This window comes from Oncorhynchus nerka, linkage group LG25 (assembly GCF_034236695.1).
Source record: "Oncorhynchus nerka isolate Pitt River linkage group LG25, Oner_Uvic_2.0, whole genome shotgun sequence".
Taxonomy (NCBI): domain Eukaryota; kingdom Metazoa; phylum Chordata; class Actinopteri; order Salmoniformes; family Salmonidae; genus Oncorhynchus; species Oncorhynchus nerka.
Genome location: NC_088420.1, coordinates 27864567 through 27922963, shown reverse-complemented (window position 1 = coordinate 27922963; position 58397 = coordinate 27864567). Strand labels below are relative to the sequence as shown.

General features: G+C 41.7%; 4 protein-coding genes across 6 annotated transcripts; 2 read left to right on the top strand and 2 right to left on the bottom strand.

Moving 5' to 3' along the window:
- Window positions 1-528: 528 nt before the first annotated feature.
- Window positions 529-4022, bottom strand: LOC115109328 (spermatogenesis associated 2-like). Its single transcript, XM_029634113.2, has 3 exons — window positions 3805-4022; window positions 2838-3160; window positions 529-2209 (listed from the first exon to the last, which is right to left on the bottom strand). The coding sequence occupies exons 2-3, from the start codon at window positions 3153-3155 to the stop codon at window positions 977-979; spliced, it is 1551 nt and encodes a 516-aa protein (XP_029489973.1). The 5' UTR covers window positions 3156-3160; window positions 3805-4022; the 3' UTR covers window positions 529-976.
- A 1304-nt stretch (window positions 4023-5326) lies between these two features.
- LOC115108894 (uncharacterized) lies at window positions 5327-12313 on the top strand. Its single transcript, XM_029633456.2, has 6 exons — window positions 5327-5518; window positions 6413-6520; window positions 6651-6790; window positions 7024-7120; window positions 11153-11277; window positions 11506-12313. The coding sequence occupies exons 1-6, from the start codon at window positions 5434-5436 to the stop codon at window positions 11701-11703; spliced, it is 753 nt and encodes a 250-aa protein (XP_029489316.1). The 5' UTR covers window positions 5327-5433; the 3' UTR covers window positions 11704-12313.
- An 864-nt stretch (window positions 12314-13177) lies between these two features.
- On the bottom strand, window positions 13178-42929 carry LOC115109325 (VPS9 domain-containing protein 1-like). Of its 3 annotated transcripts, none has more exons than XM_029634109.2 (16): window positions 42620-42929; window positions 42150-42222; window positions 41262-41441; window positions 41017-41179; window positions 40561-40675; window positions 38293-38355; window positions 37858-37910; window positions 37243-37330; window positions 37053-37138; window positions 36479-36945; window positions 36250-36379; window positions 34898-35103; window positions 33033-33111; window positions 21668-21772; window positions 19500-19616; window positions 13178-15955 (listed from the first exon to the last, which is right to left on the bottom strand). In XM_029634109.2, exons 1-15 carry the CDS (start codon window positions 42761-42763, stop codon window positions 19505-19507), a joined length of 2064 nt encoding a protein of 687 aa, XP_029489969.1. In that variant the 5' UTR covers window positions 42764-42929; the 3' UTR covers window positions 13178-15955; window positions 19500-19504. The 3 variants fall into 3 exon arrangements, with proteins under 3 accessions (XP_029489969.1, XP_029489968.1, XP_029489967.1); XM_029634108.2 differs by lacking the exon at window positions 13178-15955 and adding an exon at window positions 16114-19040; XM_029634107.2 differs by lacking the exon at window positions 13178-15955 and adding an exon at window positions 16114-18063 and having other exon boundaries at window positions 42620-42928.
- Window positions 42930-43296: 367 nt separating this feature from the next.
- On the top strand, window positions 43297-57225 carry LOC115109324 (zinc finger protein 276). Its single transcript, XM_029634105.2, has 11 exons — window positions 43297-43907; window positions 44042-44357; window positions 44474-44520; window positions 44627-44977; window positions 45162-45243; window positions 45340-45423; window positions 45622-45738; window positions 45873-45948; window positions 46050-46167; window positions 46647-46746; window positions 54743-57225. The coding sequence occupies exons 1-11, from the start codon at window positions 43637-43639 to the stop codon at window positions 55008-55010; spliced, it is 1830 nt and encodes a 609-aa protein (XP_029489965.2). The 5' UTR covers window positions 43297-43636; the 3' UTR covers window positions 55011-57225.
- The last annotated feature ends 1172 nt before the right edge of the window (window positions 57226-58397 follow it).

The following is a 58397-nucleotide window of genomic DNA, read 5'->3' as shown; positions in this document are numbered from 1 at the left end:
TAAATGTAATGTTATAGGTATTTTAATTACTTTCTTTACAAAAAAAGCATTTGATTAATAAAATAGTAATCAGTGGTTTCCCTCAAATGAAAGGGATGATGAAAGAGATTTGTGAGAGGGAGGGAATCTTATTTAGTTGGTCAACTCACAGCTCAGACACTTCATTCAGGAGAAGTGGAGTTAGCCTGCCCCGGAGCAGGTCAGTTCTGAAGGATTCATTGCCATATAACTACCTGGCTAAAAGGTGAGCCACTTTCGTATGACTGGTTATCGAGTTTAACTCAGAGTTGACCAAAGTTACCTTGTGACTCCTCAAACCCAGTACGTAATATACCCTTCAGGTTAGTTATGAAGGATTTGTTGCCATAGAAATTTACCAGGCTAAAAAGGTGAGACGCGATCAGTTATCGCGAGTTGAACTCAGAGTTGACCAAAGTTACCTCACTACACAAACCTGATTTGTAGTATAGGGCTCCGATAGCTGACCGCAGAGAAAACAGCGCTGGGCCAATTATGCGCCACAACATCTAAAATGCACGAGACATCCCATTTTTATTCAAATAACTTTCTGACAACAGAACAAATAATGAAAACAAGCAACTTAACCTCAACCCACATTTAGCAATATTATCTTAACTCTTGAGCTGCAACATGTATCACTGGCATTAGACTTTAACATAAGTATAAGGCTTCAGATCCCAACAGTCAATGAGACTGGATGAATTATCATGAAAAACTTTCAGGGCAATTTAAGGTCCTACGGAGTTGACTAAAGTAGAAAAATATAGAAGAGTTTGGCATTTCACTTTCAATCCCTGGGTGGGATAAAGCTAATTTATACAATCGTATTACAAATTAAAAATATTGTGAATTTAAGGCAACGTGTAAGTGATTGCCATCCTTATATTTATAGGCATTTTTTTTAAATCAGTGCTTTTCCCAATTCCATCAAGTACCTTTAAAATGGTTCCTAAATTCAAACTTCAGAGGACTCATCAAAAGGATAGCCACAAACACATTGAAGTGGTGTTCTATACCAACAGTCTTTACAATACACAACACTGCAGTACCTGCATAGTTTGCAAGGGGGCCTTGTGCACCCCAACCCACTTGAGCAGACATCCAACATGAGCATCTTGTGCTTTCTCTGGCACATCTCCAACATTTTACAGGCTCTAGTGTGGAATACCTTGCAGGTGAGGCAGGTAACCTCAGGGTCTGGATTGGCAGTGTTGCAACAGTCATGAAAAGGAATGGGCTGAGGGGTAAGGCTTCCTGCTTCAAAAACATCAAGTGGAGGGCAGAACTCTCTCTTATCCTCATAGAGTGGCATACCTCCTTTTCCAGGACTTCCTAGCCGTGGTGATAATCCACTGCTCTCTCTCTGCTCCTGTAGGACTTCATCACCATCAATATGTTTTACTTCATGACCCTTGTCTTTGCACCTCTCCAATATGGGGCAGTGTAAGGTATTGCAATTCTTGCAATGATGGATGCAAGGGCTAGGGTAGCACTCGATGCAGAACTGACTGCCCCCTGGTGACACAGGGTGGGCATTCCCTGATGCTTTTGCAGACAGCAATTGTGAATCCCCTTTATCTGACCCGCACATGGCCAACTCTTTATTTGGACTTTCCCTTTGCTTGTGAGTTGGGGTGTTTCTGGTTGGTGCTAATGATGGTGTCTTAATCAACTGGCAGTTCAGTGAGGAGACACAGATATTCTCTCTTTGAGAAGAAAGCCCTCTCGTGTACACCCTTCTTGGTGAACAGAGAGGATCTCTGACTAAGCCAACTTCTTTATGCCCCTTAAACTCATCATCTGTGTACAAATCCAAGTCTGCCTCTATAGTAGATGACTCAAGAAAATCCCCTTCCGGTGGTATAGTCTCCAACCTTCTCTTGCTGTTGTCCAATGCTATCTGCAGGCTGTGACCTTTCTGCCTCTCCTGCACCAGGTTGAGCTCCCACTCCACCCTTCTGCCCTGGGGTACTATGGCAGACAGCAGTAAGCGACACTCACAACGTGCAGTGAAGAAAGCACAGGACAGGCGGAGAAGGGTGTCCACTGGGAGGGCTGGGGAACACAGCCTAAGCTCTTCACATAGTCTGGCCTCTGAAGCCTGGTACCCAAGCAACCCAAACAGATCGGCCACCTGCTGCATGGACAGCGCCGGCTTGATGTAATGTGTGAACATGCCTGAGAACATCTATAAAAGGAGGAAGGTTGTATTGTTATTAAAATGTAGGAACCGAACAAATTATATTTCTGGACAAAGGCAAAGTCACACAATTGAAGCCAAAACAGCATTCATGATAAGATTATACATTGCTGATGAGCACTCTACCAATATACAGGTAATTGCCTAAATGAAGGGAACTAAATGAGGGATACAAAGTATATTGAAAGCAGGTGCTTCCACAGGTGTGGTTCCTGAGTTAATTAAGCAATTAAAACATCCCATCATGCTTAGGGTCATGTATAAAAATGAACCAGTTGCCCATTAATTTGGCTAGCATGCTAGAAAATAACTCCGACTTAGAAAGTCTCAAAGGAGCATATGGAGTTTAAAAGGGGTGTGTGTCTCAGTCACCAGATCTCAACCCAATTTAACACAGCTGGAGCACTGCCTGGAGTCAACAAAACACCAAATTATGGAATTTCTCATGGAAGAATGGTGTCGCATCCCTCCAGTATAGTTTCAAACACTTGTAGAATCTATGCCAAGGTGCATTGAAGCTGTTCTGGAAGCTCATGGAGGCTCAATGCCCCATCAACACACTGTTGTCATTTCCTTCATTTTCACAGTTACCAGTATATTCCCCAAATTAGCATACCTTTACCACTCTGTATTCCTTTCTCCAGGGACACAAGTACAGGTTGAGGGATGCCAGTTCCAGCACTTCAAAGGCTCTAGCCAGCCCCTTCAATCCAACTCCTTGTGTTGTCTGAAGCGAGCCCTCCATTACACTGAGGGGGTCCAGTCCCAAGGAATGTGTGTCCTGTGCACAGTCCCCCATCAGCAGTCCCTCTACCTTCTTAATCAGTTCCTCATCTCTGCATACTAGGTTCCAGTCACCCTGCTCAATCCGGTGCTCCAAACTGACCCGGTATAGTTCCACCAGATACCTGGCTTTCTTCCCAGGGACAGTCATCTCAGCTACATAGAAAAAACCCAACAAAGACGAAATAATCAATGAAACCCCTTGACTGAACTCTACTGCAACTGGAATCATTTGACCTAGGTATTGTTTTTAGAAATGACGTCTGTTTATCACACATTTACATCCCAGAAGAATGGTCCCATAACATTCAGTCATTACATTAGGGATGAAAATGTCGCCCTCCCTAAAATGAAAGCGAAAGTGACCTGATAAGACTTGATTAGTTAGCTAGCTTTCTAGCTGAAAAGTAGACAGCGTGTTATAAATATTAGACCAAATGTTACAACTTTTAATTGCGTTACAAGTCAGCAGTAGCGTTAACGTCAAAACACACAATAGTGTGTTAAAAAAAAAGAAGCTAGTTATCTAGCTATTTAGCTAGCTAGCTTTTGCGCACCTTGCTGGGCTCGGTCAATGACACCAGCCCACCCGTACAATTTTGCTGACACTATGTTTAAAGAAATACTTTTAGCTATGAAATTCAACCACACGACTCCATCGTCCACTTGCTGGTGCGTTTTGGCAACTACGTTAGCTAGCCAGCCAGCTAGTTATAAGCTAAGTAATATAGCTAACTTGCTTACTTGCTAAATAATGAAAACGTATGAAACCCAGTTGCTAACAAACAAAAACAACTCACCAACACTTTATATATGGTGGGACCTTTCCTTAAACCATCACAAATGCAAGGAACACTGCTGTAAAAATTGACGAGCGTGATTTGAACCCAACCCTGAGTTCCGAAAAATAAACCCCGTCACGTGTCACCCTAAAAGTGTGAGGGCCTTCGATTTAGCTCGGCCGCCAGCCCGGCGTATGGTTTGACAAAATAAGTACATTTTTATACTTCACAAATTACCAAACCATTCAATTGCGTATTTTTTTCTTAATATACAGCAATATAAATATTCAAAATACAGCAAGAGAGTGAGGAGTCTGTGACTATGAATATACATCTACGAATTCAACAGGCTGCTTTGAGCTCATCCGAAATCTATGTTTTTCTCCACCAGAGTGCGCGATATTCTATGGATGTCATCATTTATTCACTAACCACGTTTACATGCATACTGTTTAGTGTTGTTTTTCACGGTCTGTGCAGGCTTAGTTGGGTATATCATGGGGTGTTGTGCAGTCTATGGTGTTATGTCATGATGTTTTCATCTGATTTTCAAACAAATCACTTCAAAAAGTAGGCTACCTGCGCAGTTCGATCCACCATAATAATCTATTTTGCTGATACTCTTACTGGACCGTATAGCATACTGGATACTTCTTTAGACACGTTTCTGCTTATACTTTCTGACATTTGGTAGGCCATTTGTTTGTCACCCATAGTTAAATATATCTTCTCTTCTGTCATATCTTGTTACGCTGGAAGACTAAATAAAGTAGTTCTTACCTTCTTAACGTCTTACATCGATAGAATGAATGCATGAATCTAGTTAACACCTGTAAAGTTGTCTGTTTCGTTTAGGGAGGGGGGAAACGCAATAACTCAAACAGTGTAAAGATTGGTCCTGTGCAAAATGTCCAATGTCATCAGTTTGACCGGTTTTAATTAAGGGAACGAAAAGCTGAGAAAACGATGAAGCACGTTTCTGATAAGACTTAAGTTCATCTTGGGCGCATATGTTATGTGGTTGAAATACTGTCTGCTTCCATGACAGTGTCAAATATAACACATTACATGCTCCTTCACATTTTCTCAAGAGATGCTGAAGGAAAGAAATCATATTTCTCCACTCCTGTTCCCGAGACAAAATTAACATTCGTTGTATCATTTTACAGCAAGACATTCATACCTCTGCTGGATTTAATATTATATTACGCTACACGTGAGAGGTCGTAGGCCTACAGCCAGTGTCCAGATTTCAGTTACTATTCAATTTAACTCATATGAACTTAATTTAGGAATATTATGTTTATTCAAGGATACAGGGACAATCCTGAACGGGATATCAAAGGTGCATGTAAACAGTATATCCCGAATAAAACCCTAAGCGGGATATGAGCTACTATCCGCAATACTGTTTGCATGTAAATGTAGTCATTGTCGTTCTGAGAGAGAGAGACCAAATCAGTTAGGTTTTGTGGGTTGTTCTTTCACCTGATACGGGCGTGGCTTCAGTGACACTGGTAGAAGAGCGTAACTGTGGCCGCTATGATTTGTTTAAAGGTCCCGGGCGGTACAAAATGCTCGCCATAGACTCAGACTGTCAGTCTCATTAAAACTGTTCATTTGTTCAGTCCTGTGGACCTATCCAGCATGTCAAACGCTGACAGAGTTGTGTTAGCTCTCGGTGGAGCAGGAACAGTGGGCTCTGGAATAGTTAAAGCACTCCTTGACAAAGGTAAGATGTCCTCATTGAGTTAGGGCGCATTTGGAGTCTGGGAACCGATACACCTGCGCCAAGACAATGCCTCTGCCCACGATCAATGGGCCGGATTAAGTGGTGAAATTAATCTAAAAGGTCCTGCGTGCAAAATATGTAGGATAGGCTATATATGAAGAGGTCTGTTAAATTGTATGCCACGTGACATTTTACGCATGTATGGTCGTTGTCGGCTGGATCAGCATGGCTCTGCTGGGAAGTTAGTTGATTTGTGCGTTTCTCAAGGTATATTGTTGGGTAATATATGAAATAAACATTTAGTAATTGAGACTGCGCGGAAAATAAGGATTATGGCGGTGTCAATGTGGTTGTCATGAGTGCATTTGCCCGTAAAACAACTGGCATCTCCTTCACGCACATAATTCAAGGTGTGATTCTCTTAAGAATATCCGAAAACTTGACGTCATCTTGAGGTCTTAGGAATTGAAATCCAACTAGCAGTTAACCTCAAGAATAATGTTAATATATTGTTTATTTTTCTCGTCAATAGTGCTGGTAAAAAGGCTTAGTCTAGACACAGGTTCGTCGGGAAGCAATAGATAATAACTGTATGGTTTGGATCAAAATGTCACGACGCTGAGTTAATTGATTGGTATTGCCCTTTTGGATGTACTTTTTGTTAGAAGGTATCATCATTTCAATCATGAATTTGTCTAACCACAGTCTCCTCAAGTGACAATTTAATTGTTTATAGTATAGTAACATGACATTTTTTACAATGTTATATGAAACAGAGTTAAAATGTAAGCAGAACCATCTACTGCAGTAAAATTGCCCTTTTGTTTGCCATGTGTCAGTCACATTTGAAAATGACATGTCCTGATTGTGACTGTGTACTATACTTGTTTTAAGGTTTCAAGGTGGCGGTTATCTCCAGAGACAACAGCAGGTTGGATAAACTCAGGGGGTTTGTTTCTCCCTCCACCAAAGACCACCTCACCACTCTAGTGGGGAATGTTGGTAATACTTCTTGTCAGAAACAATTTTACATCGACACATTTTACAAGTGAGAGTATTGTTGAAGGTATCCCATATCCCCAAAAGGTAGTGTATGGAAATACCTCTTAAACTCTGTTACTCTTTTTCTTAGGTTCAGAGGAAGGGGCAGAGGTGGTCAAGCAGGCCCTTCTGAAGTCTGTTGGCAAGGTGACAGACATTGTGTCATCTCTGGGTTTCAGCTGGTGGCAGGGTGGACCTCCACATAGCCAGACTCTGAAAGAACTACACTGGGTGAGTCCTCAACACAACTCAGACTAATCCATGATCCAGAGTTGATATCATCACCATTATCTTTTAAGCTGCCATGACTTCCTTGTTTTTAAGCCTCACTCCAGTCTTCCTCTCTTTGCTGTCAGTTCCACATCTTTCTCGATTTTCCTCTTGTATTGAATTCGCCACCTCTCTCCCTCTTTTCTTCTCCGTATTAATCTATTATTTTACTCATTCTTCTCATCCACCCATAGGTGATTGAGACATTGCTGTTCAGCACCTTTGTATCATGGAAGGTCTTCTTTCCACTGGTGAGAGATGACCCCAACTGCACCTACACCTTTATCACAGGTGAGTCTCCCACCTGGGCCCCTCCCAACATCCCAGCCAGTCAGTGCCGGTTCCAGGCACAAGTGACATAAGCGGTCGCTTATGTCCCCTGGGGAACTCAGTCGGTGTCTCAATGTATTGGTGAGAGTAAGACTAGTAGAATGCACCAGGTGCAATTTTGAAATGTGTTTGTGCATCAGTAGTTTTTCTTTGTCAGTTACTGACAGTCACTCAATTAGCCATGTCAGCTTACAATTTTTAGATAGCTGGTTAGACTATCTAAACTTGTAGTAATTATGGCCAAATACCGACTGGGCACCCAGGGCACTTACCCAGGGGCCCTGACCTCCGGGAGGGCCCCCATTGATTTGTTCGTCATTCTCACTCAGATATCATATTAACATGGCATAAGTCATGGCAAAATGTGTTGTAGGAAATTAGCTTTAAAACGGCAGACAATCTCTCTGCCCCATTGCAAAATGAGTAGAATTGAATAAAATTAGTCATAAAGTTGCAACGCTTTCTCTCCGCCCCATGGCAAAAAAATATATAATTGTGGAAAATGTGCTTTAGCAGTCCCATTCAGTTGTTTTTATCTCAGTATCAAATCATTTTTGGTAACAATTAAGTACCTTACTGTGAATGATTTTAAATTAAAATGCTAAAAAATAAACACAGCTTCTTAGCAAAGAGCAATTTCTCAATAAATAATTTTGCTAGGACTGTCTGGGAGTGGTCTAAGTGGGGAAGGGAAAACTGAAAATTAGCTGTTATTGGCAGAGAGGTTTGGAACTCTCTTTCTTATTGGTCAAAAAACTAATTCACTGCATGGTGACGTCACCATGGAAGGCCAAAACTCCATCCCACCAAAACAAGTAGTCTTTTCAAACAGCTCTTTCACTAAAAAGGCATTATCATCATGTTCACAATGTCACAGTATTATTCCAACCTTCTAATGTAGAAATACTTTTGGTCATGTAGTGTATGTGGACATCTGCTCGTCAAACATCTCATTCCAAAATTATGGGCATTAACATGGAGTTCGTCCCCCCCCCTTTCCTGCTTTAACAGCCTCCCCTCTTCTGGGAAGGCTTTCCGCTAGATGTTGGAGCATTGCTGTAGGGACTTGCTTCCATTCAGCCTTGAGCATTAGTGAGGTCGGGCGATTAGGCCTGGCTCGCAGTTGGTGTTCCAATTTATCCCAAAGGTGTTCGATCGGGTTGCGGTCAGGGCTCTGTACAGGCCAGTCAAGTTCTTCCACACCGATCTCGACAAACCATTTTTGTATGGGCCTCTCTTTATGGATGGTGGCATTGTCATGCTGAAACAGGAAAGGGCCTTCCCCAAACGGTTGCCACAAAGTTGGAAGCACAGAATCGTCTAAAATGTCATTGTATGCTGTAGTGTTAATATTTCCCTTCACTGGAACTAGGGGGCCTAGCCCAAACCATGAAAAACAGTTCCAGACCATTAATCCTCCTCCACCAAACTAGGCAGGTAGCATTCTTCTGGCATCTGCCAAACCCAGATTTGTCTGTCAGACTGCCAGATGATGAAGCGTGATTCAGTACTCCAGAGAATGTGTTTCCACTGCGCCAGAGTCCAATGGCGGCGAGCTTTACTCCACACCAACTGATGCTTGGCATTGTGCATGGTGATCTTAGGCTTGCGTGAGGCTGCCCGGCCATAGAAACCCATTTTATGTAGCCCCTGACAACCACTTATTGTGCTGATGTTGCTTCCTGCGGCAGTTTAGAAATCGGTAGTGACTGTTGCAACCTAGGACAGGAGTTTTATGCACTACGCACTTCAGCACTTGGTGGTCCCATTCTGTAAACTTGTCTGGCCTACCACTTTGTGGCTGAGCCTCTGTTTCTCCTAGATGTTTCCACTTCACAATAACAGCACTTAGTTGACCGGGGCAGCTCTAGCAGGGTAGAAATTTGACGAACTGACTTGTTAGAAAGGTGGCATCCTATGACGGTGCCACTTTGAAAGTCACTGAGCTCTTCAGTAAGTCCACTCTACTGTCAATGTTTGTCTATGGAGATTATATGGCGGCGTGCTCAATTGTATACACTTGTCAGCAATGAGTGTGGCTAAAATAGCTGAATCAACTAATTTTAAGTTGTCAACATACGTTTGTGTCTATATATAGTGTTCAGACCCCTTGGCTTTAGCCACATTTTGTCATAGCCTTATTCTAAAATAGATTAAAGTTTTTATCCCTCATCAATCTACACAAAATACCCATAATGATATAGCAATATGTTTTAAACTGTATAAATGGAAATATTATATTTACATAAGTATTCAGACCACTTTACTCAGTACTTTGTTTAAGCACCTTTAGCAGGGATTACAGCCTTGAGTCTTCTTGGAGATGACGCTACAAGCTTGGCACACCTGTATTTGGGGAGTTTCTCCCATTCTTCTCTGCAGGTCTTCTCAAGCTCTGTCAGGTTGCATGGGGAGTGTCGCTGCACAGCTAATTTCAGATCTCTCCAGAGATGTTTGATCTGGTTAAAGTCCGGGCTCTGGCCGGGCCTCTCAAGGACATTCAGAGACTTCTCCCGAAGCCACTCCTGCGTTGTCATGTTGGAAGGTGAACCTTCGCCCCAGTCTGATGTCCTGAGCGCTCTGGAGCAGGTTTTCATCAAGTATCTCTCTGTACTTTTCTCCGTTCATCTTTCACTCGATCCTGACTAGTCTCCCAGTCCCTGCCGCTGAAAAACAGCCCCACAGCATGATGCTGCCACCACCATGCTTCACCGTAGGGATGGTGTCAGGTTTCCTCCAGACCTGACGCTTGGCATTCAGGCCAAAGAGTTCAATATTGGTTTCATCAGACCAGAGAATCTGGTTTCTCATGGTCAGAGTCCTTTAGGTGCCTTTTGGCAAATACCAAGCGGGCTGTCATGTGCCTTTTTTACTGAAGTTGCTTCCGTCTTGCCACTCTACCATAAATGCCTGATTGGTGGAGTGCTGCAGAGATGGTTGTCCTTCTGGAAGGTTCTCCCATCTCCACAGAGGAACTCTGGAGCTCTGTCAGAGTGACCAAAGGGTTCTTGGTCACCACACTGACCAAGGCCCTTCTCCCCTGATTGCTCAGTTTGGCCGGGCGGCCCGCTCTAGGAAGAGTCTTGGTGGTTCCAAACTTCAACCATTTAAGAATGATGGAGGCCACTGTGTTCTTGGGGACCTTCAAATGCTGCAGACATTTTTTGGTACCCTTCCCCAGTTCTGTGCCTCGACACCATTCTGTCTCGGAGCTCTACGGACAATTCCTTCCACCTCATGGCTTGGTTTTTGCTTTAACATGCAATGACAACAGTCAGACCTTATATAGACAGGTGTGTGCCTTTTCAAATCATGTCCAATCAATTGAATGTATCACAGGTGGACTCCAAGTTGTAGTAACATTTAATGATGATCAATGGAAACCGGATGCATCCAAGCTAATTTTCAAAGGGTGCAAAAACGTATGTAAATAAGGTGTGTATTCAGAACCTGTTTTCACTTTGCCATTATGGAGTATTGTGTGTGGATTGCTGAGGAACATGTTTTATTTAATCAATTTTAGAATAAGGCAATAACGTGACAAAATGTGGAAAAGGGGGAGGTGTCTGAATATTTTCCAAATGCACTGAAAACATAACACAGAAAAATCATGTTTTTGACTGCACTGGGCCTTTAAACCCATAAAATCTTATGTACTCCCCATCGCAAAATGTGTAGAATTGCAGGAAATTAACTTAAACTGTCAAAAGGGGGGCACTAAAATATTTTGCCTCGCGGTAGGGGGCCCTCAACAAAATCTCGCTTAGGGCTCCCAAAAGGCTAGAGCCGGCCCTGCAGCCAGTACAGTAGTATATGTCCTTCTGAGCATTATGTGAAAGTGATTGGACCTTTTGCCAAGTTTGAGTGAGAGATGGGCAACACCTTGTTTTGAGGAACAACCTTCTTCCCCACTTGATATAACATGATTTTTCTCTTTGCACTTGCTGAGTATGACTTGAGTGTTATTTGGCAGTGATGTGTGCTGTGCCGCAGGTGGTGCTGGGGAGAAGCTGTTGATGCCAGGTACAGGGTTCCTGACTGTTGGCGCTGCCAGCACCCTGGCATTTTGTCAGGTATTACGAGAGGAGTACCCAGAAGTACCCTGCAAACTCAACCAGGTTTGGCCAAGATCCATAACATGAAACTCCCATTGCTTGGTTAGATAGTTAGCTGGGGTATCAGTTGCAGTACTTGTCTGTCTGCCCAAATAGCAATTGTTGATAAAAGTTGTCTGCAACATTGCGATCGTGAATACAACATTCCCTTGCCTTGTTTGCGGTTTCATATACCATAAATTGACTATCATTAATCAATGCCAACTGGCTTCCATTCTCTTGCTCTTTTAGGTAAAGATCAACACAGGTGTGGCCCCTCCAGAGCGTGTGGCTCCTGGTTACCTGAACCACCTGGACCTTGGTGAGGCTGTGGCCACATTGGTGGAGAGAAAGAACACCACCCACACCGTGTTCCCTGTCAACTGCCCGGCAGACTTAAAAACCGTCATTCTAGAGGGTAACCTTCAACGCTGCCCCTCTCTGCCATAAATCCCTGCAGATTATCAATACCATAGTGCTCGAGTCATTCCACATCCATTTTATTCTATAGTCAATTCATGTGGTTTTCTTTGCATGTCAAATTATATATCTGTAAGGAAAATGTCAATCTTTATGCGACTTCATACCAGCTTCTGCACAGTCCTTCATTGTTCCAGTGTTCATACACTAATAACAAGAACATAATGCTCCAATGGAACTGTGCAAGTGCTTACAAGTGTAGATTATCTAGATGCACTCTGTTGGGAAAGTGCAGAATGACTCTAGGATGTAAGCATTTCACTGTTAGTCTACACCTGTTGTTTACGAAGCATGTGACAAATAAAATGAGGCAGTAAAAGATGGCGGTACAGGGTCTTGGAATATTTGTGTCCCGTAGCGTGACTCTCTGTCCTGTTCACAGACGCCCTCCCCTTTTATCTGGGTCCAATTATCTGGGATGGCACATCCTTAAATAAACAATGAAGGAGGTGGGAGGTCCCCCAGAGGTAAAGAAATATCACAGAGTGCATTGTTGTCTTTGTCTACTGTTTTGTTAATGGCATGCATGTTTTAGCAACAATAATGTTTATTTGTCATGCTAATAAAAAAAAAAACTGAATTGTGTCGAGGCAACTAACTAACCGAGTTGGGTCAGAGGTTGTTGTCCGTGGTTTTGTTTTGACTGTGTCGGCTGACAGCTCAATTAGGCCAACTTTTAATGAGCAGTGGGTGAGAATCCGCCGGTCATTCTCTCTCCATCACCCACACACAAACACATTAACACACAGTGCTTGACTTGGTGCCAGTACTGTTTATATTTAGGTACTCCACAATACCTTTGAGCTAGTATTCTATAGAGGTACAGGAGCTCAAGTAGTAGAACACCTGAGGTGCCAGTACTCAGCTCCAGTGAGCTTCTGCCCAAGTCAAGCACTGTTTACACACACTAATGCTGATATACCCTCCTGTATGATGCCATTTCTTATTCTAATAGGAAACGAGAACTGTCTTTCGTAGGGATAGGAGGGACGGTGGTGGACTTACAAGTTCTTAAGGCAGATATCATGAATCAGCTTCTAAAAGAGGAAGTAGGGTGAGAGGGATTTATTTTAATGTATTACAAAATTAGAGCGATGTAACATGAGTATTTTAAGCGTTCAGTGGGTCACACAGGGCCTCCCGCCTCAAAGAGCACTATGCAGGTTGTATGGCACCTGACCTCATTTGACATTTCACTAAGAGGCACTGAAGCTGTTGTAGACAATGGTGTAGTTCTGCATTAAATAAAAGGAACCAGAGCAGACAAATACAGCTGTTTTTATATATCATTAAAGTAATTCAATATGTACTGTAAACAATTGAAATGCAAATTATGAATTGCACTAGTTAAGTTTAAGATATTACCTGGGCTGGACTTAAACCTGAAGACACAACAGATCACCGAGGACAGACTGAAGTCATGGTATCAAGCAAGGTAGAACAGTTAAGAAGTGGGCATCAAATTTATTTTCTGGTTTTCATAAAATATTGGACTGACCGATCCCCCTTTAAAACATGTGAATCAGTTAAGGGATTAAAACAGACAGAAAAACAAATATGAGACCTTGGCAGTATCATGCTCCCCTTTCCGTGTGAGTGTAGCCAGTGCTTACCAAAGCTTAAGTTGTCAATTTAAAAAAAAAAACATCTCACATTTACAGGCTAAAAGACACCACAACATACAGTCAGGCTGAGAGACAGACTGGCAGGCAACAGATTTACTTGATACATTCTGGGAAACTCTGAAAATAACATTTTGAACATGTGCTCTTATCACTTAAGCACCTGCAAGTATTAGTGTTTCTTTGTTACAATGAACCTTAGTTACAATAATGTGGGTGGGTGTGTGTGTGGTCTGGTCCACATATGACAGACAGGGAAACAACTCAAGAGTGGTGTGATAAGAGAGCAGAGGGATTTGTCTGTTTAATGCAGTATCTATTAAAATAATATTGTTATTTGGTGTTTTTGGAGACCTTTCTGGAGGCTTACACACTCCACAGACTTGAATCAACTTTGTAGCCAGCTCTGAGGTCAGGGAGAGATGGAGAGGACAGTTTGATCCCACGCCAGCATCGTCAGGGCATGGCCTCACACACACAACTTATCAGATGATTAGTTCCCAATGTTGACATGAACAGTAGATGTCAGCAGGCAATGGGGTGACAAATGCACTGGGTAGCTGTCATTCATACTTTCCAGGCCACCTGGCATGGTCCTTTGGTGAGGCTGAACCCACCTAACAGCTGTTGTCAAGTTCAGCCCAACTATCTCAACCTAGGGCTTCCTATTGCTGCATCCTCTGGTATAGATCACACTCTAGAGAGCCAGGACACTGTACCCCACACAGGGTTATAGGCTGATATAACAGGCCACCAGTAGACCTGGGTTCAAATACAGTGCATGTGTATTTTAATACTTGTTTATTAAATATATTTTATCTGAGTATTTTCAAATACATAGCAAAAAAACAAGTACTTTTATTTGAGTTTTTGAATGGTTATTTGTAAAAACCAAGTAGTCAACCAAATTGTATATGAAATTAAATACCTGGGTTTAATGCATGGGAGTGTATTTGAGTCAGTCGGCTTGTTTGAGTGGTAAGGCTAAAGCAACCGACTGTTGACAAAGGTTGAGGAGTTAAGTAGGGGGAGGTGCATCAGTGACAACCGAAAGTCAGACACTGATGTGGTTTTCCAACAGCAAAGTTCAGTGCAACATGGCAGTGTTGACATTATAAAGAACATCTTTTATAAACAACGTCGAAATAAACATGTCTCCAACCTCCATATCAAGCACTCACAACCTGAAAATATGTTTGTACATTGTACAATCAATTGGTGAGCGAGGGGGAATCAAATATCACATTTATTTGTACATATCCACTGTATACAGAGTTGGTTCATGTTTCTTTCATGTCGTTGGTCACATTTGTTGTGGGTCAAACAAAAACACCCGAATGATTAGCTGACAATAGTCAACCATGCAGGCGATAGCTGCTCATATTGATCAACTGCATAAACCTGCAGTCACAATTTCATGACCTTTGATCAGTTGATGTTTGCAGTCAACATGTAGGCGCAAGTCAAACAATTTTTATTCCCATAATGCAACAAACTTTGAAAGGCAAAAGTAATCCGCTCAAAAACGCACCCAGCAGTGTATTTACAAATACATTCCAATATTCAACTACTTGTTTTTTTTCTCCAAATAAAGGTTATCTGAATACTTGTTTAGAAATCTATTGAAAAGAAATTGAAATAGTATTTGAACCCAGGTCTGGTCACCCGAGGTACAGACATTCCGCTGCTTCACCTCTAGCTCCTCCTGTACCTTACACCAGTGTTTCCCTACCCTGGTCCTCCAGTAACACTAACATTACACATTTGAATCCTAACCCTGGAGAAGCACACCTGATTCAACTTCAACTAATCATCAAGCCCTCAATGAGTTGAATGAGGTGTGTTTGTCAAGGGTTACAACAAAACTGTGTACTGTAGATTCACCTGGTCAGTCCATGTCATGGAAAGAGGTTTTATTTTTAATTTAACTAGGCAAGTCAGTTACAGAACAAATTGTTTTTTACAATGACGACCTACCCCAGACGACACTGGGCCAATTGTGGCCTGCCCAATGGGACTCCCAATCACAGCCAGTTGTGATACAGCCTGGAATCAAACCAGGGTCCGGTATGATTCCAGACCCTTGATTGTGCCATTTGGGAGCCCACTCGGGTGTTCTTGCTTTATAGACTGTGTATAATGGATGTCAGCACCACACAGAGTGTGTACGTGTAATAGGCTGTTATGAGGGGAGGTGGAAGAGGGGTTGCGAGGATCTGTCTGGGAATGGAGCAGTGTATCATGCCAAGGAGGCTGGGACTGAGTAGTCTGTTACGGCATAATGGGTCCTGATAGGATCCGAGCTCTGACTGAGATTTCAGCTTGCATGTGTGTGACAAGGTAAGTGGACTTGAAGGGATTCAAGGGGACACACAATGAGCGCGAGTTATGCATTAAAGTTAGTCCTCTGCGGTTGTCTGGACTCCTCCTGATTCGCATTGGCATGTTTTCTCCTCTGGTCCGGAAGCACTCTGAACAATCCAGCCATATGACCGTCAGTGTCTATCTCCCCTCCTCCCTGCCAGGCCTCCAGCACACAGACCCATCAGGTCAACACTGCCCCAACCGCTCTCTATGTCTGTTCTAAACAAATCCTCATCCTAAAGAAACAGCAAAACAATGCATTAGATTAGTGCAGCTGGGAGGGGCATGCAGCAGGGCTATATAAAGGAGTTGGCTGAATGTTTTCACATTTTTAGAGTGGGCATATCTTCAGCAGAAGAGCGTTTGAATGATAATTAACAAATTCTCAGAGGGACACTTTTCCTCAACTTCTTTATTGTTATAAACCTCCAGGACAACACATATATACACACACACACATATATATTCATAACCACCCAGACTAAGACCCTCCACACAGATGAATGTCTATGGGGGGGGTTCTCCAATAAAATAGCATATTGAATCTGAGTCTAACCAACATACATGTTCATAAGGCTTCAAGAGCAAAAAACAACAAATACAGGTCATAATTAGTTGAGTCAATGTAGTGGTTCACATACTGTGTGAAATACAACAGCATTCCTTACATCCCATTATGTCCATTATATTATTATTTATATACTTCTCACATAAATATACACAGTACATATTAGCACATTTTTGGCGTTACAATTTTCACAGATGGTTTCAAAAGACAATGCTGACAGGTGGTACAATTATTTTAGGATGTCAAAAACATTTTTACATCTTTTGGACCCATTCATTTCTTTAACAGACCAAATAAAAATTATTAAATAGAAAACAAACAGCATAAAACAGTATGAATAAAAATGATAAATTTAGTCAATAAACCAGGTATTAAGAGTTGTCCGTGCGCTGCGTTTTCATATAGCTGTGAGAGACAGGCCGACTATGTCAAAGGCGTTGCATTACATCAACAAATGGTTGCGCGCTTCGTCAAAATGTGCAATTTGGCATCAGATTGCAATATCATACGATGTGGTTGGCGAATATATTAAAAACCCATCTTGGCGTTGTGCAATGCAGTCAGCCTGGAATGCAACCATTGAAGATGAGGCAGTGCTTTGAGTGACTAGAGGACATGCTGAGAGTTGACCAAACACTAAAACTCTCCCTTAAATCCATCCCTATCCCACTTTAAACCTCAACCTAATACTGTACTGACACCAGTTCATGATATATTCTGTAAGTATAAAACATTGTTGTTAAAATGTTCAACCACAGTAGCAAAACAATTAATATCTTATCTGCAAGTGCATGCTGGCGTCCACGCTATTACAGTGAATTAGTTTAACTGATGAGACTTTCAGAAGTGAAGTCAGAATTGAATTAAAAGAATATTGCCAGAAGAGCGATTAACCATAACCCTGTGAAAATCCCCCCTAGAACTCCATCCACCCAAATGCACAAAACACTTAAATATTTAGATAAATTCAAAACTAATTTGACACTAAATTAGTTCTAATCATGGTCCCAAAATGTTTTTTTGGGGGGCCCATATCTCAATTTTGCATGCAATTTTTCAGAGGCATTGTCCCTACAAATTCTTGCATGAACACACATTCTCACGAAATGCAATACTTAGCATAGTTTCAAATCACTCACACCAACCTAGTTATTTAGCAACATGTGTGCATTACCTTAAAACATAACCTGAATGCAAGCATTAAAATTGAACTGGAATCCTGACATCTAAAATAAATTATTCTATTAATATTCTGTAAGCAGCTCCACAATAATTTATCAATTCATGCTTTTTTTTTTTAGTTTCAAAAGAGACATGTTGCTCTATGGTAGTACATAGTCATCTTTCAGACATTCATTTAATAAAATGACAGGGTCAGTTCCTAAACGAAAGCAATAAAACTGAGCAATATTGGACAATAGCATTAAAATATTTTGCAGACTTCAGGTTGACGGATGACAAAGTTTCAATCACTTGACCTAAATGCCCCTCACTGGCAGTCATAAGCAAAGAAATTCCACATTGCAGCTAGTCCAGGTAACAGTCAGGCTTTGTCAAATCACCTGGGTGAACAGAAACAGAACTTGGAAACTAGGTCCAGCCCATCAGAACCATTGTTGCATAACTTAAATAAGAAAATTAATTTGACAGCCAAAGTCATTTCTTGCTCAGAACACTGAATTAAGTTGAACCGTAGTCCAGTCTGCAGCTAACAGGCACTGCCACTTCAGAGCACTGCAACACAGGGAATACTGGTTTCCATTTCAAAGCAGCAGCCTGAAATAGCAAACAACAAGCGCTCAATTCATTGGTACACAACACCCTATACACCAGCAATACTAAAAGGTAGTCTGCAGGCCGGATCCGGACCCAGAACGGGTTCAATACAGACCGTGCGTCCAGACTTAAAAATATTTTTTTGGGGGGTGGGGGGGGGGGGGGGTGGTTCAGTTGGGATTCAACTCCTGGTATCATATGAACAAACAGATGTGTAGAATTGCAGGAAATTAGCTCTAAAACTGCACATTTCTCTGCCAACAAGAGGAGTGAACAGTTTGGGGTCAAATGGATTGCAAGGTAAATTACAATTAACATCCAGACCTCTGCCACCTAGGAAGTTTGTGTAAAATAATATTATTTATATATTATAATATTATTTCAGTACACCTGCTATAGACTAGTGAGAGCTACAATGTGTCCCGCTACAGCATTTAAAGGACGCTCTTCCAATCAAAGAACTTCAATGTTCTTTGGTGTAGAAAATATGCTATTCACTTGCTCCTAGGTTGCATTCCGATCCTTTACTCCTCTAACCAAAGTGTACACTTGTTCACACCCCCTCATGGAGTTAAAAACATTGGATTAGCATAAGCATGAGTTAGGGAGTTTCCCTTTTACATCAATCCTTGTGATATCCATGAGGGTTGAACGAGTGCACACTTGAGAGAAGGATAGCGAATCGGACTGCAGCACTAGCCTGCACCACCATGTTATGTTGAAGTGTAGTACCGAACCCATGTGTGTGGTTACACAGAATCATTTCAGATCAATAGGAGATGAACTAAGAATGCAAATACCCAAATTCCAATAAAACAAGATTAAATTCAGTAAAACATTGATTTGCCACTCAATGACAAAGGAAACAGAGAAACCACAAATCATGACAATCCACAGCAACGATGGACTGTTCCAATTTTGGATGCATGAATCGGGAGGTGGTCGGACTGACGTTTAAACCGAATCTGTTATTCCAGCTGAAATGTGGAACAGAGGAGGCCTCATAACTGAACAGCCTTGCATAACTGACAGCTCTCAGACAGAGCACACTTTTAAATCAAATGTTTAGTTAGCATGGATTAATTATGTCACAGGGAGTTTAGGTGGGACTGTTTGATGATGTCACATATAGTTAATCCCTGTGTAAATTCTCCCGCTCTGGAAACATTGCTCAAGGGCCCACTATATTATTTGATTCATCCAACTGCGGACCCTCCAACCCCAATCAGTTCAATAACTTCTAGTTTGGGCACTTTCACAATGGTATCATAGCACTGTGCACTTAACATTTCACTTCATTTTATCATTGTTACAGGTAAGACAAATCATTTAAATTAAACTAATTAAGATTGAAGAGTTGCCTCTAAACGGGATGCATTTGAGAAAGACCTCATTTGCACTCAGTGAAATGTTTAACCATGTTGGATGTACATTACCTGTATCAGGTGAATTTAGTGTTGTGTAGCTGAAACCCTCCTGTGTGCAATGACTCCACATATTGCAGAGCACTTTGCATGGAGGTCAAGCAGTAGCCCTCCTCTCCAATCAGATACCTTAGACAGAAGAACAGTTAGAACTCTGCACCATCGTTGTACAACAGTGGTCACCAACCTTTTCCGAGCCAAGATCACTGTCGCAGTCAAAAAGCAGGCAGAGATCTACTGCTCAGAATATTATTGTTTTAACATAGGCTTACATTTGTAAAGTTATGCAACATTAACCTAAGCCTAAAACATACCATGCTTGGCCTGCCAATATATTTATTTGACCATATATATATATATATATATATTTTTTTTAATAATAAAAAGAAACACTAGCTTTGATAACAAAATAGATCAGTGGTTGTATTACTTGCGAGGCAGAGCATAAATTGAAATAATTGCTTTTTTTTATTTTACTGGACTGGCGGTACCTGCATCTGATGGTCAGTGTCAGAGGGAGAAAGCAGCAGAGGGTCCGCCTCTCACTGTCCCTGCGCTCTCCTTTCCTCCAGTGAGACTTTGGAGTATTCATTCCGCCAAAAAGTTGCAAAAAGTTTAGTTTTCAACTAAAACAAGATTTACTATTGGACAAATGCAACTTTTGGAACAGTATTGGTGGAATAAATACATCCCTGACCAGAGAGAGGGGACAGTCTTCCACCTAATGATGAAACTCTAGTCGCTTCACATTATTTCTGCCTCATGCACAAATTAATATTGTTCCAATGACCAGAGAACCAGCACACTACTTTAGTCCCCCCAAAAACAAACCTCAAAACCCCTACTTCCTGAGCTATGCTCTTTGCTGTATTCTTTGAGTTTCTGGCCATGGTTTTGAACGTCATGAAATCTTATGTAGGCTAGTATAACATTTTGCTGTAGGTCGTGGTACACTGGCAATACAGGAATGGTGATTTCAGCTTTCCAATTGGCCAGCACAGTAGGCACACTTGATTTAGTCACAGCTGTCCTGGTCCACCATGTAGGCAGTGTGTCCCTTCAGAATGTGAACCCTGTCTACCCGGCGAGCAGGGCTTTGAATCACAACAAATGTTTGTTGATCAAGTAGGAATTCCTTGAAGATCAGTTGGTGACCACTGTTGTACAATTGACAGAAATCAATAAAAATACAAATCTGCCTAACCACATCTTGGTAATCGTCACAGCAGATTAAGTGATGAATACCAACCTCATATTTTATTCATTTTATTTAGTCCAAAACACACACAAATAACCACTACATTTTCATTATCATAAAGATTGTTTCAAGCATCAACTTCCCTTCTCATATCCAACCATACCGTGACTAAACAATAGGAAATGGTCCAGGGAAGCAAGAGTTTAATTTTCATTTTATTAAAAAAAAAAATCCTGTCCCATTTGGATATAAAAGGGGGAGGGAAGAACAGACGTGGAGGGTGACAAGGCAAGACAGTAAGCAGGGTGGAGGTTTTCCTTAAGGGAGCGGTGCAAGGCCGGAGCCTCGTCAACTCTGGGTGACCTTAAGCTAATGAGACTAAGACATGAGAGCAACTCAAGCCAGGGCTTGCTTGTGTGTGTGTGTGTGTGTGTGTGAGAGAGAAAGAGTGATGGAAAGATGTCTATCACTATGCTTCTATGATGGGGGTAGGGAGGGGCTTGATGCTTTTTTAAAATCAATAATAAGCATGTAAATAACATCACCCCTTCTTATTTACTTTTTTGACTAGTCATTTTGCAAATCACAGCAAGAATTCCTACATGTAGGGCCCACCTCTGTAGGGCCTTGGTCCCCAGTGAGCCCCACCTTGCCTTTACTCTTCTGCATCCAAACCACTGAGCTGCATGAACATCAAGTAAGCTTTTAATTTGTCTTTTTGTAGAGAAGGAAAACCAAACGAGAATATCCCCACGTCTTCATTACTGCCAATCTAACCAGCCTGTTAAAGGCTGTTTGTATTGAGATAAATAGACTCTTGGGTGTGGTCTGAGCTGACGCGCATGGAAACTCTGAGACTGAGCCAGAGGGGGAGACTGTCTCCAGAAGGGGAAAGTAGCATGTCGCAGGTGGAATGGAATTAGGGGACGTGTTTTCTGTGAGGTGAGCTGGGATTTAAGTCTGTGTGAGTTGGGAGACCTACCCTTCATGAATGAACTCCTCCAGGGCAGCACACTCTGACACCAACTGAGGCAGCTCACAGTGCAGAGCCACATAGGAGAGGATGGGCAACAAGTCATCTGCCCCACTGACAAAGAAACAGAAGGAGGGTTAGTTTAACAGAAAGGCAAGAAATTAGTTAAACACAAAATCAAATATTTTTTAAATAGTTGTGCTATAATAAAGTGTTTACACTCAATCACAACAAAAATCACACCCTCATTACCTGTCAATACAAACATTACTATAAACGTGAAATTAGTCTATAAATTCCAGGGTTAACATAAATATTAAATTCAGGGTCAAACTTGGAGCATCATAATGCAACCAGTCATAGACGATGTTGACATCATTGAAAAGCCATTACAGGGTTGTTGATCTGAAAGTTCTGATAAAACAAGTCGAGGGGGAAAAGGAGATATTTAAAAAAGACAAAGTGAAGTAGTGTCACTGTACAATCTTAACGCTGTGAAATACATTTTCCATAACTAAAAATAGTTGTTTCAGCTGCCATACAAAACTGAAAGTAAAAGATACAAAAACAAAACTTAACGGGAAGCATAGAAATCTTGTACATAGAATCGATATACCGCTTCTTAGACTTACTTTCAAGTATAATAGATCTATGACTCACATTTCTATTTGGTCAGGTTGCCCCAAAAGTTACATTTTGCCACTAAAATACAAATACAGTCATGGGAAACAAATAAAACATCACTAATCACCCAGAAAACCCAGTTGCATTCCTCCACAAATAAGCACCCAAAACACTTTAAATTGCCTAAACAGCACCAGAACATGAAATGTATTTTGAATTTTGTTAGAGCAATACAGTGCATTAAAACTAAAAGCAGATTTGCCTAGCTTGGTGACAGAGAAAACAGATAGTGGGTTAATGTGAAAAGTCAAACACACATACATATTCAGTCATACTTTCTTGTGAACACAAGAACACAGTTTGTGAGAATAATGATCACATTTAATGCATTAACATTTCTTCTGCAGTTATCAAACAGACTCCTCGGAATAGAAGAAGCCTTTCTTTAAATACTATGGGTAAACTCTTAAAGTGAAACACACTGATGAAGCAATAATAGAAATGGCAGTACGCCATTGCCATGCCCAAAAACAAATCACACACACTAAAATATATTGACTAGACCTAAATGCAAATCGTATCTAGTGTAAGACCGAAAAGGGAAGTTTCTGAACTCATATTCCATTGCATAACCAGCAGCCACTATATAATGGTGCTCCCAAAAATAAGCTACATCCGCCAGAGCTAAGAAGTGGTATCCAGCAAACCACATCCAAAGTCTGACTGCTCTGCAGACTCCAATACAAGGAGACAAATATAGAGCATGCGTTTAGGGCAGTGTCCATAATTGGTCAGCCAAATGACCAGTCTCCCTAATAACCATTCAAAAAGCAACACAAATTTTAAAAAGGATTATATTTATTGTAACTCACATTTTCCCCTCTCCTGACTGCATGTGCTGCCATAGAAATAAAATGAATAGAAGGGGCTTCGAACCCCTAACCCTGGCAATTTGTCTGGTAAACTCACAATGACTACCTGGTCTTGTGATGGAAGAATTTCCATGGTAATGGAGAATGTTAATTCAAATCATGTTAAAGGCCCAATACAACCTTTATTATCATCAATATCAAAATAATTTCTGGGTAACTTTACCTTACTGTAATAGATTTCCATATTTAAAAAAAGATTAAATTGCTGTTAGCAAAAAATTTCCCAAGCAAGAATTTTCCTAGGACTGTTTGGTAGTGGTCTGAGTGGCAAGGAGAAAACTGAAAACTAACCATTATTGTCTGAGAGGTTTGGAACTCTGTTAACCAACTTACCACAAGATAAGGTCACCATGGAAAGCCAAATCTCCCGCCGATGCAAACCTGGTGTTAAAAGGTCCTGTGTAGATTTCAACCAGCAACTATCAGGAAATACACTACACGATCAAAAGTATGTGGACACCTGCTCGTCAAACATCTCATTGCAAAATCATGGGCAGTAAAATGGAGTTGGTCCCCCCTTCACTGCTATAACAGCCTCCACTCTTCTGGAAAGGCTTTCCACTAGATGTTGGAACTGCTGCAGGGACTTGCTTCCATTCAGCCTCAAGAGCATTAGTGAGGTCGGACACGGCTGTTGAGCGATTAGGCCTGACTCACAGTCGGTGTTCCAATTTATCCTAAAGGTGTACGATGGGGTGGAGGTCAGGGCTCTGTGCAGGCCAGTCAAGTTCTTCCACATCAATCTCAACAAACCATTTCTGTATGGACCTGGCTTTGTGCACGTGGAAATTGTCATGCTGAAACAGGAAAGGGCTTTCCCCAAACTGTTGCCATAAAGTTGGAAGCACAGAGTCAGCTACAGAATGTTATTGTATGCTGTAGCATTTTGATTACCCTTCACTGGAACTAAGGGGCCTATCCCAAACTACGAAAAAAAGCCACAGACCATTACTCCTCCTCCAAACTTTACAGTTGGCACTATGCATCCGGGCAGGTAGCGTTCTCCTGGCATCCGCCAAACCAAGATTCGTCCATTGGATTGCCAGATGGTGAAGCGTGATTCAGCAATCCAGTGAACGCTCTTCCACTGCTCCAGAATCCAATGGTGGCGAGCTTTACACCCTCCAGCAGACACTTGGCATTGCGCATGGTGATCTTAGGCTTGTGTGCGGTTGCTCGGCCATGGAAACTCATTTCATGAACAGTTCCTGTGCTGACGTTGCTTCCAGAGGCAGTTTGGAACTCTGTAGTGAATGTTGCAACTGAGGACAGACAATTCTTATGCACTTCATGCTTCAGCACTCGTCGGTCCCATTCTGTGAGCTTGTGTAACAATTTGCGGCTAAACCGTTGTTGCTCCTAGAAGTTCACATTTGACAGGTGAAAACAGTTGACAGTTGCCACTTTGAAAGTCACTGAGCACTCAGTAAAGCAAATGTTTGTCTCTGTGTGCTCGATTTTATACACGTCAGCAACGGGTGTGGCTGAAATAGCAGAATCCACTAATTTGAAGGAGTGTCCACTTTGTGATTTAGTGCAACACTGATCAAATGTTTTTACACTTTTACAGTAGTAGTTTCATCAGCTTTTATACAATATGATGCAGTACTAGGCAGCACTAGGCCTTTAACTAGCAATGGTCATCAAAATGATTAAAAGGTTTGAAAAAGTATTCTAATAAATGCAATTTGGACAATGGATGAAAATATTTTAAACTTTTACATTTGTTAAAATCCATTAGATATTTACTGAATTATAGCATGTAAAACATTTTACTGGCACGGACAAAAACAGTTCTGGGATGCGGGAATTCAGGTATTCAATTTGCCAAATTTCTCTTTTGTTTTCTTAGAATGCACTCATACAACAAGTGTACAAAACATTAGGAACACCTTCCTAATATTGAGTCGCACCCCCTTTTGTCCTTAGAACAGTCTCAATTCGTCAGGGCATGGACTACAAGGCACTCCACAGGGATGCTAGGCCCATGTTGACTCCAATGCTTCCCACAGTTGTGTCAAGTTGGCTGGATGTCCTTTGGGTGGTGGATCATTCTTGATACACACAGGACACTGTTTTAGAGTGAAAAACCCAGCAGCTTTGCAGTTCTTGACATAAACCGGTGAGCTTGGCACCTACGATCATATCCCGTTCAAAGGCACTTAAATATTTTGTCTTGCCCATTCACCCTCTGAATGGCATACATACACAATCCATGTCTCAGTTGTCTGAAGGCTTAAAAATCCTTATTTAAACCATCTCTTCATCTACACTAATTGAATCGGATTTAATAAGTGACATCAATAAGGGATCATAGCATTTACCTCGTCAGTCATGGAAAGAGCAGGTGTTAAAGTTGTGTTTACTCAGTGTATATGAATAGCTTAACAAAGGGGTGGCACAGGGCTGCAACCACTAAACACTTGCTATGTCTAGGCCTACATACACTCACCTGTGTCATCCAGACTGCCTCAATTACTGTTATGTTCCGTTGCATAATTCAACAAGTGTATCAATAGCAGGATAGCCTCGGTTTAAAATAAACACGCTTGGCTCTACATTACACACATTTATACATACTTTACATTGTTCGCGAGATCAGACATAATATCACTAATCAGTGTTCATTTTCAGAAGTTATTCATTTTAGTGCATGTCATTTGTAAAAAATTCAACTATATTAAATTATAACTTTTTAAATTCCACAAATTTACACCCATCAAAATAGTCATTTCTTATGTTTTTGTGATGTAACTGTCGAGACGGTGCAGAACGCTAAAGATAATGTATTCCATTGAGCCCACTTCAGCTATTATCGGGGGTTTGACAGGTCATTACAAACATTTCTGCAGTCGTAACATTAACGTGAAAAAGCGACAGGCACAAGCAAGACTATGAAAAAGTCACAGGAGTACAACGAAAGCAATCAATCCAGCATGATTTAAGTGACAAGTAGGGTTCTGGCGGTCACAAAATTTAACTCAGCCGGTGACTGTCAAGCAAATAAGTGTCCATCTCACGGTAATTGACCGTTAATTAACAAACACATTTAGCATCTCCTGGCTTCCTACAAACCACTGACGCAGACCTTTGGAAACCTACATTTTAAAAAGTCTAATAAATACATTATTTTACACAGGTCTAAAGAAACATGATATGAAGAAAATGTAGTCTATTTCAGAAGAACAGAAAAGCATACACAGTTGTCCTGATCTGGTTATGCCAAATGGCTGTGGGCTACACTAGTTCATTCAGCAGACAATATTTGCTTAGAATTCCATGGCATAATTTTATAGTATGAAGAATACAATTGAACAAAGCTGAATAAAATAGAAAGGACATTTCCTCCAAACTATTTCAGTGAGTGCACACTGTGTTGAGCGGCTAACAAAGAAAAAGGTATTCCTATACGTTTCATTTAGAGTTCATGTAACTTCAGTGGTTCTACAAACGTTGGGCTGTAGGTTTGGATTTTTAATACATTGTAAGGCTGCATGATGCAACTAATGAGGAATTGAAAAAAACTATTTTGAAAGGCATAAGCTCTGCTTAGTTTTTTTGCACCGGCTGTACACACCACTTCAGCAACTCATTCACAATTTGACAAGCAATTGTATGGTGAGAAATAAATATAGCAAGCCTAGCCTATAGAAAACTGATGGGAACCTCTTTTTAATAGAGGCCATTACTCGGTTCTTTCTCTCAATTGCATAGCCTCTAGACATTTTGAGCAACATGAACACATGGGCTCTCATGAAGTGTTCAATTAGCTTTTCGAATACATTTGCATTGATGTCACAGTGATTAGAAGGACAATAGCAAGTTTGGGAGGCTACCAATGACCATCAGCAGCATCAGAGCTTGGAGAAGCCTTATTACCATAACTAAACAGTCACGTGGAATTTGACTGCCTTCATGACTTCACCGCAACAACCCTAGTGACAAGTGGATTTTGCACCCCTCAAAACAGAGATGGCTGAAAAAAAGATGGCTGAAAAAGACAGATCCTCAGATGTGGGGCATGCGTGTTGCTACTTTAACTGATGTGGCTCAAACACATATTGATGGATACACTTCCTACTTTTACTTCATGCTTTGCGCCTATGGGAACACTTGCTATGGCCACCAGTCCATACATTATGCCATAATTGTCTTGAATGGGGATGCCATCCCATTTATTCTATTTCTACGTATGCTGCTGCCTTCTGGGGGGGGGGGGGGGCATTGACTAGGCAACCGAAGACTCCTTTGCTACAACACCTTGCTTGTTTCAGCACGTTGATAAGAGTTCACGTTACTGCAGAAACAGACAACCGCAAGAATTCCCGGCCATCCAGTCTTCAGGTAGCTGTTTGTTCCCAAAATAAAACGTTTTTAAAATGGTTATGGCAATGTTTTTTCATGACGGTCTTCACCCATAACTGTCGGTTACACAGTAATTGTGCCAGCACTACATGAGCTATGCCCTCAATGCTCCAAACAAACATAATGAGAGAGAACGATTTGTTTGGTTGGTTGTGGAGCCCACATCCTCAAACAGTTTTAGAGGTGCCTGATAAGTTCATGCAATGGGCCTATCGGTGGCTGGAGTCAAAGACTGGTGCCACCCAAGTCATAGACTGTTCTCTCTGCTACCGCGCGGTACCAATGCACCATGTCTGGAACAAACAGGATCCTGAACAGCTTCTACCCTCAAGCCATGAGACTGCTTAATAGTTCATCGATAGCTACCCGGGCTAACTCCGGACTCATCACATAAGCTGCTGCTACTGTTAATGATCTATCCTGTTGCCTAGTACATATTGGTAGGTATAAAGTGACATAGCTAACTCAAATCTAACTGTTCACATACACGTGTTTAGCAAATGTTATTGCAGGTGTGGTGAAATGCTTGCAATTACCTCGTACCTCTGCACATCGACTCAGTACTGGTACCCCGTGTATACTTTACAGCTAAGTTATTACTCATTGTGTATTTATTCCTTGTATTATTTCTCTTCATTGTTGGGAAGAGCCCGTAAGTTAGCATTTCACTGTTAAGCCCTATTTGGATGGGATAAGTTTTCCTGGGGGTGCCAAGGTCATGTAATTGTGTGCACGAGCACAAATTCACCATATCTGTCATTTTGGTCCTGTCCGAATCTGCCATGTCAGTAATGTTTTACTTGGAAGGAAGGTTATCACAGCCCTAAAAAACGACTGTTTTTCAGCAAACGCCAGGGTCCTCTGATAACACTTACCCCGTGTGAATAGTCATCCCTGTGTTTTGAGGGATAAAAACCCGTCTGAATCATCCACTGGAAAAAACAGACATGCTGGGATAATAATTACATAACCAACATTTTCTAGTAATACTGGTCCCGTGCGAATAGGGCTTTAGTCCAATTAGAATTTTATGCAGACAGACGTTTACTGGGTGTCATTTAGGTAGCGTGTGGACTGGCTCTTAAAATGTTTGATCTACCCCATCAGTTTCCTGCCTACACTAGCAAGCCTCATTAAATTATCTTCTAGTAGTAGACTACTTAATCAAGCAAACAACCCAGTAAACTTTCTCACTACATTACTCCCCCAACCTCAAATGACTTAACGTCGACACTCTGCATACCCATTACATGGTCTCTGACCTATAGCTCTCTCTGCTGCCCAGTAGAGCAGCTTTCCTATCCACAGCTCCTAGGCTAGCTGGGCCCTGCCTGAGTATGTTCCAGACAAGGCGACCCACTTTGAGGGTCGGCCAGGATGGGGCACTCTGCAGGGGGCAGTGATCCTTGGCCAGACCCCTGCTGTGTCTGGCCTTAGTGATCTCTGATGAAGTCTGACAAGGCGACCACTGACCGAGGCAGGAGGTCCTAAATTATATATTTGGATACTCCCCCCAAAATATCTGTACAGTAAGTCTGTATAAAAGCACAGAAGCAGAATAGGTCCGATTTTTTGTTGTTGTTTAACATTTTTTTATTTATTTTTATAAACAGTGCCTTCAGAAAGTATTCATACCCCTAGACGTATTCCACGTTGTTGTTACAGCCTGAATTCAAAATGTATTAAATATATTTAAGGTCGACCGATTAATCGGAATGGCTGATAACTTGAAATCAGCCCTAATTATTCATAACAATCGGTATTTTTAGACACGATTTGCCCTTTTAAAATTTTTTTTTTTTTTTTTTACACCTTTATTTAATCTTTATTTAACTAGGCAAGTCAGTTAAGAACACATTCTTACTTTCAATGACGGCCTAGGAACGGTGGGTTAATTGCCTTGTTCAGGGGCAGAACGACAGATTTTTACCTTGTCAGCTTGGGGATTCGTTTTTGCAACCTTCTGGTTACTAGTCCAACACTAACCACCTGCCTTGCATTGCACTCCACGAGGAGCCTGCATGGCAGGCTGACTACCTGTTACACAAGGGCAGCAAGAAGCCAAGGTAAGTTGCTAGCTAGCATTAAACTTATCTTATAAAAAAAATCTTAACATAATCACTAGTTAAACTAGTAATATCAACCATGTGTAGTTAAGAGTGTCCTGCGTTGCATATAATCGATGCGGTGCCTGTTAATTTATCTTTGAATCACAGCCTAATTCGACAAACGGGTGATGATTTAACAAGCTCATTTGCGGAAAAAAAAGCACTGTCGTTGCACCAATATACCTAACCATAAACAATGCCTTCCTTTAAAATCAATACACAAGTATATATTTTTAAACCTGCATATTTAGTTAATATTGCCTGCTAACATGAATTTTCTTATAACTAGGGCAATTGTGTTACTTCTCTTGCGTTCCGTGCAAGCAGTCAGGGCATTTTCAGCAATTTGGGTCGCCTGGCTCATTGCGAACTGTGTGAAGTCCATTTATTCCTAACAAAAGGCCGTAATTGTTTTGCCAGAATTTTACATAATTATGACATAACATTGAAGGTTGTACAATGTAACAGCAATATTTAGACTTTGGGATGCCATCCACTAGATAAAATATGGAACGGTTCCGTATTTCACTTAAAGAATAAACGTTTTGTTTTCGAAATGATAGTTTCCGGATTCAACCATTTTAATGACCAAAGGCTCGTATTTCTGTGTGTTATGTTATAATTAAGTCTAGCATTTGATAGAGCAGTCTGACTGAACAATGGTAGGCACCAGCAGGCTCGTAAGCATTGATTCAAACAGCACTTGTGTGTATGTCAGCAGCTCTTCGCAATGCTTCAAGCATTGCGCTGTTTATGACTTTAAGCCTATCAACTCCCGAGATTAGGCTGGTGTAACCGATGTGAAATGGCTAGCTAGTTAGTGGGGTGCGTGCTAATAGCGTTTCAAATGTCACTCGCTCTGAGACTTGGAGTAGTTGTTCCCCTTGCTCTGCATGGGTAACGCTGCTTCGAGGGTGGCTGTTGTCGATGTGTTCCTGGTTTGAGCCCAGGTAGGAGCGAGGAGAGGGACGGAAGCTATACTGTTTGACTGGCAATACTAAAGTGCCTATAAGAACAGCCAATAGTCAAAGGTATATGAAATACAAATCATAGAGAAAGAAATAGTCCTATAATAACTACAACAAAACTTCTTACCTGGGAATATTGAAGACTCATGTTAAAAGGAACCACCATATGTTCTCATGTTCTGAGCAAGGAACTGAAACGTTAGCTTTCTTACATAGCACATATTGCACTTTTACTTTCTTCTCCAATACTTGTTTTTGCATTATTTAAACCAAATTGAACATGTTTCATTATTTACTTGAGGCTAAATTGATTTTATTGATGTATTATATTAAGTTAAAATAAGTGTCCATTCAGTATTGTTGCAATTGTCATTATTACAAACAAAAAAGTTTTAAAAAAGAAAAGAAATCTGCCGATTAATCGGTATCGGCTTTTTTTGGTCCTCCAATAGTCGGTATCAAGAAATCATAAAAATCGGTCGACTTCTGAAATATATATCCCCCACACACAATAACCATAATGACAAAGTGAAAACATGTTTCTGGATAAGTTAACATTTATTGAAAATTAATTGCAGAAATCTAATTTACATAAGTATTCACACCACTATCACAGAACCCAAACCGGTTGAGCGCGTGTGCCATCGTGCATAAATGTATTTTGTCCCCCCACACCAAACGTGATCACGACAAGCAGGTTAAAATATCAAAAATTCTGAACCAATTATATTAATTTGGGGACAGGTCGAAAAGCATGAAATATTTATGGCATTTTAGCTAACTAGCTTGCACTTGCTAGCTAATTTGTCCTATTTAGCTAGCTTGCCGTTGCTAGCTACTTATAGTCGCAATATAAAGTCAAGAGAAGAAAAAGCCTGGAAGGAAGAGAGTTCACTAGAAACGATTCAGTTGACCGTTTTATGTGTGGATTAATTGGCGGAGGACCTTGTGCATTTCAGGTAAAAATAACAACAATGTTTATATCCCAGGACAAATTAGCTAGCAAAAGCAAGCTAGATAAATAGGACAAATTTGCTAGCAAGTGCAAGCTAACTAGCTAAATTGACAAACGTTTAATGCTTTTTGACCTGTTTCTCAAATTGATATAATTGTTTCAGATTTTGTTTTGATATTTTAACCCACGTGTCGAGTTTGGTTTGAGGGGGACAAAATACATTTATGCACGATTGCACACGCAAACAGCCGGTTTGGGTTCCGTGTTGCCGCCACCGACCCATTGTCTCTTTCAGTCACCCATGTGGGTATAACCAATGAGGAGATGGCACATGGGTACTTGCTTCTATAAACCAATGAGGAGATGGGAGAGGCAGGACTTGCAGCTCGATCTGCGTCAGAAATAAAACTGACTTCTATTATAGCCCTTGGCAACGCAGATGCAACTACAGCATAGATTTGATGTTGTGTTTTAGGTTATTGTCCTGCTGAAAAGGGAATTCATCTCCCAGTTTCTGGTGGAAAGCAGACAACCAGGTTTTCCTCCAGGATTTTGCTTAGCTCCATTCAGTTTTTTTTATCCTGAAAAACTCCCTAGTCCTTAACACTTACAAGTGTTAAGGACATAACACGATCCAGTCATCACTGTGCTTGAAAATATGGAGAGTGGTACTCAGTAATGTGTTGTTTTTGCCCCAAACATCGCCACATTTTGTTACAGTTTTACTTTAATGCCTTATAGCAAATAGGATGCATGTTTTGGAATATTTGTATTCTCTACAGGCTTCCTTCTTTTCACTGTCAATTAGGTTAGTATTGTGGAGTAACTACAATGTTGTTGATCCATCCTCTGTTCTCCTATCACAGCCGTTAAACTAACTGTTTTAAAGTCACCTTTGGCCTATGGTGAAATCACTGAGCGGCTTCCTTCCTCTCCAGCAAATGAGTTAGGAAGGATACCTGTATCTTTGTAGTGCCTGGGTGTATTGATACACCATCCAAAGTGTAATTAATAACACCATGCTCAAAGGGACATTCAATGTCTCCCTTCCTTTTTTTTTACCAATAGGTGCCCTTCTTTGTGAGGCATTGGAAAACCTCCCAGGTTTTGTGGTAGAATATGTGTGGGGTAAAGTGATGTAGTTATTTAAAAATATATATGTTAATTTGTAAAAACATTTCTACTTTGACATTATGGGATGTTTATTGTGTGTAGGCCAGTGACAAAAAAAAATCTCAAATTAGTCCATTTTAAATTCAGATGGAAACAAAAGGTGGAAAAAGTCCAGGTGTGAATCCTTTCTGAAGGCACTGTAAATAACACTGTTTGCACTGTGTGTGAGAGATTTGAGGGGAAACGAGCATGGTCCAGCATGTGAGCATGCTCATATCCATAAACGCAATGTTGTAGTATTACACTCACATGGCTGCAGTTTTGGATTCTGCCTCATGAAGGCAGGAGTAGTCCTCAGCACAAGCACAGATCAGACGCAACGTTCGAACTGCAACAGAACAGGATGCAAAACAAAAGGTGACTAACACATACAGTTGAAGTCGGAAGTTCACATACACTTAGGTTGGAGTCATTAAAACTCGTTTTTCAACCACTCCACAAATTTCTTGATAACAAAAAATAGTTTTGGCAAGTCAGTTATGACATCTACTTTGTGCATGACAAGTAATTTTTCCAACAATTGTTTAGACAGATTATTTAACTTATTTCACTCCAGAAAATGTCATGGCTTGAGAAGCTTCTGTTAGGCTAATTGACATCATTTGAGTCAATTGGAGGTGTACCTGTGGATGTATTTCAAGGCCTACGTTCAAACTCAGTGCCTCCTTGCTTGACATCATGGGAAAATCAAAAGAAATCAGCCAAGACCTCAGAAAAAAAATTGTAGACCTCTACAAGTCTGGTTCATCCTTGGGAGCAATTTCCAAATGCCTGAATGTACCAAGTTCATCTATACAAACAATAGTATACATGCATAAACACTATGGGACCACGCAGCCCTCATACCGCTCAGGAAGGAGACGCATTCTGTCTCCTAGAGATGAACGTACTTTGGTGAGAAAAGTGCAAATCAATCCCAGAATAACAGCAAAGGACCTTGTGAAGATGCTGGAGGAAACCGGTACAAAAGTATCTATATCCACAGTAAAACGAGTCCTATATCATCATAACCTGAAAGGCCACTCAGCAAGGAAGAAGCCACTGCCCCAAAACCTCCATAAAAAAGCCAGACTACGGTTTGCAACTGCACATGGGGACAAAGATCAGACTTTTTGGAGAAATGTCCTCTGGTCTGAAGAAGAAAAAAATACAACTGTTTGGCCATAATGACCATCGTTATGTTTGGAGGAAAAATGGGGATGCTTGCAAGCCAAAGAACACCATCCCAACTGTGAAGCACGAGAGTGGCAGCATCATGTTGTGGGGGTGCTTTTCTGCAGGAGGGACAGGTGCACTTCACAAAATAGATGGCATCATGATAGGAAAATTATGTGGATATATTGAAGCAACATCTCAAGACATCAGTCAGGAAGTTAAAGCTTGGTCGCAAATGGGTCTTCCAAATGGACAATGATCCCAAGCATACTTCCAAGTTATGGTAAAATGGCTTAAGGACAACAAAGTCAAGGTTTTGGAGAGGCCATCACAAAGCCCTGACCTAAATTCTACAGAAAATTTGTGGGCAGAACTGAAAAAGTGTGTGCGAACAAGGAGGCCTTCAAACCGGACTCAGTTACACCAGCTCTGTCAGGAGGAATGGGCCAAAATTCACCCAACTTATTGTGGGAAGCTACCAGAAACATTTGACCCAAGCTAAACAATTTAAAGGCAATGCTACCAAATACACTCAATTAGTATGTAAACTTCTGACCCAATGGGAATGCGATAAAAATAAAAAGCTGAAATAAATCACTCTGCTATTATTCTGGCATTTCACATTCTTAAAATAAAGTGGTGATCCTAACTGACCTAAAACAGGGAATTTTTACAAGGGTTAAATGTCAGGAATTGTGAATAAACTGAGTTTAAATGTATTTGGCTAAGGTGTATGTAAGCTTCCAACTGTAGGCATAAGGAAATCATCAATAACATCACACAAACAAGTCAAAACAGATTCCAGCCTGTCTGAAATAAAATAACATTGTGTATGGGATGTTATTGGAGCAGAGAAACATGGGTTTTCCCCCCAATTAAATGCTTCTGCGGTATGAGCAATGTAAAGAACACTTTCCACACTATCATTGTCCAGTGAGGGTCTTGAGGGTCTCACTCACCAATGCACTCCAGCTTTCTCTGGGGACAGCAATCTCTGCACAGCAAGCGAAGCTCTTGCACTGCCGAGTCATAGGGGTAGGAACCATGCAGCATGACAGGGTCCTGGGGGTAGAGTTTCGATGGGACACCAACATCACCAGGTGAGGCATCCCGATAAAGCCTCATACTGGACTCAAAGGACAGCTCCCTCTCTCTGTGGACCTTCCTTCATAGTCCAGGACACAAAGAAATAAGAGGTAACCATGCCAAATCAACAAGTAGTGTGACATGACTGACACCAGCTTCACACTGAACTACCTTTCTAAATGGACAGATTGAATACGTCAAGGAACGGTTGAATCACAGGTCTGTTAATCATCTCACTACACTGATACGCATAATCAACCATGCAGCAGGCTAATAGGAGAAGAGGGAACAGTTTCTAGTTGTAGCATACTGACGCCACCTATCGACCACTGCCTGACATCCAACTCCTTTTGCAAACAAGAAGCTTTTACTAGGGATGTGCACGGTTATTCGAATATCAAATATCCGAACGACGTTAGTATTTAAATTCTTGTGTTATTTTTACAGGCCTATTTTAACACTGAAAATGCTTTTTCTAAACGTAAATAACAAATCCATGTGACATTGTTACATATAGGATATACCATGACATTTAAAATGATTAATTTAATAAAACAAACTTTTCAATGTAGGTTTTATGACGTGCACCCCATAAAAAAGACCGCTGGCCAACTGGTAACCTTCACATGTGTATCTTGTTTATGTTAGCTAATTAAATTCAGCAGAGGCTTAAAGTGTAGCAAGTGGAGTGATAGTTCACTAACGCAATGCAAGATGCAATAAAATCACAGAATGAAAAGTTAGCGAAATGACAAGGAGTAGGCTACCACTGAGCAACCAACAGGTAAGCGGTTGTTTTATCTGAATGGAGTTGGGGAGAAAGCGGCATATGGCCTCAATTAGCCTAGTTAACTATATATGGTTAGCTTCTCTAGGCTACTCTAGTCAAGACAGGCACTGTTATATGGGATGATAAATAACATTGTGGCTGCTACAAGTTAGCTAGTCTTGGCTGTCACCGAGTTTGCCTTGGCGCCTCTCCCTCTCCCTTTGTCTGCTCTCCCTCACACACACTGCCCCCTCCGCAGCTTAAGCAGAGTGCCAGCAGTCCTTAGGTTAAGACCGTAAGATGTATAAAAAAAACACATGTAATTTGAATATCCTACAGAAAGGTATGATACTACTCGAATAGTGAAATTATTTCAAAACCCCAATCACTAGTTTTTGCCACAAAATATGGGCAGGTGATCATAGCTGCAAAAAAAAAAAGAGAAGAGAAGATTACCTGAAGAGAGCCAACAAAGAGCTCCAGAGGGGAGTGAAGAAGGCTTCTTCTATGCTGGCCACACACAGGTCCTTAGAACTGGCTGTGTTCAGACACTCAAAGGAGAGAAGACATAGCGACAGCAGTTGATCTGCAACACAAAGTTATTTTCATACATTTCCCTCAACAATTAGAAAACACTGCAAAACATGAGGTCTACTACATAGTACATTTTAACAGTCATACTAACCAATGGCAATATGGATGTCCTTCACAATAGCCTTGAGGTGTTCTTTGAGATCACGCATCTCCAAGTCTTGAACGAGAGGCTCCTCCTGATCCAACTGTGACTGTTCAAAGGTCACGTCAGGGTCCCCATGTGATGGAGCCCAGTCCAGCTGTGTCAGAAACTGCTCCAGATCCTCAAACGAATTCTCCCTGTCCAGTGTATGGGGCCCCTCACTATCCTCCTCGTTAGCAATATGGTCATGGGAGAAGGAGATATTGAGAGAGGCATCGGAGGACATACTGTGGCCCACTTCGGATTTTGACACATTCTGATGAGAGTCTGACATCAACAGGCTCTGGGCGCTGTGGGAGGGTTTCATGGGCAGGGCAGGACTTGTAGGGAGACTCTTACTCACGATTGGGTAGAGCCTGTTGTAAACTCTGTACTGGAGCCTTTTCAGTAACATCATCACAGGGTGGTCTGGACAGCTAGGATGCACACAAAAATGACTCCTCTATTCAAAAAGAAATTAAGCAACATTATGTATGGAAAATTATAGAACTAGGACTGCCTTGTGCGGCCTCGTGTTTAGTACCTGAGAAGACATGAAACAAGGCCGGACACCAATGTGGGATCATCAGGATTTTTCTTAATGTTGGCTTTCCATAGCTTGGGCCAGTCCTATAAGTCAAACATACACAGGATGAGGACAACTCGACAGGAAACACTAAAGTTCACTTATCGATACAATGACTTGTCAAGTTGTCACTGCACTTTGAACTCACATGATCTTGTTCATATTCCAAAACATTTGTGTACAAAACACGTTGCTCCTGTTCTTCTGCAGTAATTGTTCCAGATGCGGCAAATCTCCTGCATACAGCATAGACACGTTGATTTTTTAAATTTAACTGGGCAAGTCAGTTAAGAACAGATTCTTATTCATAATGACGGCCTACACCGGCCAACGCTGGGCCCTATGGGACTCCCAATCACGGCCGCTTGTGATACATCCTGGAATCGAACCAGGGTGTCTGTAGTGACGCCTCAAGCACTCAGATGCAGTGCCTTAGACCCCTGTGCCAATCAGTAGCCCTTACTCAGATACATGGATGCAACTGGAGCTCAGCTCCAAGCACCATTTCAATTACTTTCACACTACATATCAGAAGACTTAAATTAAGGGTGGATTGAGTGGTTAATGAGGGGAGATGGTTCTGAAGTATTCTAAGCTTAACTGCAAATACACAAGTGTCAGGTTTCTGTTCTTATTCCAATTCCTACAAAGTAGCAGCACTTATACTACAGACATTACTTATGCGGTTAGACTGTAAAGCCATACAACAGTCTTGAACTGTGATGTGTACCAAGTTCTACTGTAAGAGGGGACAAATGCTCACCTGTTGGCCTCCTCCTGCAGCCGCAGTCTCCTCTCCTCCATCTTCCTTTGTAGCTTCACACGTATTAAGGAACCCTTCCCAAATGTCCACTAGATCTAAACATAAAACAGCAGCTCACCCCAAAACTACATGCCTATCCTCATGGATAACCAATAGCATAAATGATCTCAAAAGGTAGCTACTTTCAAACAACACTAACGGGTCAGTCACTATAATAGATGTAACTTTAGGGTCCTCTTATGACTCAGTTACAGGAGACATAACATGGGGTGTCTGGAATGTGTTTACCAAGGATCACAGGGAAGGCTCATTCAGCCATGATGCCATAATTTGGATCCTGGTGTAACTTAATCAAGTGGACATTCTTACCCAATTGACTCCTAGACTTAAATAATATCAAACTGACCCCGAAAGTCCACATTAGCAGAAGGATACAGCATCTTGCCTGGCCTTGGCAATGATTAGGTTCTCCATCATCTGCCTCTGAAGAGAGAGTGTCTGCGTTGAAAGAAAATTGATTAATATTTTACATTTCCAGACTACTTCTAGAGATGTTACATACATGTCAGAAATGTCCTAATTACATTGTGAGAGAAATAAGACAAGTAATATTTCCCAGGAGGAAGAATTCTAGTTGAAAAGGTAAACATAAAATGTTATCACCTCAACACTACAACCAGTAATTGCCTGAGGTAGGCTGAATGTTGGCCGATTGCATATATGGCTCATCGGGGTCTGAACAACAACTTCATTGGTTAAGGGTTGTCAGTGATTGCACTTGAGTAAGCTCCTGGAGTGGTCACTTCTACTGGGTCGTTCCACCTCAAAAAGCACAAGAAATGATTGACCCACCGCGTTGTGTCATGTTGGCTGGATGTCCTTTGGGTGGTGGACCATTTTTGATACACACGGGATACTGTTGAGTGTGAAAAACTCAGCAGCGTTGCAGTTCTTGACACACCGGTGCGCCTGGCACCTACTACCATACCCTGTTCAAAGGGACTTAAATATTTAGTCTTTCCCATTCAACCTCAATGGCACACATACAAAATCCATGTCTCAATTGTCTCAAGATTTAAGAAAATCCTTATTTAACCTGTCTCCTCCCCTTCAGCTACACTGATTGAATCAGATTTAACAAGTGACATCAATAAGGGTTCATAGACTGACCAGGTGAATCCAGGTGAAAGCTAAGTCATGGAAAGAGCAGGTTTTCATAATGTTTTGTACACTCAATGTATAATACCTCATAAATATATAACTGGACCAAACCTTTTCTAACAATGAGTTAGACACAAGGAATACAAATAAATGGTCAAAAGCCCAAGACCATCCTATGATGGTGCCACGTTGAAAAATCACTGCGATCTTCAGTAAGGCCATTCTACTATCAATGTTTGTCGAAGGAGATTGCATGGCTGTGTTCGATTTTATGTGTGGCTGAAATAGCCGAATCCACTCATTTGAAAGGTTGTCCACACATATATATATATATATATATATATATATATAAACTCTCATTGGGAACATCCTACTACTAAATCAATGCAAAGTTTGTCACGTGCGCCGAATACAACAGGTGTAGTAGATCTTACAGTGAAACGCTTACTAGTCACCCTGTGAGTACATGTGCAGGAGTCGGTGCTACTGGTGCTTTCACGACAACTGAGAACCTCGAAAAGAGTACTCTTGAACGCACTAAAATCTGAGATTTCCGAGTTCCCAGTTGTAAAACGTAATTGAAACAATGAAACTACACGGACATAAAAAGTACCTTCACAAATTCCTTCAGTTTTTCCCACTGAGCCCGCAGATCCATGTGGCCGGTATGTCGCCGAAACATTCTTTGCATCTAAATCGTGTGATTTTTTTGTTTGTTCTAAGCGACTAAAACGTGTGGAAAAGTCAAACTAGTATTCCTTGAAGGACACGACAACGCGATCATGAAGAGGAAGAAAAAAAACTGCCAGCTGTAGTTTGTATTCTGACCGTATTTCGCCTCAATCTCTAACCTTAGAGTGAGTCACTAATCCTGTTGAGTTCTCAACTAAAACTCGAATCCAAAAAGAACGCGTGGCGCGCCAAATAAAGTCCAAACAAATCGATTCCCTAATCACCTTGAAGGGGCGTGAACCTTGTATGGATTCACATGCCACTAGTCTCGTGCATGCATGCGATTGTGCTTCAATGCAAAACCCAGAGTATTATATTTAAAAAAGAAATATGAAATGGATAAATCAATGAGTACACTTGCGTCAAGCATGAATCATTTATCTTATTTCAATGTTATCAGTCTCCTTCATTCGAAACAGTTTTCTGCAAGTCTACAGCTCTAAATACCCACCATAGTAGCGTCCCAGAACTGATGGACATAATTAATGTAGAAGAAACATGATGCTGAGTTCTTGTTAGATCCAACTCTGCCTCATACCAACATCAGATGGTACTCATGTGTGTGTGTCAAACTCATTTGTAGTGGATATAACATCTGTGTGAATCTCACAACCTTTCTGCTTTGCTTTGGTGTTCTACTGTAATCTGACACACAATTGTGAATTAAAATAGCAGCCAGTTAATTTACAAGATCCCTCAATTTATCCAACTTTGGGGATATTCTAAAATCATGGTTGCAATGTAAAGTTGGGTTAAACTAAATGTGGTGTCTCTTTGGTATAAGTGAATAACACACAAACAAAGACTGACCAGGGAAGTCTTCTGTGTACGGGCCTGTGCAGGGGGGAGTCGGGCCAGACGAGCTTCATAATTTTCTTTCAACTTCTGGTTCAACCGCGAGGCCTCCTCTATGGGTGTAAGCTCCCTTTAATACACACAAAAACATACAAAAATGTTTAGTCACATGTTACCAAAGGTATAAAATATATCAAGTCTATGACTGCGGTGGCTTACAATGTGAATTTCAGTTCTGCACTATTTGAATACTCTGTATTAAATCAACTCTGTATTAATCATCGACCTCTTCAACAATTTAACAAAGTTCTACGGTGACAACCATTCATTGATAAGAGTGACTTCTGATGTAAGCATCTCATGAATACTGTAACCAGAGAGCGTCCTTCTATTTCACAGAGTGGCTATTTCTAGAACTCTCCTTTTTGTCCCTTGATTGTTTAGTCCCCAGTTTCTCTGACAACAACTCACTTCCTGGTATCCTGCGACTCCACTATCTGCAAACTCTGGAAGATTTCTGGGGACAGGAAGGTGATGACCTCCCCTCCACCCTCAGAGAGAACTTTGCGCTGTCCAGGCCTGGGGTTATGTTTAGGCCCCAAGTAAATAACCGGCTCTTGTGGTTGTGGCGAAACTGGAGGAGGGACAGGAGGTTGACACATTTCGGGAAAAAGTCATTTGAAAACATTGCAAAATTTGGGGCTAAATATATTTACCAATCTTTCCAGGGCTTACTGCTAAGGCTGTGGTCAGGCTGAGTGTTGCCAAGTTGATAGGTGTCGTGTAGGAGATAGGGGTTGCAGGTTCATCTCTCCTTCCTATGAAGGAGGACTTGGCTCTCTCCAAACACTGCTCAGCCAGCCTCAACATCTTTTCCACCTCTACTATCTCTCCCTCTGGATGAGTAAAGAAAATCAAAATAGCAGAAGAGAAAAGCAACATTTTACAACTGGTAACCACTTCCCACTACAACTAAATTAAAACAATCGATGCTAAGAACTGATTAAATCTCAGTATCTACATCATCGAGGTTGATACAGTCATCCTTTAGTGTTGTTGATTATTTCAGGAGGGAGTAAATTAATCAATGTGTGAGGTAATCCTGTGATTGTCTACAAACAAACACAGTCAACTACTTACTCCTGGACTTGTTCAATTGTTTATTTTCTACCTTCTAAAACAGTGTTTCCCAAACCTTGTCCTCGAGTACCCCCAACAGTAGACATGTTTATTGTAACCCTGGACAAGCACAGCTGATTAAACTAATCATCAAGCCCTCAATGAGTTGAATGAGGTGTGTTTGTCAAGGGCTACAATGAAACTGCTTACTGTTGGAGGTACTCAAGGACCAGGGTTGGGAAATACTGTTCTAAAATGACTTATAGACCTGCCTTGGCAGCTTTGAGTGGAGTGGAGAAAGAGATGACAAACGTCATAGTATCTTGATTGAGCTTAGATGTCTTTATGCTCAGTGACTGCCAGGCATAAAGATGTAGTTACAGTCCCATCCTGAAAGCACCATAACAGCTCTTATCTACAGAGCACCTCTTGAATGAAATTAGATGTATTTAGTTTTGCATAATGGCATATTGTCCTCATCTTACGCCTAGATACAGCATCCTCCAAAAGTGAGTGGGTGATGAAGTTGATACTCCTCAAGTATTCACAGTAAGCTTCCTAGAGAAAAAAAGAAAGCTGTAAACTTACAAGTAGGCTACTGTAGAAACATAACAGTATTACAACAGAGATAATAGCACATTATGCCAACTAGCTACTGTAACAAGTGATGCTGCATTGTTTACGTCATCAACGAAGCATATGGCTATAAAACTCGTTCACCACTGTAATTCTAAATCAAACCTTACAAAAAAAGATCGCAGTTTTGAAACTGCTGTTGACTGTGGTATTTTGGACGCATAACTGCAGTCGAACTGCAATTATACTGTAACTGCAGTCACACAAAACATATTACAGTAAAAATATATATATATATTTTGGAGGCAGGATTTGCAGCATAGTGAAGTTATACTGCACTCTGACTCAATCTTTTTTCGTAAACTTGACATTAGAATACCTTATGTCGGTTCCCTGCGTCCAATTGTATAGCCACTTTAGCTATTTTCATGGCATGCTGAAGGGGCTTCATGTCAGCGCCAGCTGCTGCCATGGTCGTGGTTGTTATTGTTGTGACCAATCGTTCCGGATGTAAACTTTGCATGAACGAACGGAAGTATATATTTCAACAGCCGCAAGATGGCGCTACAGATTTAAAAAAAAATAACTAACCCAAAATAGAACACAGCCTGTCAGATCCAATGGGAAACAAATAGTCTTAGTGGGAAGAACAAGCAGGGAGGGGTCAGAGCCGAGCATGAGCGAGAAAGAGCCTATTGCTGTGTTCTGGAACGTTTTCTACTATTGATAGGGAACGCCTACTCTGTGAAGTGCGCGTGTGCAAGAACTCAACTTGCCCTTTGCACTCCTAAACATAGCGATTTTTTATTAAAAGGGGTAAAGTCTACAAAGAATTTTCCACTCTGTTCGTAACCAATTTTAGTGTTGGTAACATAAAACTGTAGTGAGATCAAATGTTTTATTGATGAGAACATTTGCTGAATGTCGGTCAAAATCCATCTCGTTCATCTTCTCCCACTGCCGGCCAGTGGCCTTCCTCTTGTTACCATATTTGGTAGTGAGTGGAAGCGCCAACCGGAAGCTTCACATTTATAAATCTGGTGAAATATCTCTCTTATTGTTCTATCTGCGTTATTATTATTATTTTGTACTACTTCCGGGTTTCGTGTTTCAATAGAAACCGCTTCCTGTTCGTCCACACGATATTGTGTTACTGTTAAATCGACTATGTATATTTTACTAAACCACCAACCAACTAAATGTTAACACTACAAATGACTGCTAGAATTTGAGGCGAATCGTGTTCTCCTCATTGGAAGTCGCAGCTGCAGGTTTCAAATCAACTTTGGGTTTTAAACAGCTATACTGATAACAGCGCTCCCCATGTAAGACTCAAGTTACTTTGAAAGCTACTGCCACGTTATATTGACAGGACTTTTCTTAAGGACTCTGTGTAATGAAGAAGCGAGGGAGACGAGCGCGGCTAACCGATGTGGCAGCAGGACAGAGAAGCCAGACTCAGTCAGTGGCTGGGGTCAAGAAACCTGCTGGGCGACGAGAAAGACAAAAGAATGCTGTGAAAACAACTCCACCATCAGTTGCATGTGATGGAGGTTTCGAGGATGTTGGTCCAAGTGACAGATCTGCAAGATTACAATTGAGCACAACCGTGTCAGTTGTGGAGATAGAAGGGGAGGAGCATCCAGAGAATAGATCAAAGAAATCAGGTGAGTCCCCTGCAAAATTCTTGACAGATCAGTCTAGATTGAGGTCAATGATGGTTGTCATGTGTTTTTATTTCCACAAGGTAAAGGATCAGCTCTTACACTTTATCAAATGCAACCTCTGACTCTTCCTACAGGTATGGGCAGACTCAGCACTGCATTCTGTCGACTCTGTCATGGAAAGTTCTCACCTCGGAGGTTGCGGCATGCCTTTGACAAGTGGCCAGGAGAGCTGGAGGGGGTCCCTGACCAGACAGAGCCAGCCCAGTCGCCCCTGCTTTTCTACACAGACTTTCAGCGTCTAGTGGGAGTGCCACTGAACCGTGACCCACGTCTCTCACAATTCATCTGCAAGAACTGCCACACAAAATTCTACAAGTGCCACACTATCCTGCTCACATTTCTGCAGAGGGTAAACCTCTTGCCATCTGTGAATGTGCCCACCAGAGACAGGTGAGGACAAATGTGAGCAACTGTAATGTCACAGGGTAGAGAGTGGCAATTGTAAACCTATAGGAGGGTCAGTAATGAGCAGTGAAACCAAAACATGATGTTGATTTTGGTTTCAGGAAAAGTTCAGAGTGCTCTCAATCAACAGTGCGTCCCAGCTTGTTGTGTAAGTAGATACATTCCATCAGGACAAGATGATTACCAGATTTTGATATGCAGAGATAACCCCTTACTAAATGTCCCATTTCTCTTTCCTCCAACCTGACAACCAGCCATCCCAACCATCCCCTCCGATCCCAAGTGTCTCCACAGCCTGGTGTCCTGGGCCCACCACCATGCAGGAGACTGCCGCTCCTGCCCTGACCTGAAAGAAGTGCTGGAGGGGCAGTGCTGGGGCTCAGTAAGGGCTGTCTGGGAGTGTGTGGCTGGACATAGTTACATGATGGACACACAGACCAGAGCAAATCCTGGACACACTGGGTGCGATCCCCTACTGGAAGCTGAGGAGCAGCCCAGAGGGAACCGAAACCCTGTCAACACCACCATGCCCCGGGCCAGTCAAGGTGCTACCCCACAGACTCAGAGTTCCATCAACACTGATGCTACTACCACCAGTGCAGATGGTGAGACAGCTTTTGGTGCCTCAAAGTTACGCTGAGAAACGGGAACACACCGTATTTAATTTCAGTTTTCAGTATTCAATTAAGTATAGTCTTGACTGCATTGAAATGTGACTCTTTGTAGGTGGTTACCATCTTAAGGTCTAGTGCCAGTCCAAATTAATTTGTTTGACCCTCTTGTTCCTAGAATTGCTCTTTGCTAAGGAGACACCGTGCCCTGCACCTGCCCCACTCATGGACAGGACAGGTGACATTGACCTATATGACCGGTGAGTCAACAATGACACACATGGTTCAAGTTTTACAGTTCTGGGAAGTTCAGATTGGTTAAACTATAGGCTGTGTGTGTTCATGTGAAACCTTAGGAACATGTCCAGTGAGGATGAGTTGGAAGATAAAAGGAAAAGTGGATCCTCTGATGAATTATTTGAACCATACCCAGAAAAGAAGTGAGTGGATTGATGTGGGTTCTAGCTATTTTGCATATCAAAGCAAAATAATGTACATGGAACAATTCTTATTGATACACACAGTAATAACATAGTAACACATAAGTGGACATAAGAGCACTTATCAGAGAAAAATTGGTAGTGGAAAAAAGGGCAGCAAATGCATGAGTGTTTTCTCCCCTTTCCCATGGCTTGCAGAGTTGCCTCCCCGAAGAAGAGAACCAGAAGAAAAGAAGCAAAAACTCCCAAGGAGCCTAAAGTTAGAAAGAAGCCAGGACCCAAGCCTGGCTGGAAGAAGCCAATCAAGTCAGAAAGGTATGGTAGAAGCTGTCCGAGGGCCAAAGCACCAGATCTTTGTAGTAGAACAGATGTTAAAATCTTGAATTGGAGTGTAGCTGGTAGTGGAGAGTAATACATGTGAAATATCCATGTTTGTTTTTTGTTTTCAGAGAGGAGCTGCCCAATATCTACAAATGTCCATACCAAGGCTGCTCAGCTGTGTACCGAGGAGCAGACGGCATGAAGGTCAGATACAAGTCATCCTTACGGCACTGCTTATCCTCTTATGAACATTTCTATTAATACATAAGTGTTTTCTGAGAGCTGTTTTTATCTGTGGGGTACAGAAACACATTAAGGAGCACCATGAAGAGATCCGTGAGCGACCCTGCCCTCACCCTGGCTGCAACAAGGTCTTCATGATTGACCGCTACCTGCAGCGACACGTGAAACTAATCCACACAGGTAGGTTTGGACTGGCTAATTTCTTTGTGCCATGGTCAAACATATAGTACAATATAGGGATTAGGGTGCCGTTTGGGCGTACACATGAGATGTTTGTGTGCTTGTATTAAAGGCCCAGTGCAGTCAAATGTGATTTTCCTGTTTTATATTTATATAATAATACTGTGAAATTGTGAAAATTATGATGCCCTTTTAGTGTAAGAGCTGTTTGAAAAGACCGCCTGTTTTGGTGACATCGCAAGCCAGTGAATTATTTAATAGAGTTTCAAACCTCTCTGACAGTAAGATAGTTTTCGGTTTTCCCCTCCCCACTCAGACCACTCCAAAACAGTCCAAGCAAAATTATTGCTTGAGAAATTGGTCTTTGCGACAATGTTAGTTGAAACAATCACAGTAAGCTACTTAATTGCTACCCAGAAATTATTTGATATTGAGATAAAAACGGCTGCATTGGACCTTTAAGTTTGACCCTTTTCCAGAGGTGAGGAACTACATCTGTGACCAGTGTGGTCAGACCTTCAAGCAGAGGAAGCACCTGTCTGTGCACCAGATGCGCCACTCAGGGGTCAAGCCACTACAGTAAGTACAGAGGGACATAAAGCTCATATCAGGAGGCAAGGTTCTGCTGGTTTATGTGTTGCGAGGGGTTCAAGCACTGATGAGTCTGTCAGACTGTAGCCAAGTCTTTGATTACAGAGCATTCGGAAAGTCTTTAGACCCCTTCCTTTTTCCACATTTTGTTACGTTACAGCCTCAGACCCTTTGCTATAAGACTCGAAATTGAGCTCTGGTGCATCCTGTTTCCATTGATCATCCTTGAAATGTTTCTACAACTAGATTGGAGTCCACCTGTGGTAAATTCAATTGATTGGACATGATTTGGAAAGGCACACACCTGTCTATATAAGGTCGCACAGTGCATGTCAAAGCAAAAATCAAGGAATGAGGTCTAAGGAATTATCCATAGAGCTCGAGACAGGATTGTGTCGAGGCACAAATATGGGGAAGGGTACTACATTTCTGCAGCATTGAAAGTCCAAGAACACAGTGGCCTCCATCATTCTTAAATGGAAGAAGTTTGGAACCACCAAGACTCCTGGAGCTGGCCAAACTGAGCAATCGGGGGCGAAGGGCCTTGATCAGGGAGGTGACTAAGAACCCGATGGTCACTCTGACAGAGCTCCAGAGTTCCTCTGTGGAGATGGGAAAACCTTCCAGAAGGACAACCATCTCTGCAGCACTCCACCCATCAGGGCTTTATGGTAGAATGGCCAAACAGAAGCCACCCCTCAGTAACCACCCACTTAGGACTCTGACCATGAGTAACAAGATTCTCTGGTCTGATGAAACCAAGATTGAATTCTTTGGCCTGAATGCCAAGCGTCACATCTGGAAGAAACCTGGCACCATCCCTACGGTGAAGCATGGTGGTGACTGCATCATGCTGTGGGGATGTTTTTCAGCGGCAGGGACTTTGAGACTAGTCAGGATCGAGGGAAAGATGATCGGATCGAAGTACAGAGATCCTTGATTTAAAAACCTCCTCCAGAGCGATCAGGACCTCCGACTGGGGCGAAGGTTCACCTACAGGACAACAACCCTAAGCACACAGCCAAGACAACGCAGAAGTGAACACGATTGAAAATGGCTGTGCAGCAATGCTCTCCATCTAACCTGACAGAGCTTGAGAGGATCTGAAAGGGAGAAACTCCAATTACAGGTGTGCCGAGCTTGTAGCGTCATACCCAAGAAGACTCGAGGCTGTAAATCACTGCCAAAGGTGCTATAACAAAGTACTGAGCCAAGGGTCTGAATACTCATGTAAATGTGACATTTGTTGTTTGTTTTTTTATAAATGTGCGCAAATTTAAACATTTAAATTTAAAAAACTGTTTTTGCTTTGTAATTATGGGGTATTGTGTGTACATTTATGAAAGAAAAAAACTATTTAATACATTTTAGAATAAGGCTAGCGTAACAGAATGTGGAAAGTCAAGGGGTCAGAATTCTTTATGAATGCACTGAATGTGGTATGATTTGGGTTAATAAGAATTAATGGAAGGAGGAATTGGGACTTAATAAGGACATGTATACCTCTGTGCCGAAATCCCTGATGCAGTAAAACATTTAAAACATTGAATATGAAGTAAGCTTTGTGACATATTTGAATGCAATCCATTACCTCTTTGTTTGTCTGAATTTCTGGGTTTTACTCTCCATCCAAGCTTTTGGGAGAGCGCGTGGTACTCTTGATTTGTGACACCCTCAAATGAAATGTTATTTGTCACATGCGCCAAATACTGCTGGTGTAGGTAGTCGAGGTCGACCGATTAAATCGGCATGGCTGATTTTAATTAGGGCCGATTTTAAAGTTTTCATAAATCGGTAATCAGCATTTTTGGATGCCGATTACATTGCAATCCACGAGGAAATTGCGTGGCAGGCTGACCACCTGTTACGAGAGTGCAGCAAGGAGCCAAGGTAAGTTAATAGCTAGCATTAAACCTGTCTTTTAAAAAACAATCAATCAATCTTCACATTCACTAGTTAACTACACATGGTTGATGATATTACTAGGTTAACTAGGTTGTCTTGCGTTGCACATAATCAATGCGGTGGCTGTTAATTTATCATCGAATTACAGCCTACTTCAACTAAGCCAAACGGGTGATTTAACAAAAGCGCATTGCCGAAAAAAAGCACAATCTTTGCACAAATGTACCTAACCATAACAATTGTTTACAGACAGATTAATTCACTGTATCACAATTCCAGTGCGTCAGAAGTTTACATACAAAGTTGAATGCTTTTAAACAGCTTGGAAAATTCCAGAAAATTATGTCATGGCTTTAGATTCTGATAGGCTAATTGACATCATTTGAGTCAATTGGAGGTTTACCTGTGGATGTATTTCAAGGCCTACCTTCAAACTCAGTGCTTCTGCTTGACATGGGAAAATCAAAAGAAATCAGCCAAGACCTCAGAATACAAATTGTAGACCTTTCCAGCAATTTCCAAATGCCTGAAGGTACCATGTTCATCTGTACTAACAATAGTACGCAAGTATGAACACCATGGGACCACGCAGCCGTCATACCGCTCAGGAAGGAGACTTGTTCTGTCTCCTAGAGATGAACATACTTTGGTGCGAAAAGTGCAAATCAATCCCAGAACAGCAAAGGACCCTGTGAAGATGCTGGAGGAAACAGGTACAAAAGTATCTATATCCACAGTAAAACGAGTCCTCTATATCATCATAACCTGAAAGGCCGCTCCGCAAGGAAGAAGCCACTGCTCCAAAACCTCCATAAAAAAAGCCAGGCTACGGTTTGCAACTGCACATGGGGACAAAGAGCATACCTTTGGGAGAAATGTCCTCTGGTCTGATGAAAGAAAAATATAACTGTTTGGCCATAATGACCATCGTTATGTTTGGAGGAAAAAGGGGGAGGCTTGCAAGAGCGAAGAATACCACCCAACTGTGTAGCACGGGGGTGGCAGCATCATGTTGTGGGGGTGCTTTGCTGCATGAGGGACTGGTGCACTTCACCTTCAGATGGCATCATGAGGATGGAAAATTATGTGGATATATTGAAGCAATATTTCAAGACATCAGTCAGGAAGTTAAAGCTTGGTCGCAAATGGGTCTTCCAAATGGACAATGACCCCAAGCATACTTCCAAAGTTGTGGCAAAATGGCTTAAGGACAACAAAGTCAAGGAATTGGAGTGGCCATCACAAAGCCCCGACCTCAATCCCATATCGAATTTGTGGGCAGAACTAAAAAAGCGTGTGCAAGCAAGGAGGCCGACAAACCTGACTCCGTTACACCAGCTCTGTCAGGAGGAATGGGCCAAAATTCACCCAACTAATTGTGGGAAGCTTGTGGAAGGCTACCAGAAACGTTTGACCCAAGTTAAACAATTTAAAGGCAATGCTACCAAATACTAATTGAGTGTATGTAAACTTCTGACCCACTGGGAATGTGATGAAAGAAATAAAAGCTGAAAGAAATCGTTCTCTCTACTATTATTCTGACATTTCACATTCTTAAAATAAAGTGGTGATCCTAACTGACCTAAGACAGGGAATTTTTACTATGATTAAATGTGAGGAATTGTGAAACTGAGTTTTTAAATGTATTTGGCTAAGGTGTATGTAAACTTCCGACTTCTTCAACTGTATATATTTTTAAACCTGCATATTTAGTTAAAATAAATTAATGTTAGCAGGCATTATTAACTAGGGAAATTGTGTCAAGTGCAAGCAGAGTCACGGTATATGCAACAGTGTTTGCCGCCTGGCTCTTTGCGAACTAATTTACATTACATTGAAGGTTGTGCAATGTAACAGCAATATTTAGACTTAGGTATTTCACTGAAATAATAAACATTATGTTTTCGAAATTATAGTTTCCGGATTTGACCATATTAATGACCCAAGGCTCATATTTGATAGAGCAGTCTGACTGAGCGGTGGTAGGCAGCAGCAGGCTTGTAAGCATTAATTCAAACTTTACTGAGTTTGCCAGCAGCTTGTAGCAATGCTTGAAGCACAGTGCTGTTTCTGACTTCAAGCCTATCAACTCCTGAGATTAGGCTGGCAATACTAAATTGCCTATTAGAACATCCAATAGTCAAAGGTATATGAAATACAAATGGTATAAGAGAGAAATAGTTGATGTGTCATAATTCCTATAATAGCTACAACATAAAACTTCTTAACTGGGAATATTAAAGAACTGGGAATATTGAACCACCAGCTTGCATATGTTCTGAGCAAGGAATTTAAACGTCAGCTTTTTGTTACATGGCACATATTGCACTTTTGCTTACTTCTCCAACACTGTGTTTTTGCATTATTTAAACCAAATTGAGCATGTTTCCTTTATTTGAGACCAAATAGATTTTATTTATGTATTATATTAAGTTAAAATAAACGTTTTCGGTATTGTTGTAATTATTACAAATGTATAAATAAATAAAAATTGGCCGATTTTGAAATCGGTATCGTCTATTTTTGGTCCTCCAATAATCAGTATCGGCGTTGAAAAATCATAAATCGGTCGACCTTAGCATGTAACGCTTACTTACAAGCCTTAACCAACGATGCAAACTAAGAAAATATTTGCTAAATAAAGTTAGTTTTTTTTAAACCCACCATAACAATTACGAGGCTATATACAGGAGGTATCGGTACCAAGTTAATGTGCAGGGGTACGGATTATTTGGGGTAATTGACATCATGTAGGTAGGGGTAAAGTGGCTGCATAGATAATAAACAGTGAGTAGCAGCAGCGTAAAAAAAATGGTCAATGTAAATAGTACGGATAGCCATTTGATTAACTGTTCAGCATTCATATGGCTTGGTGCTAGACGCTATTAAGGAGCCTTTTGGACTTAGACTTGGCTCTCCGGGTACCACTTGCTATGCGGTAGCAGAGAAAACAGTCTAGAACTTGGGTGGCTGGAGTCTGACCATTTTTAGGGCCTTCCTCTGACACCGCCTGGTATAGAGGTCCTGGATGGCATGAAGCTTGGCCCCAGTGATGTATTGGGCCGTACGCAGTACCCTCTATAGCGCCTTGCGGTTGGGCAGTTGCCATACCAGTCAGTGATTCAACCAGTCAGGATGCTCTCAATGGTGCAGCTGTATAACTTTCTTAGGATCTGAGGACCCATGCAAAATCTTTTCAGTCTCCTGAGGGGGGAATAGTTTTTGTCGTGCCCTCTTCACTACTCTCTTGGTGTGTTTGGACCATGATGGTTTGTTGGTGATGTGGACACCAAGGAACTTGAAGCTATCGCCCTGCTACACTACAGCCCTGTTGATGATGTGAATGGGGGCATGCTCGGCCCTCCTCTTCCTGTAGTCCACAAACAGCTCCTTTGTCTTGTTGTCCTGGCACCACACTGCCAGGTCTCTGACCTCCCAATAGGCTGTCGCAACGTTGTCAATGATCAGGCCTGCCACCATTGTGTCGTCAGCAAACTTAATGATGGTGTTGGAGTCGTGCTTGGCCACGCAGTCGTGGGTGAACATAGTGTACAGGAGGGGACTGAGCACGCAGCCCTGAGGAGCCCCTGTGTTGACGATCAGCATGGCAGATGTGTTGTTGCTTGCCCTTACCACCTGGGGGAGGCCCGTCAGGAAGTCTAGGATCCAGTTGCAGAGGGAGGTGTTTAGTCCCAGGGTCCTTAGCTGAGTGATGAGCTTTGAGGACACTATGGTGTTGAACGCTGAGCTGTAGTCAATGAACAGCATTCTCACGTACAGTACCAGTCAAATGTTTGAACACACCTACTCATTACAGGATTTTTCTATATTTTTACTATTTTCTACATTGTAGAATGTAGACATCAAAACTATGAAATAACACATATGGAATCATGTAGTAAGCAAAAAAGTGTTAAACAAATCAAAATATATTTAATATTCTTCGAAGTAGTCGCCCTTTGCCTTGACAGCTTTGCATTCTCTCACCCAGCTTCATGAGGTAGTCACCTGGAATGCATTTCAATTAACAGGTGTGCCTAGTTAAAAGTTCATTTGTGGAATTTCTTTCCTTTTTAACGAGTTTGAGCCGATAAATTGTGTTGTGACAAGGTAGGGGTGGTATACAGAAGATAGCCCTATTTGGTAAAAGACCAAATCCATATTATGGCAAGAATAGCTCAAATAAGCAACGAGAAACTACAGTCCATCATTACTTTAAGACATGAAGGTCAGTCGATACGGAACATTTCAAGAACTTTGACAGTTCCTTCAAGTGCAGTTGCAAAAACCATCAAGCGCTATGATGAAACTGGCTCTCACACCAAAGGAAGACCCAGAGTTACCTCTGCTGCAGAGGATAAGTTCATTAGAGTTAAATGCACCTCAGATTGCAGCCCAAATAAAAGTAACAGACACATCAACTGTTCAGAGACTGAGTGAATCAGGCCTTCATGGTCAAATTGCTGCAAAGAAACCACTATTAAAGGACACCAATCAGAAGAAGAGACTTGTTTGGACCAAGAAACACAAACAATGGACATGAGTCCAAATTTGAGATTCTTGGTGAACGGATGATTTCTGCATGTGTGGTTCCCAACGTGAAGCATGGAGGAGGTGGTGTGGGGGGTGCTTTGCTGATGACACAGTCTGTGATTTATTTAGAATTCAAGGCACACTTAACCAGCATGGCTACCACAGCATTCTGCAGTGATATCACATCTGGTTGGCGCTTAGTCCCCCTATCTTTTGTTTTTCAACCTGATAATGACCCAAAACACACCTCCAGTCTGAGTAAGAGCTATTTGACCAAGGAAACTGATGGACTGCTGCATCAGATGACCTGGCCTCCACAATTACCCGACCTCTACCCAAATGGGACGAATTGGACTGCAGAGTGAAGGAAAAGCAGCCAACAAGTGCTCAGCATACTGTATGTGGGTTACTCCTTCAAGCATTCTAGGTGACTACCTCATGAAACTGGTTTAGAGAATGCCAAGTGTGTGCAAAGCTGTCCGCAAGGCATAGGGTGGCTACTTTGATGAATATAAAATATATTTTGAATTGTCTAACACTTTTTTGGTTACGACATGATTCCATGATTCCACATTGTTCACCTTTTTTAAAGGTCTTGCTCAAATCTGCTACGGAGAGCGTGATCACACAGTCATCCCGGAACAGCTGGTGCTGTCATGCATGCTTTAGTGTTGCTTGCTTTGAAGCGCACATAGAAGTGAATTAGCTCATCTACACTATTTTTTTAAACTTATGGTCCACTGCATGAAAATTAGTCAGTCACCTTATTCATAATCCAACATATTATCCACATGTACAATCCAACATGTACTATATCCACATCATATATATAGTACCAGTCAAAAGTTTGGACACCTATTTGTAATCTGTAATAGTTTGCAAGCCCTGCCACATCCGATGACTATCAGAGCCGGTGTAGTAGGATTCAATTTTAGTCTTGTATTAACACTTTGCCTGTTTGATGGTTCATCAAAGCGGGATTTCTTAAAGGTGTCCGGATTAGTGTCCCACTCCTTGAAAGCGGCAGCCCAAGCCTTTATCTCAGTGAGGATGTTGCCTGTAATCCATGGCTTCTGGTTGGGATACGTGTGTACAATTTCTGTGGGGACGACGTCATCATTGCACTTATTGATGAAGCTGGTGACTGATGTGGTATACTCCTCAATGCCATTGGTTGAATCCTGGAACATATTCCAGTCTGTGCTAGCAAAACAGTCCTGTAGCTTAGCATTTGCGTCATCTTAACACTTCTGTATTATGCACGTCACTAATACTTCCTGCTTTGGTTTTTGCTTGTAATCAGGAGGATAGAATTATGGTCAGATTTGCTAAATGGAGGGCGAGGAAGAGCTTTGTATGCGTGTGGAGTAAAGGTGGCCTAGAGTTTATTTCCTCTGGTTGCACATGTGACATGCTGATAGAAATGAGGTGAAACAGATTTAAGTTTTCCTGCATTAAAGTCCCCGACCACTAGGAGCGCGGCTTCTAGATGAGCATTTTCTTGTTTGGTTTTGGCCTCACTAAACCTTTTTATCTTCACTTTCAGGTGCGAAGTGTGTGGTTTCCAGTGCCGCCAGAGAGCATCGCTAAAGTACCACATGACTAAACACAAGGCAGAAGCTGATCTGGAATTTGCATGCAAACTGTGTGGAAAGCGCTTTGAGAAGGCCCACAACCTCAACGTCCACATGTCCATGGTGCATCCCCTCACACTAGCAGCTGCTGGAGGAAACATCGACAGCCCCTCCAACCCTGCTATCACCAACATAGAGACCATCACAGAGACTGGGGCACTGAACCCTTACACCAGTTGACCGACTTGATTAGGCCTGTGACCCTCAAGGAGATATAACAACCACAAAGTCTAACAGGGCTAGGGAACTAGATTCAGCTGCAGGACGATTTCTGTTTGAGCGGATGGTCAGAGAGCCAGTACATAATTATAACTTTGTACAACTGCAAATGGACCACAACTAAGGCAAAGAAATCACTTGCGGGATGTTTTTGGCCCGCCAGCCGCCTGTTGTTGACCCCTGGTCTACAAAGGAGTCTGGTGTAAAATGGTCATGGCTAATGTGACTAATTAACTTGAGGTAGAGAATAAGGTTAATAAGTTATTTGTGCACTATGTATTGATGACTGTACGTCTAAAAGGAGCACAGCTAGCGGATCCTCTTTCAAAGCCAGGTAAGCTGTGTGATACTTATTTTAGTGTTGTACTGCTCTATAATTATATCCTTAAGGCAACATTATCATGTAGCTAGCCAAGTATATTCTTCATGGGAGGACAAAGACCAAGTTTTCAAACTCCCCCATACATATATTGTTCATCAAGGAAGCCAAACGTCAGTAACAGTCACGGGTGTGCCTGTAGCCCCATATATTTCTCTCACACACACACAGTCCATTCTGAAAGTATTCAGACCCCTTCTCTACATTTTGTTACTTTACAGCCTTATTCTAAAATGTATTAAATAAATACAAATCCTCAATCTACACACAATACCCCATAATGACAAAGCGAAAAAAGTTTTTTTTAAATGTTTATTATTTTTATATATATATATATATATACATACATAGATAGGTATTCAGGCCCTTTGCTATGAGACTCAAAATTGAGCTCGGGTGCATCTTGTTTCCATTGATCATCCTTGAGATATTTCTACAACTAGGTTGAAGGAATTGTCTGTAGACCTCTGAGACAGGATTTTGTCGAGAGACTGATCTGGGGAACGGTACCAAAACATTTCTGCAGCATTGATGGTCCCCAAGAACACAGTGGCCTCCGTCATTTGTAGATGGAAGAAGTTTTGCCCAGCCAAACTGAGCAATTTGGGGAGAAGGGCCTTGGTCAGTGAGGTGACCAAGAACCTGCTGGTCACTGACAGAGCTCCAGAGTTCCTCTGTGTAGATTGGAGAAGCTTCCAGAAGGACAACCATCTCTGCAGAACTCCACCAATTAGGCCTTTATGGTAGAGTGGCCAGATGGAAGCCACTCCTCAGTAAAAGACACATGAGAGCCCGCTTGTAGTTTGCCAAAAGGCACCTAAAGACTCTCAGACTATGAGAAACAACATGTTCTGGTCTGATGAAACCAAGATTGAATTCTTTGACCTGAATGTCAAGTCTGGAGGAAACCTGGCACCATCCCTACGGTGAAGCATGGTGGTGGCAGATTCATGCTGTGAGCATATTTTTTAGCGGCTGAACTGGGAGACTAGTCAGGATCGAGGGAAAGATGAACGGAGCAAAGTACAGAGATCCTTGATGAAAACCTGCTCCAGAGCGCTCAGGACCTCAGACTGGGATGAAGGTTCAGCTTTCAACAGGACAACGACCCTACGCACACAGCCAGGACCGGACTTGAACCTGATCGAACATCTCTGTAGAGACTTGAAACTAGATGTGCAGTGACGCTCCCCATCCAACCCGACAGAGCTTGAGAGGATCTGCAGAGAAGAATGGGAGAAACTCCCCAAATACAGGTGTGTCAAGCTTGTAGCGTCATACCCAAGAAAATTTGAGACTGTAATCGCTGCCAAAGGTGCTTCAACAACGTACTGAGTAAAGGGTCTGAATACCTATGTAAACGTGATAAATATTTTTTGCTTTGTCGTTGTGGGGTATTGTGTGTAGATTGAAGGGGGGAAACTATTTAATCCATTTTAGAATAAGGCTAACGTAACAAAATATGAAAAAGGTCAAGGTGTCTGAATACTTTCCTAACGCAGAGGAAGTCCAACTCTTGGCTGAGGCTGGAAGGGCTGAGTTGAAAGATCAGAGCTGCTTCCAGGTCAACACATAAGACCTCCAGCTAAGGAACAGGGGAGAGAGAGAGAGAGAGGGTCACTCAATAGGGTATTATGTGGGTCAAAGAAAGTACAATGGTATATCAATCTGCCATGTTTTGAGAGCCATTGGTAAAAAGCAGTCTGACATGTGGTGAAGCCCAGAAAGTTATCATAGGCTGTATTTGTGTAATGTTTGATGTTTGTGAAATCCTAATAAATGTATCATTATGTCATATCCAGCTGATTTCAACCCAGTCCTACTCTCTGGGCTACAGACTGAGATCAGCCTTGCTCTGGGTGGTCAGTGCACAAATGTGTTACCTGGTTCAGCTGATGTTGAGACAGTGAGGTTGGGGATGTCAGAGAGTCTTCAGAAGTACCTACTGGGCCCGGGTCAGAATCTGGGAGGGGTCAATCTGCGAGACCAAAACACAGATTCAGAAAAATGCTACTGTCAGTAGTTTGTTGACCACATACCAGTCAACCATAGTGTAGATGTATGATTATTAAACATTATCTGTGCCTTTTTTGTGAATCAAAGTAAGCTCACCTCATCAGTTGGGTGCTCGGTCACAGGGAAAGAAGTCTGGCCATCCATAAAGAGCTTGATAAAGGATGAGTAGCAGAGCACAGGAACCCTGGGGCCTTCAATGTCCTCTCCAACATCTCAGAGTTAAGATGGGGGACCAGGCTGGAAGCGAAACAAAACACAATACACATACAGAACTCGCATATAAACAAGAAAATGGATGACACTGAGGACAACACTGACAGTTTGACCAAGTGAATATGTCTATAAAATGATAGAGGCATCAGTCTTGTGTATTCCTCTGTTACCATGGCTACAGGCTGGTATGGGCCTTGTTCTTGATTTTTTTTTAATTATATATAAATACCCAATATAGCATCAGAGACACAAAATGTTGTATGATAAACATTACAGTTATGTGGTGTTTTGTTAATGTAAAAGGTGTTTTAGTCTGTTGAATACATTACTATTACATTGTTTAGTATGTAGGGCTAGGAGTTCCCTGACCATGTAACCTAACCAGGAAAATCTCCTGGCATTGACTAAATCCCACAGCGCCCCCACCTTTCCCACCCACACTACTAGCACTGACTTTGAGGAAAATGTACTTACTATAACTGATATTTGGTTGTCCCATCTAGTTATCTTAAGATGAATGCACTGACAAATTGCTCTGGATAAGAGCATCTGCTATATGCCAAAAATGTGTAAAAGTACCTAGGGTGTGAGAAAAATTGTGAGGAGGTCGATCACACAGAGGAACAGCAGAAACACCAGCAGCTGGGGAGAAATGGCAGTAGAAGAAGACGTGAGCCTACATGCCAGTTTCCACAATGAATTACTTAAAAGGGAGTCTCGTGACAATGATCACGTCTCTA

Coding starts and splice junctions, on each gene's coding strand:
- LOC115109328 (XM_029634113.2), bottom strand. CDS start 3,155: ATGACTGTCCCTGGGAAGAAAGCCAGGTATCTGGTGGAACTATACCGG. Junction 2,210..2,837: donor AGGAATACAGAGTGGTAAAG/GTATGCTAATTT, acceptor CTCCTTTTATAG/ATGTTCTCAGGCATGTTCAC.
- LOC115108894 (XM_029633456.2), top strand. CDS start 5,434: ATGTCAAACGCTGACAGAGTTGTGTTAGCTCTCGGTGGAGCAGGAACA. Junction 5,519..6,412: donor TAAAGCACTCCTTGACAAAG/GTAAGATGTCCT, acceptor ACTTGTTTTAAG/GTTTCAAGGTGGCGGTTATC. Junction 6,521..6,650: donor CACTCTAGTGGGGAATGTTG/GTAATACTTCTT, acceptor TCTTTTTCTTAG/GTTCAGAGGAAGGGGCAGAG.
- LOC115109325 (XM_029634109.2), bottom strand. CDS start 42,763: ATGCAAAGTTTACATCCGGAACGATTGGTCACAACAATAACAACCACG. Junction 21,773..33,032: donor GAATCCAAAACTGCAGCCAT/GTGAGTGTAATA, acceptor TTTCTTTGTCAG/TGGGGCAGATGACTTGTTGC. Junction 19,617..21,667: donor GAGGAGTTCATTCATGAAGG/GTAGGTCTCCCA, acceptor CTTCTGTCTAAG/GTATCTGATTGGAGAGGAGG.
- LOC115109324 (XM_029634105.2), top strand. CDS start 43,637: ATGAAGAAGCGAGGGAGACGAGCGCGGCTAACCGATGTGGCAGCAGGA. Junction 44,358..44,473: donor AATGTGCCCACCAGAGACAG/GTGAGGACAAAT, acceptor TTTTGGTTTCAG/GAAAAGTTCAGAGTGCTCTC. Junction 44,978..45,161: donor TACTACCACCAGTGCAGATG/GTGAGACAGCTT, acceptor TCTTGTTCCTAG/AATTGCTCTTTGCTAAGGAG.